Source organism: Oncorhynchus mykiss, chromosome 25 (genome assembly GCF_013265735.2).
Source record: "Oncorhynchus mykiss isolate Arlee chromosome 25, USDA_OmykA_1.1, whole genome shotgun sequence".
NCBI classification, from domain to species: domain Eukaryota; kingdom Metazoa; phylum Chordata; class Actinopteri; order Salmoniformes; family Salmonidae; genus Oncorhynchus; species Oncorhynchus mykiss.
The window spans coordinates 16,006,649-16,067,596 of NC_048589.1; the positions used below are offsets into that span (position 1 = coordinate 16,006,649).

Consider the following 60,948-nt stretch of genomic DNA (forward strand, 5'->3'; position numbering starts at 1 on the left):
GGTAGTAGTAGGTGCCTGGCTCACTGGTTTGAGTGTGTCAAGAACTGCAACGCTGCTGGGTTTTTCCGCACAACAGTTTCCTGTGTGTATCAAGAATGATCCACCACCCAAAGGACATCCAGCCAACTTGATACAGTTGTGGGAAGCATTAGAGTCAACGTGGGCCAACATCCCTGTGGAACGCTTTCAACACCCTGTAGAGTCCATGCCTCGACGAATTGTGGCTGTTCTGTTTAGGTGTTCCTAATGTTTTGTGCACACAGTGTATATGTTCTTGCGGGCGATTGACAAATGATTTGTAATTAGGTTCTGGCCCCCTGACCGTGCGTTTAAGACGAAATCGTCCCGCAGCTGAATCTATTGTGGTGCTTGTCGTTCCATATACTGCTGCAGTGTGTGTGCTTGTCAATACTCCTGCTTTGGCTCATTGCTCTACTAACATGTCATCCATGATGGGCAGCGTGCAGGTGTTGGCCGGGGATGGTTTGGGACGTGGAGTACCCCTGGGCCAAGCTGGATGCCCATTGTCTACCCTCCACCAGCAACATTAACCTGTCCTTCACCTCTGACCCCACAGCTACGCCATCTCAGTGAACCTCAATCACCCCCCCCCCCCATCGTCCTCCTCCTGCATGACCCATCTTATAACACACAGTAGATTGCTGTCATCCTCCGCACTGAGGGTCTGCAATGTCACTCATTAGAGGGTTGTGCTCTGTCTATCTGGATTTGGATTCATGTGGTTTGTTGGCATGTTGGTTTGCCTATGGACTGTACGTTTTCCTATGGAGTTCTACACGGGCTGCAATACATGTGAAGCTGGAGTTACACATGATTATTCAACGGGTTGGATAAATGTGGATTTTTAAAGAGGTAAACAACTTCTCTCATGAGACCCAGCTGCTAATGGATTCAAACTGAAGAGCTCTCAACTCCCCAGAGTCTAGACAGGCCTCCCTCTCTCACCCTTAAACCACTGTCTGTCTGGAGACAACAGCTCTTCACCTGCTTTCCTCGTCTACCTCTGCTTTAACAGCACCGGTTGGCTACTGAAGAGCCTCTAGCTTTCACCATGTGTCAGAGAGGTCAACCTGGTCGGTGGTTTTTGTTTGTTCGCGGGACAGCACGTTGTATGTACTTCAGTGCAGATTAATTGTGTTATCATATGCACATACACAAGCACTGTTTCATTAGTACGTGGTATATTTAAGCACTAAGGCATGAGGGGCTGTGGTATATGGCCAATATACCACGGCTAAGGGCTGTTCTTACAGTGCCTTGCGAAAGTATTCGGCCCCCTTGAACTTTGCGACCTTTTGCCACATTTCAGGCTTCAAACATAAAGATATAAAACTGTATTTTTTTGTGAAGAATCAACAACAAGTGGGACACAATCATGAAGTGGAACGACATTTATTGGATATTTCAAACTTTTTTAACAAATCAAAAACTGAAAAATTGGGCGTGCAAAATTATTCAGCCCCTTTACTTTCAGTGCAGCAAACTCTCTCCAGAAGTTCAGTGAGGATCTCTGAATGATCCAATGTTGACCTAAATGACTAATGATGATAAATACAATCCACCTGTGTGTAATCAAGTCTCCGTATAAATGCACCTGCACTGTGATAGTCTCAGAGGTCCGTTAAAAGCGCAGAGAGCATCATGAAGAACAAGGAACACACCAGGCAGGTCCGAGATACTGTTGTGAAGAAGTTTAAAGCCGGATTTGGATACAAAAATATTTCCCAAGCTTTAAACATCCCAAGGAGCACTGTGCAAGCGATAATATTGAAATGGAAGGAGTATCAGACCACTGCAAATCTACCAAGACCTGGCCGTCCCTCTAAACTTTCAGCTCATACAAGGAGAAGACTGATCAGAGATGTAGCCAAGAGGCCCATGATCACTCTGGATGAACTGCAGAGATCTACAGCTGAGGTGGGAGACTCTGTCCATAGGACAACAATCAGTCGTATATTGCACAAATCTGGCCTTTATGGAAGAGTGGCAAGAAGAAAGCCATTTCTTAAAGATATCCATAAAAAGTGTTGGTTAAAGTTTGCCACAAGCCACCTGGGAGACACACCAAACATGTGGAAGAAGGTGCTCTGGTCAGATGAAACCAAAATTGAACTTTTTGGCAACAATGCAAAACGTTATGTTTGGCGTAAAAGCAACACAGCTCATCACCCTGAACACACCATACCCACTGTCAAACATGGTGGTGGCAGCATCATGGTTTGGGCCTGCTTTTCTTCAGCAGGGACAGGGAAGATGGTTAAAATTGATGGGAAGATGGATGGAGCCAAATACAGGACCATTCTGGAAGAAAACCTGATGGAGTCTGCAAAAGACCTGAGACTGGGACGGAGATTTGTCTTCCAACAAGACAATGATCCAAAACATAAAGCAAAATCTACAATGGAATGGTTCAAAAATAAACATATCCAGGTGTTAATGGCCAAGTCAAAGTCCAGACCTGAATCCAATCGAGAATCTGTGGAAATAACTGAAAACTGCTGTTCACAAATGCTCTCCATCCATCCTCATTGAGCTCGAGCTGTTTTGCAAGGAGGAATGGGAAAAAATTTCAGTCTCTCGATGTGCAAAACTGATAGAGACATACCCCAAGCGACTTACAGCTGTAATCGCAGCAAAAGGTGGCGCTACAAAGTATTAACTTAAGGGGGCTGAATAATTTTGCACGCCCAATTTTTCTGTTTTTGATTTGTTAAAAAAGTTTGAAATATCCAATAAATGTCGTTCCACTTCATGATTGTGTCCCACTTGTTGTTGATTCTTCACAAAAAAATACAGTTTTATATCTTTATGTTTGAAGCCTGAAATGTGGCAAAAGGTCGCAAAGTTCAAGGGGGCCGAATACTTTCGCAAGGCACTGTATGCACGACGCATCGCGGAGTGCCTGGATACAGACCTTAGCCGTGGTACATTGACAATATACCACAAACCCCTGAGGTGCCTTATTGCTATTTATAAACTGATTACCAATGTAATTGAGCAGTAAAAATACATGTTTTGTCATACCCGTGGTATACGGTCTGATATTCCACAGCTCTCAGCCAATCAGCATTCAGGGCTGGAACCACCCGGTTTATAATGAACACAGATATGGTAATATGCCTTTTTTTTCCTCTAACACTGATCTCTATCTCATGGTGTTTAACTTGTTCAGGAGCTTTTCACATAATTCAGCCCAACATATTCTTATTTTATAATATGAGTCATACCAACCTATGCAATGTAAAGTTACAGAAATCATTTACCAATCAAGAGCACCCAAGAGACTCCAACCAACACAAAAGTGGACGTCTCGCTGTCTGATAATGTCTCTTAACATATTAAATGTCTTATTGGATGCGTCCTGTTTCCTTGTTTCTTGTATGACTGTGATCCTCACTGTGACACTAACTAACCACACAGGCTTCCTGAATGTCCCCCTCACCTCCCTCCCTGACTGTCGGTCTACAGCAGGGCTGTGTTGTGGTGACTGTCTGTCGGTCTACAGCAGGGCTGTGTTGTGGTGACTGTCTGTCGGTCTACAGCAGGGCTGTGTTGTGGTGACTGTCTGTCGGTCTACAGCAGGGCTGTGTTGTGGTGACTGTCTGTCGGTCTACAGCAGGGCTGTGTTGTGGTGACTGTCTGTCAGTCTACAGCAGGGCTGTGTTGTGGTGACTGTCTACAGCAGGGCTGTGTTGTGGTGACTGTCGGTCTACAGCAGGGCTGTGTTGTGGTGACTGTCGGTCTACAGCAGGGCTGTGTTGTGGTGACTGTCGGTCCACAGCAGGGCTGTGTTGTGGTGACTGTCGGTCCACAGCAGGGCTGTGTTGTGGTGACTGTCGGTCCACAGCAGGGCTGTGTTGTGGTGACTGTCGGTCCACAGCAGGGCTGTGTTGTGGTGACTGTCTGTCTTAATGTGACGCTCTACTGTCTGTTTTTCTTTTAGATTAAAACATGTTAAAGGTGTCATTACAGTAATTGAACAAGGTAAGCCCCGAGCACCGGCCGGAAGCTTGTGTGTCGCCCTAGAGCCTACCCTCGCTCACCCGTTCACTCATCTCTGGTTTCTCCTTTATTTGGTACTAACACGCTTTATTTACCCAACTACCGCTTTTTAAAGGAACGTTAACATAAAGTTGTATGGGGGGTTGATATGACGTTATATGGGGATTGTGTTCTCTATTTATCCAGGCGGTAATTGCGAGTGACGCTGCACGGTTCGGGACAATTAGCACCTCAGTAGTAGCATGAGCAACACAGCCACTCTTCTCTCTGGCTAAGCTTCTGCATGTCACGCCTTTATATTTATCTCCCCAGCGCTGTTTTTCTCCCCTGTTCGCCTGGGGCAGAATGTGATACTAACACCTGCCCTACTGGAAGAAAACGTCTGTCATTTAAGCTTTTTTGAAATGCTGCAGGGGACCGATGGGGATGAGGCCCATTTATGTCCTTTGTTTGTTTTTTTTTGGGGGGGGGGGGGTTGTCTCTCCTTTTTCTCTCTCCTTTTTCTCTCTCACTTTCTCTCTCTCTTTCTCTCTCTCTTTCTCTCTCTCTTTCTTTTTCTTTCTATGAATGGATCTCTGATTAAAGGCACCCTGTGCAGGTCTCTGCCCCATCATGGCCTCTCTCAGGATAGTTGTTAAAGAGATAATTCAGGATTTTGGCAATAAAGCCCTTTATCTACTTCCCCAGAGTCAGATGAACTCGTGGAGACTAGTTTTATGTCGCAGCAGGCAGTTTAAAGTAAGTTATTAACTAACGGTAGCGCAATTGCTAACTGCCGTTAGCACAAAGACTGGACGTCTATGGAAACTGCTAGCATGCTAGTAGATATTGCAACGACTGGAAGTCGACGGTAACACTAGTTTGCACCGGCTTGCCAAATGACTTCTGACTTCCTTAATGCTGGATGCAGAGACATAAATTGTATCCCTGAGTTCATCTGACTCAGGGGAAGTTGCCAAAATCCCGACGTATCCCTTTAAGGGGGAGCTCAGAGGAATTACCTTGGTTGCTCTGAGTCTGAGTGTAATGATGAACCAGTCAGACACCGGCCAATTGAAGTCTTGGGAGATTTTTGTTTCACCCTGGAGATATATTATGCATGTGTTATTTTAATAATCAACTTAAGTTTGTGTCATTTTTGGGCTGCATATGATATATATGATATATGCAGCCCAAAGTGCTCCAATTTGAAACATGCATGAGTGTGTTGTTATTGGGTATTAAACCGATCACTCAATCTATAGAGGTGTCCATTGCATGGGTGGGTTCTAGGTAGCATGCTGGTGGGCTAGTAAATGTAACGTCTGTGTGGAGGCCTTTACCTGAGAGGGTTATCTTATCTGTGGCCCAGCGGGCTACTTCCCTCCCCATTATCCAACAACTCTACGAGAGGGTGGGGCGTGGCATGGCCAGCGGGGAAGTTCAAGTGGTGGAATGGTCAAAGTGGAAGCTAGTGGAATTCTGGAGTTGGAAGTGGGGCTGCAGGGTTGGACTTGGTTAAGGCCTGCCCCTACATTGACTCACAGCCCTCCTCTGTTCTTTTCACATGCATCATGAAGATCCATTCTGCTAACACACCCACACCCACCCACACACACCCTTAACCCCTCCCCCTCTGACTGAGTGGAAGTCGGGGATGCTTGTGTCCGCTGGGCTGAGTGTCTGTTACTGCAGCCATCTGCTGTCCCTTTTAGCTGCAGGAACTTGAGATGCTTCAGAAAGATGGAGAGAAAAAAGTGGAGGAAAGAAAATAGGCAACCAGATGCCATCTTGGCCAAAGCCGGAAAGTTGTTTCAACTTGAGGCATCGCTAAGATGCGTTGGGGGGTGTACGCAAAATATGTTTGCGCTTACCGGCCTCCCCCTCACTTTTCACAGCTTGCAGCCTGTAATCATTTTAATTTTGTATTTATTTAACCTTTACTTAACTAATCAAGTCAGTTAAGAACAAATTCTTATTTACAGTGGCGGCCTACCCCAGCCAAACCCTAACCCGAACGACGCTGGGCCAATTGTGCACCGCCCTATGGGATTCCCAATCACGGCCGGTTGTGATACAGCCTGGAATTGAACCAGGGTCTGTAGTGACCCCTCTAGCACTGAGATACAGTGCTTTTAGACCGCTGCACCACTCGGGAGCCCCGATCCACAATGTTGAACAAAAGGCGTCTCTCCACATGCTCGCGACATGCCTGTCCTGTTAACATAATGTTCCATTCACTTTTTACAATACACCATTTTAGAACTTGAACAATCTGTCACTGAACAGCGAAGGCAATTTTATTCTTAGGACCACGTGGTTTAAAATAGATTGCGTTTTTTTCCCCTACTCATGCAAGCATCTGCCCTCCCAAACCCAAAGTGTTGGGAGAAATATCCAGCCTCTCTCCCCTAGTAGCCTCTAGTCTAGCCAGTCAAAGCACGTGATGAAAGAATGGTGAACATTGCATCTGATTGTGTATATAGCTTGATCTAGACCACACACGTGCCACTTTGCAAACTGTGAGGAATTAAAGGTTCAAATCAATCTATACACCTGTTTCTGTTTTGTTTTGTTATTATACATTTCACCTTAGAGGGAGTAAGCCGTTTGGGGTGTCTGCTTTGGGGGACGGGGAGCGATGACATGCATGGCAGTCAGAACATGGAGTATGCCAGTCTTATCAGCGCTATGTTAGCCTGCCACGTCTCACCACTTCTCTCCATCTTTCTCCCCAATTCTATCCCTTCTCTCATCCCCTCCCTCTCTCTCTCCAGGCTCTCTCAGTGGCAGCACGAGTGCTGAGCTCAGTGTTTCTTTAGGAACGGACCAGGCGGACCAGGTCTCCCCCACGATTCCCCGTGCCACAAAGAACAGAGTTTCCGGAAAACTCCGCCGATCAGCCAGCGCCATAAGCAAATCTTCCAACTGAGCTCTCTCGCCCGACCCACCTCCCAAACCTTCCCTGCTTCGTCTTTACTACAGGTCCTGCTGTGAAACCTCATACCTTAACCCCTCATGACTGCAGTTTGGGTGTGTGCGTTGTTTGTTTTATATCTCGTTTAAACATATAACTGGAGCCTATTGCAATTTTTTATTTATGTGGCAGTTATTGATACGTTGATACATTTCCAATTGTTTTACTGTTAAACTGCATATTTGACCTGAAGAAAAGATTTAAGCTATTGAAGTTTGTTCCGATGTTGCTGCATTTTCTGAAAGAATCTGATTAATATCTCTTGTCAGTCAGTACAGCGATTAAATATAGACAGGGAATTGACTGAACAATCATGTCTGGTGGCTTAAAGTCCACATATCATCAACATTTCAAAATTCCCTTTCTATGTGACAACAAGGATCTCTATGGTTGTGACATAGAAAATGAATTTGATCACCCATATGCATTTTGGTAAAGGTCTTTCCACAAAATGAGTTCCTTTTGTACCCCTTTGATATTTCTTAGTAGAAATTGTGCACCAATATTGAATTTTAAAAGCCTCTTATATTAAATTAAGTGCTCTTTAAAAGACTCCACATGGAGAATTCAATCAATCTGTTTTTCTTTCATGAATAAAGACTTGCTGAAGTGCCAAAATGCAGCGTTTTGACATTTCCCTCTGACTTTTCGGAAGATGTTAACCCACTTAACCCCCAAATTCCTCCAAGTATTACTTTAACAAAGTCATTCCCTCATTTTAAGGTCAACCCTGCTATGTGAACTTTTACTATAATGTACTAGTAATCATTTTTTCAAAAGAAACGTTGAACATCTCATAGTAAAATCCTAGTGTTTAAACAGGTTCTTGATGAGCTGGTTATCTTTTTGCCTATTTTCTGGTGTTTTGTGGTGGAGAACTGAGCAGGTCGAGCATAACACATTAACCCTGTTACTCATAGATAGACAGGCTAGAAATGTTTTTTATTTTATTTCTAAAGTGGTGAAGCTGCATTCAATTGCCCCTCCCTGTCCCTGAACACAAGCTTCCAATCCCCCTGTCGCAAGGGGAATTATGGCGGATTTAAGAATTTTATTTCATTTTTTTAATTTAACCTTTTATTTAACTAGGCAAGTCAGTTAAGAGCAAATTCTTATTTACATTGACGGCCTAGGAACAGTGGGTTGACTGCCTGTTCAGGGTGAAATCATCAACCCTGTTACTTTTTTTGGCACTTAATAGGCACTTAATCTTTTTATTTAACCTCTTGAGATGGTAAAACCTGTTTTTTATTAAGTTGAACATGTGTTCTTTATGAACACATGTTAAATGTTAAAATTATACGTATTTTTCTTCACCAAGTTACACTACCCAAAAGGGACTCATTTCATGGTTTTCCCATCTCCCATCCCCCCCTGCAATTCTGCTCTGTAAATCACTGATGATACTCTTGCTGCTGACAGGATAGGATCATATTTAAGTGTGTTGTTTTGGCCTTGGCCTTGAGCCATGGAAGCCTGTTTTTCTGTTTGGACCATACTCATCCTCATGTTGTGGAGAGGTGGAAGGGCTGACATAGGAGGTGCTGCTCTAGCATAATGCTGCACCACACCACACACTTCCTGGTTACGGAGGGCTGTGAGCCAATGCAGTAGGAGTCTGTTTTTAATAGTTATGAACCTGGAGTGGACAATCAATGATGTCTTTCCATCCCCGAGGTGAATCGAAACTTGTGTTGGGTTTTTTATCGCTGTAAGGACCTTTTTAAATGGATTCTGATGGGTTTTTGTCTTCCTTTGATTTATGCAACTCTGCTGGAAATGAGAAAAGACTGCATTTCTAATTGTTTAGTGATGTTACCCTGTGTAGGATTGTTTAACCTGGGTTCATAACCTGTAATCCAGTAACTTCCATCTGGCTCTTCCTCTGACATTGTTCTCTCGTGTTGTAAAGTTAAGAATGACATTCCAATGTTCCTGCAGATGAACTTTTGCACTCACTGTCGTTGATAAACTAGCAATGAATGTGTATTTTCTCTTTTATTCTTGGATGTAAATTGCTTTATTTGATGTTTGTGGTGTTGTATAATGTATACATGTGTTGTTTTAAAGGAAAATGCCACCAGAGCCTCAGGTGAATCTTAACTCCATGCACTGGTGTGTGTGTATGCGCATCCGTGTGTGTGTCTGTATGGCTGTGTGTATTTGTGAAGGAGCTTCTCACAGTGCCTGTGTAATGTCTGTCCACCAAGATCCATTCCAAGACCCCCACCACTGTAAACCACTGTTAGACATCATTGGATTTATTTTGTTTCTGTTAATTGCAAGAGCTAAACGGCTAGCCTTGCCTTCCTGTCTCATGTCTTTTGTTCTAGAGGGAGAGACTGTTTTTTCCCCCTGTGTGACTGTAAAGGTCAGTGTCTTGTCCTCCCCGTCCTCACACGTTTTATATGAACAGATTGACTGGGTTTGGCCCACTTTTGTTTCGTCTTTATTTGAGGTGCTCTGTTCTCCTTTCTCTCTGAATTGGAATCAAATGGCACCTACTCCTCCTATTTCCCATGATGCACCCTGAGTAACCTCGTGAGGCCACAGTGGAGGGGTGGGGGGCTGGGGAGTTAGAAGGCATACCAGCGCTGTACTCTGGCGACCCTCTTAGCAACAGGCAGGCTGGCGCTATGCTACTCACGCTGCCTCCTTCGCCACAACCTGCGCCTTTGGGTTGCCATGGAAGCCAGGTGTTACGCACACATTATGCAGGGTTCCATCAGAGCTGCATCACTGTCTGTTGTACTACTTTGCCTTACCTGTACATCCTCTCTTTCTTTCATTTTGTTCTCTCTCTTTTTTTGTGTCCCTTTCTTTCCCAAGCACTGATTAATAACATAGGAGGCATGAACGGAGAGTTCGTTCAGAGATAATGAAGTCCATTTTGTGAATTTGAAGAATGTATGTAAATACTGACCTGAGTCAGATCAATGCTTTCACCTTCCCAGTAGCCACTGTAAAGAACTACCCAGCTCTTTTTACCAGTCTTCTTATGGAGTCTAGATTGTAGATTAGATGTTGTGGATGGGATCCCTGTTATATATGGGAGTAAATGGGCGTAAGGTTTGATTTGACCAGGGCAAGGATTGTGTCTTACTCAAGACTGGTTCAACTCATGTGAAGCAACAGAGTTAGTGTTAATTCTAGGTTTTGGTTTAGGAATCCTGTACATTGTGTCAAATTGAGGGTTTTAGTCCTTTACCATAAATATATTAATGCCTGTAATATAATATTTGTATAAGAGGAAGAGGGGAAAAAGGCTTGAAGATTTCATCATTACTTGTTAACATATCAAACTGTTTTTAATGACTGAAGTCATGCTATCTTTATTAGAAATGTGAAAATCAAAAACATTTCATTAAATCAATTTGAAATCCTATGTGTTCTCTGTGTTATTTGTATGGGTCTATTGATCTGAATGTTTTTTTTTTTCATAGCAGTGGTGCGGAAGTAGAGAAAGTAAATTCAACCTTTTCCTTTAAAACTGTCATTACAGAGATGGTTACTACCTAACCCTGTCACAGTAACGCCTATCCTCCATGAATCATCTCGTGAGAATCTGCTGCTTTGGCTGCAGTGACAGGTTGACTGTAACCTCTGGCTTTGGGGGAAGGGGGGGGGGGGGTCGATGGGGTGTAGGGGTGACTTGATGGTGCTGTTGTCTTGGTTTTTCAACCCTGGCCCAGAAGCAGCAGCCGGGGTAACCTGACCCCCTTCCCATCTGTTCCCCTGCTGCTCCAGGAGAGGAGGCTGGGATAATGGGCCCCCACCGAAGGTACAGGTGCAAAGTCTACAGCACCTAGCCAACACTGGGAGGACTGTTACTTGTTAGACTTAAGAGGATAATTGGTGATGTGTGTCTGTCCGTCTATCTTGCCTGACCATGTCCCTTTGGACCGTCTGAAGCTCTCCTGCGTTTGTCTACATTATGTGATTTGAATATTCACAAGTTAAGAAAGGAGACTAAAAGTGATCTGCAGAAGGTATAGGTTCAAGACTCACTGAGTATACCAAACATTAGGAACACCTTACTAATATTGAGTTTCACCCCCCCCCCCCCCCCCCCCCCCCCTTTGCACTCACAGCAGCTTCAATTCATCGGGGCATGGACTCTACACAGTGATGCTGGCCCATGTTGACGCCAATGCTTCCCACAGTTGTGTCAAGTTGGCTGGATGTCCTTTGGGTGGTGGACCATTCTTGATACACACTGGAAACTGTTGAGCGTGAAAAACCTTGACACAAACCGGTGTGCCTGGCACCTACTACCATACCTCGTTCAAAGGCACTTAAATCTTTTGTCTTGCCCATTCACTCTCTGAATGGCACACACACACACAGTCCCAAGTCTCAAGGTTAAAAAAAATCTTTCTTTAACCTGTCTCTTCTTCATCTACACTGATTTGAAGTGGATATAACAAGTGACATCAATAAGGGATCCCAGCTTTCACCTGGATTCACCTGGTCAGTCGATTTCATGGAAAGAGCAGGTGTTTATAATGTTCTGTACACTCAGTGTATGTGAACAGTCTAATTTTCACATTGTGACATATTAAGAGTTACAAATGTCTACTGATTACTGCCTAGAGGCCTGTCCTCATTAGTGAACTACATGACGGTATCCACAGTCCTGACCTAACAGTGATCATTACCCTCTCATGGGCTGGCTGAAGCCACACACGCACTTCTGGAAGTTGTTACCAATCTTTCTCTCCATGGGGAGTGTATGTGAACCTGGATGTTCAGCCTCGACAGTCAGGCAGCCATTTAAAAAGGGGAAATCAAATTCTGAGTCTCCTCAAGAAAAGAGAAATGTCCTTCTGATCTTGAGGTGAGTTGTGTGGTCATCACCTCTTTGTCCTGAGCCATGTTCTGACCAAGCATTATGGCAATTTATGACTGGAAGCTAAGTGCTCTCTGTCTCTTCTTTATAGAAACCAAAACCAGGCTTGAATCATCATATCAATAATACAGTGACGATCAATTTAGGGTATCTTTTCCGTTGCCTATAAAAAAAATTGCTGGCATCTGATGCAATCCCAGTTAAATGAAACCTGAAAGGGGTCTTCGAGGAATTAGGTTGGTTTGTTTAGAGGAGTACAGTCCTTGAAAAGTAGTCTCTGACATCAGTCACATCATTGTAGAAATGATGCATCCGTAGTGAATATGCCTGCATCATGGCTTGAGTATCCATGGTAATTAGGCTATTATACATCCTTTACTAATTACCCACTTGAGTAGGCTTCATCTATGTTTTGTTTTGAGCTTTCACATAGCCTGAAGATTCACACAAATAGCCAAATGAATGTTGTGAAGCTGAGAGAAATTGCATATGATATTTTGTTGTGTAGGCCAGTGGAGAAAATGAAAGAATAAGAATTATTTTCAAGACAACTTTTTCCCCATATGCACCCCTTTCCCAATAGCCTACCATTTAGAATTATTCGGCTGAAGATTGTGTCTCTTGAGTTTCTACCCAGGTGGATTTCCATAATATATAATTTACACGATACAAATGGTATTGTTTTGTTTTTCTAAAGGACAAATAATTATTTCTGACATCCATTTTAATGAATACTTCCCTATAGGTCCGTTTATTTTCTTGTTGATATGACTTGAAGTCAGGGAGGGCAGGCAGACCTGGGTGATGTAGGAGTAGTATTATTCAAGACAGTTTGTGTCAATGTCAAACTATAGCAAAATAAATGGTTTCATTTTGAAAATATTTTTTTATTTCGATGGACAGATAGATGACAACAGTGTACACATACAATCAAAGCGCTATAAAAGCCAACATTTAAGAAAATAAAAAATGTTCATAGAAAAAGATTGTATCTAAGATAAGAGCTTTACGTTTTACAAGAGCTGTGGAGATTGAAGATTTAGACCGGTCCACGACAATTATCACAACTCCTAATTTTGACAAAACATTTGGCTACCACATGTGAACTGCCAGAATGACACAGAATAATCACACAATACAACAATAAATTACAGAATAGAATTGCAAATAGAATAAATAAATAAATACAAGTATTATGACGAAACAATATTGCAACAATTAATAATAAAATATGTGCCAGCATTCAAAATTAAAACAATCATTATGTTGACTTTTTTAAGGCAGTTGTACAGCAGAGTTTAGATGTGTTTAGGCTATATTCTAAAGGCATTTGTGGTTCTACTAAAAGGGAATGATTCGATATTTGCACGTTTTTGAGACAAAGTTGATAAGTCTGTCCTGTGATTCATAAGTTAGCATAAAGCTTAATGAAACAGAAATTCACAGTCTGTGAATTAAAAGGCTTTTATGAGGGAAAATGAAACAGTTCTTAGGTCTAGAAGCTATTAGGCTACTTGAGCACGTGTGCAGCTGTCCTAGAAAAATACCTTTAACAGTCAAACTAACACTTTGTTTTCTTTCAATAAACTATTTGAGAGAAATCTCAAAATATATGCCTATTTTTTATTTCAAGAAATAGATAAGCATTCAACAACCATCTGATTGGCATGGATAGGACAGCTCTCATCGAACACACAATCTAAACATCAAGTTGCCTGTCTTTCAGTAGTGTATGCAATTAACTTGTTTTCCAACGCTCCCTTTGCTCAGCAAGCAGGGCGCACGGGCATTTGAAGCAGGATCACCTGCCTATTTTCCGACGGATGACATTTGTTGATGTGCCTCGTGAGTCCCGGTGAGCTGTAGAAAGTGGCAGAGCAGTACTTGCAGGAATACACCTGGGAGGAGTGCATGAGACGCAAGTGTCTCTCCTGGCTGGCCCTGTTGGGGAAATTCTCCCCGCAAACGGGGCAGAGAAGGCAGTCCACGGGGCTTAGATTCAGGGGACTTTGGTTTGTATTTTCCTCTGAGATTAAGGACACTGGCACCTGCTCTTCCACTCTGTCGCTGTTTTGAAACGTGTGGTCCTCGAACATTTTATTCTGCAAGGCTTGGTGTCCCAGGATGTGTTTTCTTAGGTATGCTTGGCGCTTAAACCTCTTCCCACAGTGTTGGCAGTTGTATAAACCGTCTTCTGAGCCCGATTCAGACATACCCGGGCTGGGGGAGTCTCTGTCACTCAGAAGCTCGATTCTTGGGTCTTTGGCTTCCTCTGGGGTGGACTTGACACCGGGGGGAATTTTGGCGATTTCAGATTTGATGCTCGGGGTAGATGGTATCCCGGCTGCACTCTGCGCTCTCGGTTTGTGCCAGCGCCGGTGAGAGGCGAGGTTAGCCGGGCAGCTGAACATCTTATCACACTCAGGACACCTGTACTCAACTCTCACTATCCTAGAGCACTTGTGCTGGGCCAAAGAAAATGGATCAGCGTATGCTTCCTTACACAATTGACAGACAAACTCTCCTAACGGCTTCCCACCTGCCGACGTCTGCGTTCTGGGTTTAAAGTCGACAGGAGCCTCTTTGATTTTCAAACCAAGTACCGGAGACGTTGTCATTTCGTCTTCAAAATTCAGTTTTCTGATGGCTTTGGGTTTTTTGGGGGCAGGTTTGCTCTTGCGCTCAGTGTCGGATGCGGGCCTCTTAGTACCGCCCCTGATGGCTGTAGCAGGGATCCTGCTGGTGGTGCCGCTGCGGTTGCTGTTGCTAGTGCCTATTTTCAAATCCACGGGGGCGAACAGGAGATGATCTAAACTGCTGAGGGAGGCAGGTGTCGGGAATGATTCAGCAGAAATTGGCGAACCTAGATTAAAACTTCTTTCGTAATATCTCCTCTCGTGGTCCTTGCTGATGGGCCTGGTGGGGCTGTAGAGGGCTTGGTACACAGCCTCTTGGTTGCCAAACTGAACCCCTTTAGCATCCAGACTGGGGACTGGGGCGTCTGCTGCGATGTCTGGTGATGGAGCTGCGCGGTCCGGACTGGACGCAATAGAGACAGGCGGAGATGAGTCCACCTGACTCTGAAAGGCTGGGATGTGATGCTCCTGCTCATATTCATCTGTACGAGTCCTGTAGGAAACATGTGCTGATTTCTTGTTTCTTTTTACCAGAAATCCTTTAGGCATCTTTGCGAATGACAGAAAGGCACTTTGGAGAGGTGGGCGAAGGCTCGGATGATATCCAGGTTTGTGAAATTACAGTCACGCCAGGAGCCTCGGTTGCTAACTTATATTTTCGCTAAGCTATTGATCTCTGTGGTGCTGAAATGTTTTCGTCTCCAAGGCATAGCTGCACTCTTTTTATGCCAGAATGATGCTATTGTTCTCGCCCCTTGTTGCCGCATCCTCAACCAATCAGACGAAACGAAGATCCCAGTGGATTTGGATGTGGGAGGGTTCAAAGCCCGTGTTTGGTGGATTTCGTTGAAGGATGTGCAGATAGCTTAGCAGATGTACTTGCGGTTTATTACATTAATGTGTGCGCTCGGCCACTCCCCGACAGAGGCACACGCCGGGCCCTCCTCCTTTTACGGTTTGATGGTTCTCTATACAAATACACACGTGCCACGGCTTTGTGCCTCTCCTTTGGGGGCCACGGAGCTGCCAAAAGGAAATGTCCGTCACTGCCACAATCATCAGAATTGTGAATTAAGACGGGGACTGGACTGGAGAGGGGTCCGGTTGAGAAGGCAACAAAGACGTTGCAAGGGGTTATTTGCATTACTAGAATAAAAGACAACAAAATGAAAATCTAAAAACTTGGGCAGAAAGTGATGTCAGTGGCGATAGTAAAGCAATGGCACACACGTGTTGTTGTAGGCTATTGTAGTTTAATGGGACTTTCCCCCCAGTCAAAAGCAAGCTTTACGCACGAACCTCCAACAACATGTGTATGTGTGACATTGGTATAAGGCCCTATCTTCAAAAAGTCGATACGCAGTGTTATTGTTTTACACAAACAAGGCAAGACTTCTTGAAAATAAACATTATTTGGTATGAATGTATTTATTTGGGCACGAGTCTGTCTCGGCAGTTTAACTGGAGTTATACATCAGACATCCCACTATAAGTAATAAGAAGGGTTCTGGTCATGGTACACAATAGCCACGGGAACGTCTGCCCACACTGGATATCCCGTTTTTGTTTGAAAGGCAAATTGACCCCTTCACTGTGAAATAAGACTCACCGCCAATCACTGCCCGAGCGCGCCCAATGTTGCTCTGTCTGGAATGTGATATGGATGTCATGTGCAACGATAAAATATTTTTATGTCTGTAAAAATATCCTTTTACAAACTGTTCTTGTTTGATAAGGTTACGTTCTTGTTGGAAACAAATCCATGCATCTGTATCCTACTATTATTCATTTTGTGAAATATTTGTTGGTTTTCAAAGTTTTACTCTGAAGTTTACATTTGGAATTAATATATCGTCTACCTTCTTCAAATCAAGATTGGTTTGATGTTTTTAATTTAGGCACTTTAAGTTGCATGTAGGCTATTATAAAACACTTTCAGAAAATCAGAAATCTTGCATGGTTCAATTCTTTGAAAATGTATTTCCAAAGGATATGTAAATTGAGCATTTTCATACTGTGTTTTGTAGTCAGGGTTATTTCTGATGATTTATTGTCAGTTTTGTGCATACATTACATTTAAATGTAGGCCTATACAATCTTACAGCCATCAAGTTTAGAGAGTACGCTATATGCTTACAAGGTCGATCATCTACGATTATTTTTGTCTAGTAGGCCTAGAGTTATGGTTGCCTGCGTTTTATAATAATATCTTCAGATGAGCGTGCATGCATCACTTGGCAGAGCGTGCTTTCTTTTTCTCTGCGTGGGGAAGCAAGGCAAGAATAATCGGGGAGGCCTATTGTTCTCCTAATTTGCATAAAGCTGCTGTATGACCAAGTCAAATAATTACACCATCTTTAGTTGAAACATGCGCCTTTTGAATGGGTGGCTCTGTTCTGATGCGCTTTCGCTTGTTTGAGAGCAAACCGTTAGCTTTGTGCAATTCACATTTTGTCTCTCTTAAATTGTACATATATAGCAACGTCTTTCTACGTTTAACGTTTTACATTAACAAGTTTAAAAACTAGTTTTCTCCCCTTATCAGGCCATAGTGTTGTAAAAATGTGAAATAGTCAACAATATTTAGGTCTAGGCTAAAGGCCAGTCACATTATCGGCCCACGTAGGAAGTCGGAAGTTTACATACACCATAGCCAAATACATTTAAACTCAGTTTTTCATAATTGCTGACATTTAAAAAATTCCTGTCTTAGGTCAGTTAGGATCACCACTTTATTTTAAGAATGTGAAATGTCAGAATAATAGTAGAGAGAATTATTTCTTTCAGCTTTTATTTCTTACATCACATTCCCAGTGGGTCAGAAGATTACATACACTCAATTAGTATTTGGTAGCATTGCCTTTAAATTGTTTAAATCGGGTCAAACGTTTTGGTAGCCTTCCACAAGCTTCCCACACTAAGTTGGGTGAATTTTGGCACATTCCTCCTGACAGAGCTGGTGTAACTGAGTCAGGTTTGTAGGCCTCCTTGCTCGCACACGCTTTTTCAGTTCTGCCCATACATTTTCTATGGGATTGAGGTCAGGGCTTTGTGATGGCCACTCCAATACCTTGACTTTGTTGTCCTTAAGCCATTTTTCCACAACTTTGGAAGTATGCGTGGGGTCATTGTCCATTTGGAAGACCCATTTGCGACCAAGCTTTAACTGATGTCTTGAGATGTTGCTTCAATATATCCACGTAATTTTCCTTCCTCATGATGCCATCTATTTTGTGAAGTGCACCAGTCCCTCCTGCAGCAAAGCACACCCACAACAATGATGCTGCCACCCCCGTGCTTCACAGTTGGGATGGTGTTCTTCGGCATGCAAGCCTCCCCCTTTCTCCTCCAAACATAACGATGGTCATTATGGCCAAACAGTTCTATTTTTGTTTAATCAGACCAGAGGACATTAAATTATGGGGACAAAAATTACGATCTTTGTCCCCATGTGCAGTTGCAAACCGTAGTCTGGCTTTTTTATGTTGGTTTTGGAGCAGTGGCTTCTTCCTTGCTGAGCGGCCTTTCAGGTTATGTCAATACAGGACTCGTTTTACTGTGGATATAGATACTTTTGTACCTGTTTCCTCCAGCATCTTCACAAGGTCCATTGCAGTTCTGAGATTGATTTACACTTTTCGCACCAAAGTACGTTCATCTCTAGGAGACAGAACGTGTCTCCTTCCTGAGCGGTATGTTGGCTGCGTGGTCCCATGGTGTTTATACTAGCGTACTATTGTTTGTACAGATGAACATGGGTCCTTCAGGTGTTTGGAAATTGCTCCCAAGGATGAACCAGACTTGTGAAGGTCTACAATTTGTTTTCTGAGGTCTTGGCTGATTTCTTTTGATTTTCCCATGATGTCAAGCAAAGAGTCACCGAGTTTGAAGGTAGGCCTTGAAATACATCCACAGGTACACCTCAAATTGACTTAAATGATGTCAATTACCCTATCAGAAGCTTCTAAAGCCTTGACATAATTTTTGGAAAATTTCCAAGCTGTTTAAAGGCACAGTCAACGTAATGTATGTACACTTCTGACCCACTGGAATTGTGATACAGTGAATTATAAGTGAAATAATCTGTCTGTAAACAATCTTTGGAAAAACTACTTGTGTCCTGCACAAAGTAGATGTCCTGACCAACTTGCCAAAACTATAGTTTGTTAACAAGAAATTTGCTGCGTGGTTGAAAAATGAGTTTGAATGACTATAACCTAAGTGTACGACTTCAACGGAATATATTTTGGCTGTAGTCCGTGTTTGTTCCACAACGTTTTTGCTGGCAGTTCTATTATTCGTGGTTCGTGGAGCTATGTAACGGATGTGAAACGGCTAGCTTAGTTAGCGTGGGCGCTAAATAGCGTTTCAATCAGTGACGTCACTTGCTCTGAGACCTTGAAGTAGGTCCCTTGCTCTGCAAGGGCCGCGGCTTTTGTGGAGCGATGGGTAACGACGCTTCGTAGGCGTCAGTTGTTGATGTGTGCAGAAGGTCCCTGGTTCGCGCCCGGGTATGGGCGAGGGGACGGTTTAAAATTATACTGTTACAGCTACACGCTTTGATGGAATTTTAAGGAGTTCCTCTCCACCCTGTGATCATTTCTAAGAGCGCGTGGGCCGGTATGTTGGGGTTTCAGCGGATGCGTGTGCGTGTTTGCTCAGTGGCGCGTGCTGCCCTGCAAGAGTGGAAGCACTGAAGGATCGGTGCATCATTAGCATACAGCTGCCTTTCCATCCATCCATAAAGTAATCTTAATCCGCCCCTAAATAGACTATAAATTTGGAGCCCTGAGCCCTATGCCACATCATCACTCGGCCTGGTTTAATGTTGGGAAGGGGGTCTTCTCTCTAAATGTCAAATAATGTTTAGTGATGTGGGGAACCATTCATGTCCAGAGTTTCTGCCTGTTAGTGCTGCTCTTTTGATTGACTGATGTAGGCCTATTTAACAAAACACAATTCCCTAATGTGCTGCAAGTGGCAACTTTTAATAAATTACACTAAAGTTAAATATCAAACATTGTATGCCACTTTTGTACAGCATGATGATACAGGCCTACAGCATTTACCCAGAATGAACCTCTTTCTGTGTTCATTCAATTCAGACTCAGCTCACAGTCTGCCTATTTTATAGCACCACCTACAGGTGAAATTAGGATGCAGAAATTGAAGCAAAGGGGATCACCCTGAATAACTGTTGGCTCCCTTTCTGGTCGAATCCTTTTGGGTTGCCAGAAATGAAACATAATTTAAAAAGATCGCAAAAACTATCAAACTATATTTCTCTTTACGATAAATAACACCCTCTTAGGCCTCACTCCCCACTATCTGAGATATCTACTGCAGCCCTCATCCTCCAAATAAAGCACCCGTTCTGCCAGACACATTCTGTTAAAGGTCCCCAAAGCACACACATCCCTGAGTCGCTCCTCTGTTCAGTTCGCTGCAGCTAGCGACTGGAACGAGCTGCAACAAACTCAAACTGGACAGTTTTCAAAGACTCAGTCATGGACACTTTTACTGACAGTTGTGGCTGCTTTGTGTGATGTATTGTTGTCTCTACCTTATTGCCCTTTGTGCTGTTGTCTGTGCCAAATAATGTTTTGTGCTGCTAGCATGTTGTGTTGCTACCATGCAGTGTTGTCATGTGTTGCTGCCTTGCTATGTTGTTGTCTTAGGTCTCTCCTTATGTAGTGTTTTGTTGTCTCTCTTGTTGTGATGTGTGTTTTGTCCAATATTTATATTGTATTTATTTTTTATCCCAGGCTCCCATCCCCACAGGAGACCTATTGCCTTTTGGTAGGCCGTCATTGTAAATAAGAATTTGTGCTTAACTGACTTGCCTAGTTAAATATAAAATAAATAAATGATCCCGAGATATCCATTTCACCTATTCCGTTCGCCCACTGTCTGAATCTCACCCACCCCCATCCTGTTAGAATGCCCAAAGGATGTCACTGTAATTTACACTCATCATGACATGCGCTCCATGAATGGCATTGTCAATCAATGATTGTCATGGATGAGCTGTAGGGCCATTGTGCTTGTGTGTAATCTGCTAGGGAGAATCCATTCAGCATCAAGGACAGGGCCAGTGAGGAATCTAGATTTAATCAGGGACTGGGGGTTTCTAAGAACCAGGGCAGAAAGTCTTACAGACTTTGTCTCCTTGCAGGTGGACAACATGTCTGTCTGACATTTGACCTATTAGATCCTGAAACAATATTTAGGAAATCATTGTTTTTTCTACAATATTTTACGATATACAGTACCAGTCAAAAGTTTGCACACACCAACTCATTCAAGTGTTTATCTTTATTTATTTCACATTGTAGAATAATAGTGAAGACATCAAAACTATGAAATAACACATATGGAATCATGAAGTAACCAATTTTTTTTTTAAACAAATCCAGATGTATTTTATATTCTTCAAAGTAGTCACCCTTTGCCTTGATGACAGCTTTGCACACTCTTAGCATTCTCTCAACTAGCTTCACCTGGAATGCTTTTCCAACAGTCTTGAAGGAGTTCCCACATATGCTGAGCACTTGTTGGCTGTTTTCACTCTGCGGTCCAAACCATTTCAATTGGGTTGAGTCCGGTTGATTGTGAAGGCCAGGTCATCTGATGCAGCATTCCATCACTTTCCTTCTTGGTCAAATAGCCCTTACACAGCCTGGAGGTGTGTTGGGTCATTGTCCTGTTGAAAAACAAATGATAGCCCCACTAAGCTCAATCCAGATGGGATGGCGTATCACTGCAGAGTGCTGTGGTAGCCATGCTGGTTAAGTGTGCCTTGAATTCTAAATAAATCACAGACAGTGTAACCAGCAAAGCACCCCACACCATCACACCTCCTCCTCCATGCTTCACGGTGGGAACCACACATGTGGAGGTCATCCGTTCACCTACTCTGCGTCTCACAAACACATGGTGGTTGTTACCAAAAATCTCCAACTTGGACTCATCAGACCAAAGGACATATTTTCACCGTTCTAATGCCCTTCGCTCGTGTTTCTTGGCCCAAGCAAGTCTCTTCTTATTATTGGTGTCCTTTAGTAGTGGTTTCTTTGCAGCAATTCAACCATGAAGGCCTGATTCACACAGTCTCCTCTGAACAGTTGATGTTGAGATGTGTCTGTTACTTGAACTCTGTGAAGCATTTATTTGGGCTGCAATCTGAGGTGCAGTTAACTCTAATGAACGTTTCCTCTGCAGCAGAGGAAAACTTCCTTTCCTGTGGGGGTCCTCATGAGAGACAGTTTCATCATAGCTCTTTATGGTTTTTACGAATGCACTTGAAGAGACTTTCAAAGTTCTTGACATTTTCCAGATTGACTGACCATCATGTCTTAAAGTAATGATAGACTGTCATTTCTCTTTGCTTATTTGAGATGTTCTTGTCATAAAATGGACTTGGTCTTTTACCAAATAGGACTATCTTCTGTATACCACGCCTACCTTGTCACAACACAACTGATTGGCTCAAACGCATTAAGAAGGAAAGAAATTCCATAAATTAACTTTAACAAGGCACACCTGTTAATTGAAACGGATTCTAGGTGACTACCTCATGAAACTGGTTGAGAGAATGTCAAGAGTGTGCAAAGCTGTCATCAAGGTAAACGGTGGCTATTTGAAGAATATATTTTGATTTGTATAAAACCTTTTTGGTTACTACATGATTCCATATGTTATTTCATAGTTTTGATGTCTTTAATATTATTCTATAATATAATATTCTAAGAAATTATTAAAAATAAATAAAAACCCCTTGAATGAGTAGGTGTGTCCAAACTTTTGACTGGTACTGTACAAATATCTGAATTGTACAATGATTTCCTAAATACACCTTCCAAATACTTCCAAATACTTTGCCTTCAGAACATTCTCAATTCGTTGGGGCATGGACTCTACAAGGTGTTGAACGCGTTCCACAGGGATGCTGGCCCATGTTGACTCCAATCAAGTTGGCTGGATGTCCGTTGAGTGGTGGACCATTCTTGATACACACGGGAAACTGTTGAGCGTGAAAAACCCAGCAGTGTTGCAGTTCTCGACACACTCAAACCAGAGCGCCTGGCACTTACTACTATACCCCGTTCAAAGGCACTTAAATCTTTTGTCTTGCCCATTCACCCCCAGAATGGTACACATACACAATCCATGTCTCAATTGTCAAGGCTTAAAAATCCTTCTGTAACCTCTCCTCCCCTTAGCTAGCATATGGAAATGGTTCCCTGAAACATGATGTCTCCTAGCCCTGGGGCATAAATTCAATCATCTGAAACCTCCGAGAGCTGCTCAGAAATCTCTCCAGTCCGTTGGTTGTGTTCCACCAGAGCCTCCTGTCACCAAGCATGCCCTGGAATGTTAAATTGTTAAACGCTAATTCACCTCAGAGCCATGGAGGTGGATACAGTGATTGTTCTATCTGGGCTGGTTAAAATGTGATGCCCTGTCTCTCTCCTCAGGGTTCACCTCTGTCATTCCACACATTCCTTTTCTCTATTCATGAGCGAACCACAAAGAGCAAGCAGTGCGACTGCTGTGTTACAGTTAATAAGGACAGCAGGCGCCAAGCTCCCCACTGCAGGTTTTCTCTCTGCTACAGCTCATTCAATTATCTGACAAGAGTTCTTTGAGACAGAGCTGCACTATGGGGGTGCAGAGAGGGAAATTGAGGTACATACGGGTGGAGACACACACGCACACACACACACACACACACACACACACACACACACACACACACACACACACACACACACACACACACACACACACACACACACACACACACACACACACACACACACACACACACACAATCCAACCATTCTCCAAATGCATTTTGAAACAACAAACGCTCAGATTTTCTTCCCTGGTGGATTCTATTAACAGATGTTTACTCATGACTGTAGATATTATTGTCGGTAGTGCACAGCAGGGTGACCTTGTCATGTACTGTCATGTTGTGTCTTGTCTCTGTCCTTTCCCTTCACCCTGTCTCCCTCTGCTGGTCGTTGTTAGGTTACCTTTTCTCCCCCTCTTTCCCCCAGCTGTGCCTTGTCTCCTCCTAACCACCTCGTCACCCCTTTTCCCACCTGTTCCCTTTTTCCCTCTGATTAGTCCCCTATATCTCTCTCTGTTTTTGTTCCTGTCCTTGTCGGATTCTTGTTTGTTGTGTTTCATGCCTGAACCAGACTGTCGTCATGTTTGCTGTAACCTTGTCTTGTCCTGTCGGAATCTGCCGGTCCGTCTGAGCCTACCTATGTTTGGTAATTAAAGAAGCTCTGTTTAAGTTAATTCGCTTTTGGGTCCTCATTCACGCACCGTAACAGAAGAATCCGACCAAGAATGGACCCAGCGACTTCGGATCCTCTCCACTCAGCCGTCGGGATCCAGGGAGCGATGCTAGGCAGACACGAGCAGGAAGTGTCTGCTGCTCGACATGCCGTTGAGACCCTGGCCACCCAAGTCTCCAACCTCACAGAACAGGTTCACCATCTCCGCCTCGATCCACCGGCCACTTCCAGGGCTTTCGAATCTCCGGAGCCCAGAATCAATAACCCGCCGTGTTACTCTGGGGAGCCCACTGAATGCCGCTCGTTCCTCACCCAGTGTGATATTGTGTTTTCTCTCCAGCCCAACACTTACTCCAGGAGCACTGCTCGTGTCGCCTACGTCATATCTCTCCTTATTGGACGGGCTCGTGAGTGGGGCACGGCAATCTGGGAGGCAAGGGCTGAGTGTACTAACCAGTATCAGGACTTTAAGGAGGAGATGATACGGGTTTTTGATCGATCTGTTTTTGGGGAGGAGGCTTCCAGGGCCCTGTCTTCCCTATGTCAAGGCAATCGATCCATAACAGACTACTCTATTGAGTTTCGCACTCTTGCTGTCTCCAGTGGCTGGAACGAGCCGGCCTTGCTCGCTCGTCTTCTGGAGGGTCTCCGCGCAGAGGTAAAGGATGAGATTCTCTCCCGGGAGGTTCCTTCCAGCGTGGATTCCTTGATTGAACTCGCTATTCGCATTGAGCGACGGGTTGATCTTCGTCACCGAGCTCGTGGAAAGGAGCTCGCGCTCTCCGTCGCCCCCCTCTCCGCATCACTACCATCTTCCTCTGCCGGCTCGGGTGCTGAGCCCATGCAGCTGGGAGGTATCCGCATCTCGACTAAGGAGAGGGAACGGAGAATCACCAACCGCCTCTGTCTCTATTGCGGTTCCGCTGGTCATTTTGTCACTTCATGTCCAGTAAAAGGCCAGAGCTCGTCAGTAAGCGGAGGGCTACTGGTGAGCGCTACTACTCCTGTCTCTCCTTCAAGATCCTGCACTACCTTGTCGGTCCATCTACGCTGGACCGGTTCGTCAGCTTCCTGCAGTGCCTTAATAGACTCTGGGGCGGAGGGCTGTTTTATGGACGAGACCTGGGCTCGGGAACATGACATTCCTCTCAGACAGTTAAGGGAGCCCACGGCCTTGTTCGCCCTGGATGGTAGTCCTCTCCCCAGGATTCAGCGTGAAACGCTACCTTTAACCCTCACTGTTTCTGGTAATCATAGTGAAACCATTTCTTTTTTAATTTTTCGTTCACCTTTTACACCTGTTGTTTTGGGCCATCCCTGGCTAGTTTGTCATAATCCTTCCATTAATTGGTTTAGTAATTCTATCCTCTCCTGGAACGTCTCTTGTCATGTGAAATGTTTAATGTCTGCTATCCCTCCTGTTTCCTCTGTCTCTTCTTCACAGGAGGAGCCTGGTGATTTGACAGGGGTGCCGGAGGAATATCACGATCTGCGCACGGTGTTCAGTCGGTCCAGGGCCACCTCTCTTCCTCCACACCGGTCGTATGATTGTAGTATTGATCTCCTTCCGGGAACCACCCCCCCCCCCCCCCGGGGTAGACTATACTCTCTGTCGGCTCCCGAACGTAAGGCTCTCGAAGATTATTTGTCTGTAGCTCTTGACGCCGGTACCATAGTCCCCTCCTCCTCTCCCGCCGGAGCGGGGGTTTTTTTTGTCAAGAAGAAGGACGGGTCTCTGCGCCCCTGCATAGATTATCGAGGGCTGAATGACATAACAGTGAAGAATCGTTATCCGCTTCCTCTTATGTCTTCAGCCTTCGAGATCCTGCAGGGAGCCAGGTTTTTCACTAAGTTGGACCTTCGTAACGCTTACCATCTCGTGCGCATCAGGGAGGGGGACGAGTGGAAGACGGCGTTTAACACTCCGTTAGGGCACTTTGAATACCGGGTTCTTCCTTTCGGCCTCGCTAACGCTCCAGCTGTCTTTCAGGCATTAGTCAATGATGTCCTGAGAGACATGCTGAACATCTTTGTTTTCGTTTACCTTGACGATATCCTGATTTTTTCACCGTCACTCCAGATTCATGTTCAGCACGTTCGACGTGTCCTCCAGCGCCTTTTAGAGAATTGTCTTTTTGTGAAGGCTGAGAAGTGCACTTTTCATGCCTCCTCCGTCACATTTCTCGGTTCTGTTATTTCCGCTGAAGGCATTAAGATGGATCCCGCTAAGGTCCAAGCTGTCATTGATTGGCCCGTCCCTAAGTCACGCGTCGAGCTGCAGCGCTTTCTCGGCTTCGCGAACTTCTATCGTCGTTTCATCCGTAATTTCGGTCAGGTGGCAGCTCCTCTCACAGCCCTTACTTCTGTCAAGACGTGCTTTAAGTGGTCCGTTTCCGCCCAGGGAGCTTTTGATCTCCTTAAGAATCGTTTTACATCCGCTCCTATCCTTGTTACACCTGACGTCTCTAGACAGTTCGTTGTCGAGGTTGACGCGTCAGAGGTGGGCGTGGGAGCCATTCTTTCTCAGCGCTCCCTCTCTGACGACAAGGTCCACCCATGCGCGTATTTTTCTCATCGCCTGTCGCCGTCGGAACGTAACTATGATGTGGGTAACCGCGAACTGCTCGCCATCCGGTTAGCCCTAGGCGAATGGCGACAGTGGTTGGAGGGGGCGACCGTTCCTTTTGTCGTTTGGACTGACCATAGGAACCTTGAGTACATCCGTTCTGCCAAACGACTTAATGCGCGTCAGGCGCGTTGGGCGCTGTTTTTCGCTCGTTTCGAGTTCGTGATTTCTTATCGTCCGGGCTCTAAGAACACCAAGCCTGATGCTTTGTCTCGTCTCTTCAGTTCTTCAGTAGCCTCCACTTACCCCGAGGGGATTCTCCCTGAGGGGCGTGTTGTCGGGTTGACTGTCTGGGGAATTGAGAGGCAGGTAAAACAAACGCTCACTCACACTCCGTCGCCGCGCGCTTGTCCTAGGAACCTTCTTTTCGTTCCCGTTCCTACTCGTCTGGCCGTTCTTCAGTGGGCTCACTCTGCCAAGTTAGCCGGCCACCCTGGCGTTCGGGGTACGCTTGCTTCCATTCGCCAGCGTTTTTGGTGGCCCACCCGGGAGCATGACACGCGTCGTTTCGTGGCTGCTTGTTCGGTCTGCGCGCAGACTAAGTCCGGTAACTCTCCTCCTGCCGGCCGTCTCAGGCCGCTTCCTATTCCCTCTCGACCGTGGTCTCACATCGCCTTAGATTTTGTCACCGGACTGCCTTCGTCAGCGGGGAAGACTGTTATTCTTACGGTTGTCGATAGGTTCTCTAAGGCGGCTCATTTCATTCCCCTTGCTAAGCTTCCTTCTGCTAAAGAGACGGCACAAATCATCATCGAGAATGTTTTCAGAATTCATGGCCTTCCGTCAGACGTCGTTTCGGACAGAGGTCCGCAATTCACGTCTCAATTTTGGAGGGAGTTTTGCCGTTTGATTGGGGCTTCCGTCAGTCTCTCTTCCGGCTTTCACCCCCAGTCTAACGGTCAAGCAGAACGGGCCAATCAGACTATTGGTCGCATCTTACGCAGTCTTTCTTTTCGCAACCCTGCGTCTTGGTCAGAACAGCTCCCCTGGGCAGAATACGCCCACAACTCGCTTCCTTCGTCTGCGACCGGGCTATCTCCTTTTCAGAGTAGCCTCGGGTACCAGCCTCCGCTGTTCTCATCTCAGTTCGCCGAGTCCAGCGTCCCCTCCGCTCAGGCTTTTGTCCAACGTTGCGAGCGCACCTGGAAGAGGGTCAGGTCTGCACTTTGCCGTTATAGGACGCAGACTGTGAGGGCTGCTAATAAGCGTAGAACTAAGAGTCCTAGATATTGTCGCGGTCAGAGAGTTTGGCTCTCCACTCAGAACCTTCCCCTTAAGACGGCTTCTCGCAAGTTGACCCCGCGGTTCATTGGTCCGTTCCGTATTTCTCGGGTCATTAATCCTGTCGCAGTTCGACTTCTTCTTCCGCGATACCTTCGTCGCGTCCACCCGGTCTTCCATGTCTCCTGCATCAAGCCCGTCCTTCGCGCCCCCGCTCGTCTTCCCCCCCCCCCCCCCCCCCATCCTTGTCGAGGGCGCACCCATCTACAGGGTCCGTAGAATTTTGGACATGCGTCCTCGGGGCCGTGGTCACCAGTATCTCGTAGATTGGGAGGGGTACGGTCCTGAGGAGAGGAGTTGGGTTCCCTCTCGGGACGTGCTGGACCGTGCGCTGATCGAGGATTTCCTCCGTTGCCACCAGGTTTCCTCCTCGAGTGCGCCAGGAGGCGCTCGGTGAGTGGGGGGGTACTGTCATGTACTGTCATGTTGTGTCTTGTCTCTGTCCTTTCCCTTCACCCTGTCTCCCTCTGCTGGTCGTTGTTAGGTTACCTTTTCTCCCCCTCTTTCCCCCAGCTGTGCCTTGTCTCCTCCTAACCACCTCGTCACCCCTTTTCCCACCTGTTCCCTTTTTCCCTCTGATTAGTCCCCTATATCTCTCTCTGTTTTTGTTCCTGTCCTTGTCGGATTCTTGTTTGTTGTGTTTCATGCCTGAACCAGACTGTCGTCATGTTTGCTGTAACCTTGTCTTGTCCTGTCGGAATCTGCCGGTCCGTCTGAGCCTACCTATGTTTGGTAATTAAAGAAGCTCTGTTTAAGTTAATTCGCTTTTGGGTCCTCATTCACGCACCGTAACAGACCTAGTGTTTTTTTTAAGTTTGTTTTAACAGCTGTGTATTTCTTTTCCTTTAAGATCAGAACCTACGGTGATGTCCATTTACACCCCAGGTCATGAACAACCAACCATAATGACCGTAGTGATTCAATGTACAGAAATGAAACTGGAAACATCGCTCATATGGATTCTTTTTTGAGGTCGCCATTATCTTGATGAAACTGCTGAAGACAGAGGCATCATCAAGAAAACGCAAGAAAGATGGCCGCTCAGAAACCTAATGAGCCACATCCTCCCTCGATTGACAAATGGAGCCCTCAGCACTTCATCTTACATTCTCCATTTTCCTGTGAACCATACATCAACCCCCATCCCCTTTCAGAACCTGCCAGAGAATCAGGTCACAGCTTACCTACCCCACTGAAGTTCAAATTTAAACTAGTTAAGGTAAAGGTTAAGGTTAGGGTTAGAGTTAGGGTAGGGTCAGGGTTAGGGTTAGAGTAGGGGTTCAGGTTAGGGTTAGGGTTTAGGGTATTTTGACCAATCACATCAGAACGCAGCCTTTAAGTATGAATGTAGGCCTATTCAAATCACATACACATATTTCGCAGATGTTATTGCAGGTGTAGCGAAATGCTTGTGTTCCTAGCTCCAACAGTACAGTAGTATCTAACAATACACACAAATCTAAAAGTAAAAGAATGGAATTAAGAAATATATTAATATTATATAGAGAAATGTCAGACTGGCATTGACTAAAATACAGTAGAATAGAATACAGTATATACATATCAAATGAGTAAAACAGAATGTCAACATTATTAAAGTGACTAGTGTTCCATTATTAAAGTGACCAGTGATTCCATATCTATTTAAATGGGGCAGCAGCCTCTAAGGTGCAGGGTTGAGTACCCGGGTTGTAGCTGGCTAGTCTTGGTCCCAGCTTTGATGCACCTGTACTGACCTCGCCTTCTGGAAAATAACGGGGTGAACAAGCCGTGGCTCGGGTGGTTGATGTCCTTGATGGTCTTTTTGTCCTTCCTGTGACATCGGGTGCTGTAGGTATCCTGGAGGGCAGGCAGTGTGCCCCCGGTGATGCGTTGGGCAGACTGCACCACCCTTTGGAGAACCCTGTGGCATATTCACATATGACTTGTTTGCAATGTTTTGATCGATATCAGAAACTGTTAGTATTAGTTTTAGTGCTTTGAGCTGAGACATCCACCAAGCTGTTAAAGGCTAGAGTAAAGGATGTCACTTCAGAACCCTCTGGATGGAGAGCGGCACTGTGGTAGCTGTCCATGGTGCTGTATCTTAACTCATGACTTAGCATGAGGGTAGATGAGATGAAGAAGACATGACTGGGTGTGTGTTGTAGGATAACCTTAGGTCAGTTAGTCAAATCCATTTAATTTATCCTTAGGTGATTATTAGGCTTACCCTTCTTCTACTCAGAATACTTAGCATTCATTTGTCATTATGATTTACAGAGGGGAAAACCCTGATATCAAAGGAGCCTAAATGACTTCAGCGGCTAAGAAACGGATAAATGTTTCATGTTAATTAAAGTTTGTACTAATGTATCAATGAGATGATTTATTCAGCTGCTTTGTCATGAATCATTTGTATATCTGTTGCAAACTTGTCATCCTTTGTTAATTAATATTTTTTTTTTCCAGTAAGATGTTCTTCAATGCATGAGAAATACAACGATTAGATGGAATAATTTGAGACTCAGACAGTCCTCAAGTATACACAACATATACACACACACAAACATGACCATGTGTGATGAGTTTTCAATGTCACATTTCCCAAAGCTTGTCCAAAATGGACACACTCCTGATTTAGATGGAGTAATTAGCATTCTTCTTTGATTATTAAATTATCCCCCTAATTAGTCACTATAATGGGGTTAATCAGACTCTGCTCATCACACTTATTATTTTCTCCCAGAAAAAAAATACTTAATTCATTATATCAATCTTTTCATCAGCAAGGGCACCATACCTCCCTCCGAAATTAATATCATGTTGTAAATGGAAGTAAGGAGCAGGCCGGATCCAGACAGATGAAAGATTCCTCTCATGTTAATTAAGTCCTAATTATGCAGTGGGAGTTGGGAGCCGTTTGCATAATAAAATAGATGAGATCAGTCATGGAGTGGCCTGTGGAGTTGCCACGCAGACGCACCCTCTGGATGCTCCGAGACCCCCTTCACCCCTCTACCCCTACTGCCTCCACCACCTACCCCTAGTGCCTCCACCCCTCTACCCCTACTGCCTCCACCACCTACCCCTACTGCCTCCACCACCTACCCCTACTGCCTCCACCACCTACCCCTACTGCCTCCACCACCTACCCCTACTGCCTCCTCCCCTCTAACCCTACTGCCTCCACCACCTACCTCTACTGCCTCCACCCCTCTACCCCTACTGCCTCCACCACCTACCCCTACTGCCTCCACCCCTCTACCCCTACTGCCTCCACCACCTACCCCTACTGCCTCCACCCCTCTATCCCTACTGCCTCCACCACCTACCCCTACTGCCTCCACCCCTCTACCCCTACTGCCTCCACCACCTACCCCTACTGCCTCCACCACCTACCCCTACTGCCTCCTCCCCTCTAACCCTACTGCCTCCACCACCTACCTCTACTGCCTCCACCCCTCTACCCCTACTGCCTCCACCACCTACCCCTACTGCCTCCACCCCTCTACCCCTACTGCCTCCACCACCTACCCCTACTGCCTCCACCCCTCTACCCCTACTGCCTCCACCACCTACCCCTACTGCCTCCACCCCTCTACCCCTACTGCCTCCACCACCTACCCCTACTGCCTCCACCACCTACCCCTACTGCCTCCACCACCTACCCCTACTGCCTCCACCCCTCTACCCCTACTGCCTCCACCACCTACCCCTACTGCCTCCACCACTTACCCCTATTGCCTCCACCACCTACCCCTACTGCCTCCACCCCTCTACCCCTAGTGCCTCCACCCCTCTTCCCCTACTGCCTCCACCACCTACCCCTATTGCCTCCACCCCTCTACCCCTAGTGCCTCCACCCCTCTATCCCTACTGCCTCCACCACCTACCCCTACTGCCTCCACCACCTACCCCTACTGCCTCCACCACCTACCCCTACTGCCTCCACCCTCTACCCCTACTGCCTCCACCACCTACCCCTACTGCCACCCCCACCTACCCCTACTGCCTCCACCCCTCTACCCCTACTGCCTCCACCACCTACCCCTAGTGCCTCCACCCCTCTACCCCTACTGCCTCCACCACCTACCCCTACTGCCTCCACCACCTACCCCTACTGCCTCCACCACCTAACCCTACTGCCTCCACCACCTACCCCTACTGCCTCCACCCCTCTACCCCTACTGCCTCCACCACCTACCCCTACTGCCTCCACCACCTACCCCTACTGCCTCCACCCCTCTACCCCTACTGCCTCCACCACCTACCCCTACTGCCTCCACCCCTCTACCCCTACTGCCTCCACCACCTACCCCTACTGCCTCCACCCCTCTACCCCTACTGCCTCCACCACCTACCCCTACTGCCTCCACCCCTCTACCCCTACTGCCTCCACCACCTACCCCTACTGCCTCCACCACCTACCCCTACTGCCTCCACCACCTACCCCTACTGCCTCCACCCCTCTACCCCTACTGCCTCCACCACCTACCCCTACTGCCTCCACCACTTACCCCTATTGCCTCCACCACCTACCCCTACTGCCTCCACCCCTCTACCCCTAGTGCCTCCACCCCTCTTCCCCTACTGCCTCCACCACCTACCCCTATTGCCTCCACCCCTCTACCCCTAGTGCCTCCACCCCTCTATCCCTACTGCCTCCACCACCTACCCCTACTGCCTCCACCACCTACCACTACTGCCTCCACCCTCTACCCCTACTGCCTCCACCACCTACCCCTACTGCCACCACCACCTACCCCTACTGCCTCCACCACCTACCCCTATTGCCTCCACCACTTACCCCTACTGCCTCCACCACCTACCCCTACTGCCTCCACCCCTCTACCCCTAGTGCCTCCACCCCTCTACCCTACTGCCTCCACCACCTACCCCTATTGCCTCCACCCCTCTACCCCTAGTGCCTCCACCCCTCTACCCCTACTGCCTCCACCCCTCTACCCCTACTGCCTCCACCACCTACCCCTACTGCCTCCACCACCTACCTCTACTGCCTCCACCCCTCTATCCCTACCGCCTCCACCCCTCTACCCCTACTGCCTCCACCCCTCTACCCCCATGGCGTCCACCACCTACCCTTACTGCCTCCACCACCTACCCCTACTGTCTCCACCCCTCTACCCCTACTGCCTCCACCACCTACCCCTACTGCCTCCACCACCTAACCCTACTGCCTCCACCCCTCTACCCCTACTGCCTCCACCACCTACCCCTAGTGCCTCCACCCCTCTACCCCTACTGCCTCCACCACCTACCCCTACTGCCTCCACCACCTACCCCTACTGCCTCCACCACCTAACCCTACTGCCTCCACCACCTACCCCTACTGCCTCCACCCCTCTACCCCTACTGCCTCCACCACCTACCCCTACTGCCTCCACCACCTACCCCTACTGCCTCCACCCCTCTACCCCTACTGCCTCCACCACCTACCCCTACTGCCTCCACCACCTAACCCTACTGCCTCCACCACCTACCCCTACTGCCTCCACCCCTCTACCCCTACTGCCTCCACCACCTACCCCTACTGCCTCCACCACCTACCCCTACTGCCTCCACCCCTCTACCCCTACTGCCTCCACCACCTACCCCTACTGCCTCCACCACTTACCCCTACTGCCTCCACCACCTACCCCTACTGCCTCCACCCCTCTACCCCTACCGCCTCCACCCCTCTACCCCTACCGCCTCCACCCCTCTACCCCTACTGCCTCCACCACCTACCCCTACTGCCTCCACCCCTCTACCCCTACTGCCTCCACCCCTCTACCCCTACTGCCTCCACCACCTACCCCTACTGCCTCCACCACCTACCCCTACTGCCTCCACCACCTACCCCTACTGCCTCCACCACCTACCCCTACTGCCTCCACCCCTCTACCCCTACTGCCTCCACCACCTACCCCTACTGCCTCCACCACCTACCCCTACTGCCTCCACCCCTCTACCCCTACTGCCTCCACCACCTACCCCTACTGCCTCCACCACCCACCCTACTGCCTCCACCACCTACCCCTACTGCCTCCACCCCTCTACCCCTACTGCCTCCACCCCTCTACCCCTACCGCCTCCACCCCTCTACCCCTACTGCCTCCTCCCCTCTACCCCTACTGCCTCCACCACCTACCCCTACTGCCTCCTCCCCTCTACCCCTACTGCCTCCACCACCTAACCTTACTGCCTCCACCACCTATCCCTACTGCCTCCACCCCTCTACCCCTACTGCCTCCACCACCTACCCCTACTGCCTCCACCCCTCTACCACTATTGCCTCCACTACCTACCCCTACTGCCTCCACCACCTACCCCTACTGCTTCCACCCCTCTACCCCTACTGCCTCCACCACTTACCCCTACTGCCTCCACCACCTACCCCTATTGCCTCCACCCCTCTACCCCTAGTGCCTCCACCACCTACCCCTATTGCCTCCACCACCTACCCCTACTGCACCACCTACCCCTACTGCCTCCACCTCTCTACCCCTAGTGCCTCCACCACCTACCCCTACTGCCTCCACCACCTACCCCTACTGCCTCCACCTCTCTACCCCTACTGCCTCCACCTCTCTACCCCTAGTGCCTCCACCACCTACCCCTACTGCCTCCACCACCTACCCCTACTGCCTCCACCCCTACCCCTAGTGCCTCCACCACCTACCCCTACTGCCTCCACCCCTCTACCCCTACTGCCTCCACCCCTTTACCCCTACTGCCTCCACCCCTCTACCCCTAGTGCCTCCACCACCTACCCCTACTGCCTCCACCCCTACCCCTAGTGCCTCCACCACCTACCCCTACTGCCTCCACCCCTCTACCCCTAGTGCCTCCACCCCTTTACCCCTACTGCCTCCACCCCTCTACCCCTAGTGCCTCCACCCCTTTACCCCTACTGCCTCCACCCCTCTACCCCTACTGCCTCCACTCCTCTACCCCTACTGCCTCCACCACCTACCCCTACTGCCTCCACCACCTACCCCTACTGCCTCCACCACCTACCCCTACTGCCTCCACCCCTCTACCCCTACTGCCTCCACCACCTACCCATGTACTCTGTGACCCTGTAGAGAGGCCTGTCAGCCAGCTGGGAGTGATGAAAATGTTAACATAGAGCTTAGCAGTTCAGCTAGTTGGGCTTCTGCTAGTATTAGGTAGGGTCAAAGAACCTGGAGGATATTAATAATGTGCATACAGTATATATGTGCTTCAATGTATCTTGAGTGGCTTGAGGTCCTCCTTTAAAACAATGCTCCATTCTGGGTACAGGGTAGTGAACCTTATTGTCCCACCTAATCACAAACAACCTGCATGCATTTGCCAGAGGATTAAAATACCCCAATACTGCCTGCACTGGAGGCCGGCTGTGACTGAAATAAACGCTGTACCTCGTAATTGTGTGGTTAATCACTGCCATTCTGTAGTGTATGGACTTAGGTTCCTTGAGCTGATTTGCTCCATACCCTTAACAATCAAGTGTTGTGTGATTGGAGTCCACAGTCATGCGTTGCCCTCCACGGCCGAGTGGGATTACAAAGAGTATGATTAGTTAATCAAATCAAGATCCCCATTCTCTAGATTTCTGTCCTTTCTATGTTTGTGTGTACACCTTATCTAAATGGAAATTATACTGTGTTGCACTTCAGGGAGGATGAATCTGCATGTGAATGGTGATAGTAGGCAACAGACAGTGGTGAATATATGATAGGATCTTTCACTCTCAATCACAGTGTTATGGCATCATAATCCTATAGTTTAACTGCGCAATTATCCGTGTTATTCACAACTGAGGACTCAATCAATGGTCAAGAAAATCATAATTTACGAGAAAAACTGCACTTCAAATGTATGTAAGGATACACGAGACAGAAAAGTGCAATACGTCAAAAGATAGGGCCATTTCTCATTTTAAGAACATCAAATAGCATGTGAAAGACACAATAGGCTGGCACAGTACTCAGCTCAGGGAAATCATGTTCATTCTATTGTATTGGTGTGTACCCCTGGGGTTCAGGACAGACTGTGGCGTCCAGGAGAACAGGCAGCTATGTCAACAGATAAATGGGGTTCTGTCCGGGGCCTTCTGATATTTCCTTCCAGGGGCAGCTAACTTGACCTGAGCACCATGCCTGGGACCAGCTCAATTATCTACCAATGACAGAAGCCCATTGTGAGAGCGTCTTTACCAAGAAGATACAGGGCCGTGGATGCCCCCATCCATCTCTGTCCCGGGGGCGATTGATTGTGACGTGGGGTAGGGGGGATTCCATTCTGATGACTGATGGGAGGACCCCTTTGACTCTCAGCACATGGTGAGCAGAGGCAGGGGTATGATGAGGGGTCAGGGCAGCTGGTGGGGGTAACAGGGGTTGGATAGGGGGTGGGGGTTGCCGGTATCACAAGATCGAGGGGTGCCTGGACAAAGCACCCCAGCCAACCCCCTGAGTCTATCAGCCACCCCATCCATCACCCGCTCGCTTTGTGATTAGCCTAGTGTCTGCTAATCGTTTCATCATCAGAGGGATATAATGGTGATGACAACAGACGCAGGCTGACAGTGAGGCCCTGCTAGGAGTGTCAGTCCACAGGGACCTAAGTGCCCGCAAGGTGCCGTATGCCAGCAGGCCAGCTGTATTAAACATGTGTCCCTGTATGCTTTCTTCCTGGGGTTTCTAGCAACTGAGAGTCAACACTGCAGCCACCACAGAAGGTGTATTCATGACCAGATAGGTCATACTGTATTGTGTTTGAAGAGTGGTTAATGGTTACACAAGGAAGAGACCGACATAGGTATCTATTGAGTTTGGGTATTCTGAAATGAACACCTGCCTTGTTCAGTAATAACTGCTGAACCATTGCCATGGTGTTTTTGAGTTTCTCGAGAATATAACATTTCTTTGAAAATCAATTTCCATACCCAACATTAGGAAATTGAAATAAAGATGATCTCTAAATCTCATTACACCTGAGCAATGTTCCAGCTTGTCTCCTCTTCGTCCTCCAGCGCTCCCAGAAATCTGCCAGTGAGAGTATGATATAAGAGTTAACCAGCGGAGAGAGGATGCCTTTGGAAGGTTGTTAAACACAGCCTCGCTCCACTGGCCTGCTCCAGCAGCTTAGCACCCTAATGAGCCTGAGAGGCCCTTATGACAAGCTCTGGAGCTCCACTCGGAATACGGTGTTGCTGTAGGGATGTGGGGATACATATGAGATAACCTTGGGCGAGGCTAGGCGTTTTCCCCCGACTTCGTGACCAGAAAAAACACTGGGCTCTGGTTCCAAATCAAGTGTCATTCGTCTATCTCTAATAGTTGTCTATAGTTGTGATCAATGTTCCCTCTAAGCTGCGCACATAAGAAATATCAACGCACCGCAGAGAAGCACGAGATTGAACTTCACTCACTTTTCCCCATTAGTTAACACTATCAACATTTCCCTTTACTATGGGATTTGTGATTGAATCAACACAATATTAGTCACTTTCAATGCAGCATACCGAAACAAAAGAAACTATGCAAGACATAGTATTCAAAACAAATTATGCAAGAGATGTGCAGTAGGCCTACAGGCAATAGACCATTTATATTTGGATCTGCCATTCACTTTGAACTGGACTGTTTTTATAGCATGAGCGGTCGTCAGTTGATGCACTTGTTTTGTTGTTGATCAAAGTGAGCGCTACATGTAGCAACATGTGCATATTTGTACATTTGTTAATATCCTTTGCTAGTTAGTGAATTATTAGCCCAGTTATAGATCATTTGTAGTCAGCAATGGGGGAGGGATTGCTTCCTACAGGAGCACAAAACATGTGCATTTCTAGACACCTTTTGAAATGCAAGTCAGGAAAATAGATATTTTGTGTGTTAAAGGGGCAGTGTTGTATTTTGAGACAGACTTGAATAAGCTAAGTAGCCAATAGGCAGAGGGTAGCATAATTTGTCTGATTCTCTGTAATGGAATGGGAATAATAATGCATTTTATTTTGTGAAGTGGTTTCTTGCGTCAAATAAAACAACAAAATTTTCAGTCACAGTGGATAAGCATGTTTTTTTCAAAAGTCTCATTGAATGTAGGCCTACATTGAACACCACACATTGGCTGCTGCTGTTGGCTGAACGATAGAACAGCTATTTCCATCTTTTAATGTTATGGGAAGACTTTTCTCCATTGTTTTTGATGGTAAGCTACTCTGGTAGGCACTGAGATGCAGTGCCTTCGACCGCTGCGCCACTCAGGAGCCCAGTGGGAGCCCATTCACGGAGTCAGTGAATGCAATATTTGTGTGAAGGCACTGCCAAACATGGTCAGTCTATTTCTAATAACAGGAAGTTGTGCAACCTATTGAGAAGCCACCCAGCCAGGTGAGAGCAGGGTGAGGTGAGGCGCTCCAGGATGCCACAGGTAACCTGATCTGATGTTGACAGAATGGGACAGGTGCTCTAAGTCTGACTGGATCCAATTCACATATGCTGCAAGCAGGGCCAACCTTAGCCTTTTGGGGGCCCTATGCAAGATTTGGTTTGGGGGACCCCCCACTTCGTGTGCAAGACATTTTAGTGGCCCCCCTCTTGATGGCGGAGAGAAACATTTTTAGTTTTAAAGTACATTTCCTGCAATTCTACACATTTTGCCATGACATGCCATGTTAATGTGATGTCTGAGTGAGAGTGACTAACAAAATCAGTGAGGGCCCCCTGGCAGTCAGGGCCCTTGGGCACGTTTTACCCGGTTGGTAATTCTGCCATGATTTCTGCAAGTTTCGATAGCTGGGTAGACTAACTTACCAATACAAAAAAAATGTTTTTGCTGACAGTGCTAATTGAGTGACTGTCATTGACTGACATAAGGAGAGGAAAACTGCTTATGCACAACCACATTTCCAAATCCACCTTGTTTATTCTTCTATTCTAACGCTCAACGGTAAGTTGAGACCCCGACTGAACCCCCCCCCCAATATATTTTAGATTCTTCAAAGTAGCCACCCTTTGCCTTGATGACAGATTTGCACACTCTTGGCTTTCTCTCAACCAGTTTCATGAGGTAGTCACCTGGAATGCATTTCAATTAACAGGTGTTAAAAGTTCATTTGTGGAATTTCTTTCCTTCTTAATACGTTTGAGCCAATCAGTTGTGTTGTGACAAGGTAGAGGTGGTATACAGAAGATAGCCCTATTTGGTAAAAGACCAAGTCCATATTATGGCAAGAACATCTCAAAAAAGCAAAGAGAAATGACAGTCCATCATTACTTTAAGACATGAAGGTCAGTCAACGCGGAAAATGTCAAGAACTGACATTTTCTTCAAGTGCAGTCGCAAAAACCATCAAGCTCTATGATGAAACTGGCTCGCATGAGGACCGCCACAGGAAAGGAAGACCCAGAGTTACCTCTACCACAGAGGATAAGTTCATTAGAGTTAACTGCACCTCCGATTGCAGCCCAAATCAATGCTTCACAGAGTTCAAGTAACAGATACATCTGTCTCCTGTTCAGAGGAATCAGGCATTCATGGTCAAATTGCTGCAAAGAAACCACTACTAAAGGACACCAAGAAACACGAGCAATGGACATTTGACCGGTGGGAATCTGTCCTTTGGTCTGATGAGTCAAAATGTGAGATATTTGGTTCCAACCGTTGTGTCTTTGTGAGATACAGAGAAGGTGAACGTGTGATCTCTGCATGTGTGGTTCCACCGTGAAGCATAGAGGAGGAGGTGTAATGGTGTGGGGGTGCTTTTCTGGTGACACTGTCAGTGATTTATTTAGAATTCAAGTCACACTTAACCATCATGGCTACCACAGCATTCTGCAGTGATACGCCATCCCATCTGGTTTGCGCTTAGTGGGACTATCATTGGTTTTTCAATAGCACAATGACCAAAAACACACCTCCAGGCTGTGTAAGGGCTATTTGACCAAGTAGAGTGATGGAGTGTTGCATCAGATGACCTGGCCTCCACAATCACCCGACCTCAACCCAGTTGAGATGGTTTGGGATGAGTTGGACCGCATAGTGAAGGAAAAGCAGCCAACAAGTACTCAGCATATGTGAGAACTCCTTCAAGACTGTTGGAAAGCATTCCTCGTGAAGCTGGTTGAGATAATGCGAAGCGTGTGTAAAGCTGTCATCAAGGCAAAGGGTGGCTACTTTGAAGAATCTCAAATATTAAATATATTTATATTTGTTTAACACTTTTTTGGTTACTAAATGATTCCATATGTGTTATTTCATAGTTTTGATGTCTTCAATATTATTCTACATTGTAGAAAATAGTAAAAATAAAGATAAACCCTTGAATGAGTATGTGTGTCCAAACTTTTGACTGGTAATATCTATATATATGTGTGTATATTTTGGGGGGTTGGGGCCCCCCTTGCGGCCGAGGGCCCTAGGCAACCACCTATGTCGCTTATGCCCAGGTCTGGCCCTGGCTGCAAGCTGTAGGTGATCTATTAGACAACTACAGTAATTCAGAGCTCTGAGACTCCCTTCTGTTATCTCTTACCTGGTTGCCATGCTACCACATTGCAATAAAGTTTATTTACCTTCTGTTCACAGTGGATGGTTGTTTGAAACATGAATGCGGAGAATGACTGGACTCGACTGGACTGGAGGGGTATAACATAGGTTGAAACTATGGAAATAACTTGTTAGTCACCCATTTCTATTAACTATTGTATTTACTTGATTCACATAAGAGAATTTGTTATAGTTAAAGGGACAACATCCCAGCATGTTAAAAAAAATGTGTTTGTTCAATAGACCTACAAATCAGTTTTTAACATCCAATCATATTCAGATCCATCAAAAAAGATGATGGCTTAAATAGTCGATTGGATAAACCTTGACAAATGTCATGATCAAACTCTCTTCCCTCTCCTTCCATTATCCCCTAAACAGCACCATATGCCAAATACAGGTTAACAGTGTGACATCTGCTATGTCCTGATTGGCTAATGGGGATATGATATTCTGCTCACCTGTTATCCACACACCAGTGCATGGTAAACACTCCCAGTCCGACCTGTAAGAGAGACCATCTGGCCCAGCGCATTAATACCACCTCTTTAACAATGGCTTCTGGGAAGGGAAAAGGGCAGATTGCACCACAACGCTGAATAAAAAAAAGGCTATGCATGACATTTAGCTCCTAATACAGGGCTTTAGCTCCACACAGGTTGCACTGTACTCTGTGCTCTTCCAATAAAAGACAGGGCATTTCAGAGAGTGCAGGTTACTTTGTGTAAAAGTCTGTTTTAGTCAAGGATGCCATATTTTTCTTTGCGGGGATGGCGGAAGATTGTACAATTAAAGGCAGTGCTGATTCTCATGTTGCTTTCAACATCAGGTGATCGAACATCAGGTGATCTAATAGCCCATAGGTTTTGTTACAAAGGGTGAATATCATTATAGTCTTAAATTGGGGTTGACGCATTCTGAAAAGAATTCGGTACAATAAAGTTTCAAAAAAGTACTTTTTGGGTGAAATGTCATGCATTTACCTAGGTGGACAGTGTGTGGTTTGTTGATAACTGAACAGTGAATATTGTGGTCCTATAGGTGGATTGGATGTCAAATAAATGCAATTTTACCATGAAGACTTGTCAAGATGTTGCTTTTTGCAGAACAGTGCCCTCTTGTGTTAGATTTGTCTTCCGAAGAAGAAAATGTTCAATGTGTGTCGACGTTGGACAAAAGAACGATCACTGTTTGGTCAGTGTACGTCGTACAATCAAATTCTAAATAAAAGCTGAAATTGTGACACAATTCAGCCACGTCTCATGGTCAATCTAATCCTAACCCTTTGCACGTAAGCCACCTATGTCCCCTTAGTTATACCCCCCCCCCCCCCCCTGACTGATATGACAGCTTCCTGTCTTTAGATGGGTTAAAACTCTCACACACAGAGCAGTACATTTCTGTGTAGAGAAACACACTGTAACACATACACACGAACCAAGATAACAGAGATGCCAGTGTCTGTCAGTGCAGGGGATTCTGAAATCGTTGAGTTTGAAACAAACCTTTCTGAGGATTCGGCAAAGTATGTCAATATGAAGACCAACACAGCAAAAAAAACTGTCTGTCCAAAAATCAGGTAAGAGAGCAAATTGCATTATAGCCTTGACATTTGTATTTGTGAGCTGCTAAGGTGGGAAGGAGAAATGTTTGAACTAACATCCTTGTGGGTTGCAATACTCTCCAATAAATTAATGTTCTCTGTTATTTTCTTGTATTTGTGATGTCAGTAGTTGTCATTGTCATAAAATAGATTAGGACCTAAAGCCATGGGCTGGTTGCCCAGACACAGATGAAAAGTTCTGGACTAAAAAACAGAAGATCCAGTGTTTTTTAGGCCCTATGGGCCCTGTGGGCCCTGGTAAAAAGTAGTGCAATACATTGAAAATAGTGTACCATTTGAAGAGCAGCCAGGTTAAATGTGTGTTAGTCCTCAGGTCCTGCAAAGAGAAGACTCTACAGACTGGTTGCTGTCAGCTTTGGGCTGCAGTGTGTTCTACACGTCACTCTGAACATCTCCTTGCCTCTGGCCCACTGTGAGTCCAATATCTTCTATGTAGGGTGTGATTTTTAATTATACGCTTTATCGCTAGATTGCAAAATGAAGACAAATATCTGGCACAATGAAGAAAAAATAATGTACATTTTAAAAATGAAGATGAGCAGGGCTGTAGCGTGGAAATGTCACCTTTCTTTCAGATGTTCTCAAATGATAAGCACGTTTCTGTGTACTGATGAAATAACTGATAGACTCACAGCTTCTTTCAGGAAACTCAACCACAGCTTCCTGTCTTATTCAACCACAGCTTCCTGTCTTATTCAACCACAGCTTCCTGTCTTATTCAACCACAGCTTCCTGTCTTATTCCAGCTAACTTATGGCAGGAACTAATAAAATGGTTAGAGGCCAATTATATCAACCTGACTAAAGAGAGAGATCAGCTACAGATCAGTTACAAGAACCTGACTAAAGAGAGAGATCAGCTACAGATCAGTTACAAGAACCTGACTAGAGAGAGAGATCAGCTACAGATCAGTCACAAGAACCTGACTAAAGAGAGAGATCAGTTACAAGAACATGACTAAAGAGAGAGATCAGCTACAGATCAGTTACAAGAACCTGACTAAAGAGAGAGATCAGCTACAGATCAGTTACAAGAACATGACTAAAGAGAGAGATCAGCTACAGATCAGTTACAAGAACCTGACTAAAGAGAGAGATCAGCTACAGATCAGTCACAAGAACCTGACTAAAGAGAGAGATCAGCTACAGATCAGTTACAAGAACCTGACTAAAGAGAGAGATCAGCTACAGATCAGTTACAAGAACCTGACTAAAGAGAGAGAGGATTCAGTTTGAGCTGGGTGAGTAATAAAATGTGTGTGTATGTTTGTGTGTTTGAGTGTGTGTGTTGGATCAACTAATAGTGCATACAAACGCCAATGAATAGAAAGCAATTCACATTGTGTATTCATATTGCTGTCTGAAAGAATGGAGGAAGTTTAACTCCAGCTGGTATTACATCTCCAACCAGTATAAACCCTAAAGAGAGGAGCAGACAGGACTATCTGAAGAGAGGAGCAGACAGGACTGTCTGAAGAGAGGAGCAGACAGGACTGTCTGAAGAGAGGAGCAGACAGGACTGTGAAGAGAGGAGCAGACAGGACTGTCTGAAGAGAGGAGCAGACAGGACTGTCTGAAGAGAGGAGCAGACAGGACTGTCTGAAGAGAGGAGCAGACAGGACTGTCTGAAGAGAGGAGCAGACAGGACTGTCTGAAGAGAGGAACAGACAGGACTGTGAAGAGAGGAGCAGACAGGACTGTCTGAAGAGAGGAGCAGGCCTGGCGGTCATAAACAGCAAAGAGGAACAGATGAGAGAGAGCGGGAGAGAGAGAGAGAGAGAGAAAGAGAGAAATTACCCTTTGAAGTTTTAAGATTTTTCAAATCTTTCAAGATTCAAACCAATAATCCTCAGGCTACAGGTCTCATCGCGAATGCATTGCATTCAGTGCAGTTGTATTATGACGTAACTGTTGCTCTCTTTCTTCCAAGGTGTTTATCAGTGGACTGAACAGCAAGCCCTGGCTTGGTCTGACTGATAGAGTTTCTGAGGGGACCTGGAAATGGGTGGACGGAACCCCACTGACCAGAGCGTAAGAGATGGTGACCTGTTTTCGTCACCTCAACAAGTCTTAATACACTTGATTTGGAATATGTAGGTTCTGGAATTCTGGAGAGCCTGATAATAGAGGTGTGAATGGAAACTGTGTCAGCCTTGGAAACTGTGTCTGCCTTTACTACCGTACCAAATCTGTGCTGAATAACTGGAATGACCTGGCATGCTACGCTTTGATGAAATGGACCAATGAGATTGTAGTTGACTGTTCTACAGACAAACAAACACACAGACACACACAAACAAGCACAGACACACACATGCGCGCACGCACACGCCCATGCGCAAGCTAGCAAGCTGGTATGTAGACACACACACACACTGTAAATACAAACATATTGGCGGGCAGATATACAAAAACACATGCAGGTAAACACACACACACACCTTTAGAGAGCTTTTAATTGCTTTTAGAACACCAAAATGTTTTTTCTTATTTATTGTTTTTAATGAACTCATTTCAGGTGTTAGATTCTACTGTAGCTATTACTACATTTACAAGAAAGTGTCTGTTGCATTTCAGCATGCAATCTCACTGTAAAATCTAACAAGTCATATTTTTTATGTCCAAATACATGTTTGTAAATGTAGTCCCTCTCTGGTAATACGTTACATTATAGTGCCCTTATTACTGTGCAACTACTGATGATGTAATTACAGTGTAACAAGTAATGTAATAACTCATTATTACACTGTACTTACAGCAGTAACCCTAACCCTAAACCTAACCCTTACCGCGTATCGCTGACTCAATTTAAGCGCTGTGTGTACTCCACAACATCCTCTTCAGCTAATCCTGCTCCCTCTCAGACCACTCCTGTTCCACACCAATCCTCATTAAATAGATGGGCATTCGGGCAGATGGAAGAGACTTGGCAAAGGCATCCAAATATTAGAATTATAGGGCGTAGATGTGTCAATTCAATTCAAAGAGCAATATCCCTCAACGGACAGTAATGCTGGGCAAGCATATCTGTTTTTTGTTTTAAAAAAAATATTATTTGTGTACATGTCAAATCAAATCAAATCCAATGTATTTATATAGACCTTCTGATATCTCAAAGTGCTGTACAGAAACCCAGCCTAAAACCCCAAACTGCAAGCAATGCAGGTGTAGAAGCACGGTGGCTAGGAAACACTCCCTAGAAAAGCCAAAACCTAGGAAGAGACCTAGAGAGGAACCAGGCTATGTGTGTGTTACTATAAGTTAAATAGAATGTTGGGTTATACCCGTTGAGATCTGCTCCTCAGATGAGCATTGGTGCACAGTGAAGAGAGAGATGGTTGGGGTGGGGTCTGAAAGGCTAGCCACACTGAGCTCTCTACAGCTGTTGTCACTAATGAGGATAATTACCACAGTAATGACATTACCGTATCTGAGGGAATGGATGGGAAAACAAGTGGTAGTGTGTGTGTGTGTGTGTGTGTGTGGGTGTGTCACTCGTTCTTTCCTGCTTTGAATTACAGTAAATTGACATAACTCTCTCTCTCTCTCTCTCTCGCTCCGTTTGTATATATCAATCATTCTCTCTCTCTCTTTCGCTCTCTCCCTCTTTTGCTCTCTCTCTCTTTTTCTTTCTTGCTCTCATTCTGTCACTCGCTCCCTTAATCTCAATCTGTCTTTATTGGACTGCAATAATTGTATTTGTGCCTCATATCCGCTATATCAGATTCTAGTTTGTACAAGGTAATTAGCAGAGGAAGGGGAGCCTCCACACCATGAGGAGATGTCTCATTATGACATCATCTCTTTGCACGCAATAGGAAAGATTTTTTTCTATCTGTCTGGTCCCTTCAGAGATGAGTGTCAATGAAAGGTGGGAGAATGGAATTAATGAGAAGAGAATGGGAGAGAGGTAATACATGTGTGAGAAAAAGAGGGGACGAGAGAGAAAGGAGAGGTGGCGGGAAAGAGAGAAGGTTGGATGGACTGTGTCTGCCCCCAAGTTTCTAATCTCTTATCAGCGTTGACTAACATAGAACCTTTCACAGCAGTCTAAGTGCTAATGCAGGCTGCTATTCAGATGAAGCCTCTGTATCCAGCAGGGACCAGTGGATGAACTGAAGAGAGGAGAGGATTAACAAGCCAGGCAGGGAGTGGCACACACACACATCCCCTCTGGTGGGTCACATATTCCAGTCCTTCAGTCAGTCTCTCTCTCTCTCTCTCTCTCTCTCTCTCTCTCTCTCTCTCTCTCTCTCTCTCTCTCTCTCTCTCCTTCTCCATGTATTCCTGCCTCTTCCTGTCTCTCTGGTTATATTTCTCCCAACTTTATGTCAGCTTGATCTTATTTACAGCAGCTAACAACTGCTTGCCATATTTCTCGAGTGTGTGGAGAGAAAGAGAAGGATGGCCAGCCTGTCGGCTGGAGAATATAGACTGCGTCCTTGTTTCAACAGAACCACTATGTCAATAGTATCTCAATGTAAACATATACAAGACCTAAACAAATATCAGATCTGCAAACACTAAGGACTTGGAACTATAGGAAGGGACCAGTGATTTACAAACTCCCAGTAAGTATTTACAGTTTTTCTCAATTGCTAAAACACTAAAACCCATTGGCTGAACAAAGTTCTCAGTTGCCTGGACTCATTTAGCCAATTATGCAGTCTGTTGTCAATACCTTAAACCATTTCACATGGTAAAACACAATTTGCAGATCTCACTTAGACTTTTCAGCAAAACTCTAAACACATTCTCATTCTCAAAACACATTCGGCACTCTAATGCACATGTCATCCATACTGGTAAACACAAGAGGCAACAATCAAATACAAATAGAGAACATATGTCATTGCTTGAACACAACCACTCAAAATGGATTTAACCTGTTTCAAATGATGCGACACAACCAATATAAGCCAGTTCAGAGAGCAAACAGGTTGTTGAAGGTGGGAAGGAGAAAGTCTTAGAATGGATAGAAGAAACAATGTGAGAGGACGAGGACAAGTGTGTATGCGAGGTGGACGACGAGGAGGAAGAGGAGGAGGAGGGCAAGAAAGAGGAAGAGGAAGACAAAGAGTGGAAATATCTGATGAAATTCGAGCAACAGTTATAGACCATGTTCTTGTCCATGGACTGACAATGAGAGAAGCAGGACTTAGAGTGCAACCCAATTTGAGCCGATAGGACATTCAGAGAAGAGAACAGGTACAGTATACTACTGTATTTTTGTAATTGCAAATTTACTGTACTACACTATATGCAGCTGTTTCAATAGACATTTGTAAAGTTAATCACTGTATGTATTGTACTGCATGAATATGTTTTGTAACTGCACAACTACTTTTTGTAGAATTGCAAGGCTGCCACATGCAGGTGGAAGGACAGCTATATTCACTCGGGAGCAAGAGGACGTTATAGTTGGCATGGTCCTTCAAGATAATGCAATACGACTCAGAGAAATCCAGGAACGAGTGAATCAAGACAACACACACTTCCAGGGAATCGACAGTGTGAGCATTTCCACGATTGACCGTGTCCTCCATCGTAACAGGATGCGAATGAAACAAGTATACAGAGTACCTTTTGAGCGCAACTCACCAAGGGTGAAAGAACTGCGAGCTCAGTATGTGCAAGTAAGTGTACATTCAGAAACATTTACTGTAATCCAGATTGTCTACAGTACTAACACATACTATGTGAATGACATTACTCTTCAGTACATACAATGTATGTGAATCAGAAGCCTAATTGTACTCTACAGTATAGCACTGTCTCTGTACGACTTACAAAATCCTACATACAGTATATTGTATTTCTACACAGACAATATTTGACTTGGAATCCTTGGACAGACCACATGAGTTCATCTTTGTCGATGAAGCAGGCTTCAATCTAACAAAGAGGAGAAGGAGAGGCCGAAACATGATTGGACAGCGGGCCATTGTTGAAGTCCCTGGTCAACGAGGTGGCAATGTCACAATCTGTGCTGCTATCAGCAACCATGGTGTTCTACATCACCATGTTACACTCGGGCCATATAACACCCAGCACCTTCTAAGATTTATTGTCAATCTAAGATATATTTTATTTGAGCAGCAGGTTCAAGAGCAGCAGGGTCAAGAGCTAAATGAGAATCCCATTCCCACCTATGTGATAGTGTGGGACAATGTCAGTTTCCACCGAGCTGCTCAGGTAAGGGAATGGTTTAACATCAATGGGCAGTTTATGAACTTGTACCTCCCTCCATACTCGCCTTTCCTGAATCCGATTGAGGAGTTTTTCTCCTCTTGGAGATGGAAAGTGTATGATAGACAACCCTACACCAGAATAAGTCTGCTGCAAGCCATGGATTTAGCCTGTGGTGATATAGGTGAGGAATCATGTCAGGGCTGGATACGGCACACAAGAGGCTTCTTCCCCCGTTGCCTCAGGAGGGACAATATTGCTTGTGATGTCGACGAAGTGCTCTGGCCTGACCCAGCCCAAAGACAAGAAGAAGCACATTGATCACATGTTTACTCCTTTGATTTTTGTCCCTTTTAGTATTGTATACTGTAGTACAGTGCATTGTAGGCTTTAAACTGTACAGTACTGACTGTATTACAGTTTTTCTCAATTGCTAAAACACTAAAACCCATTGACTGAACAAATTTCTCAGTTGCCTCGACTCATTTAGCTAATTATGCAGTCTGTTGTCAATACCTTAAACCATTTCACATGGTAAAACACAATTTGTAGATCTCACTTAGACTTTTCAGCAAAACTCTAAACACATTCTCATTCTCAAAACACATTCGGCACTCTAATGCACATGTCATCCATACTGGTAAACATAAGAGGCAACAATCAAATACAAATAGAGAACATATGTCACTGATTGAACACAACCACTCAAAATTGATTTAACCTGTTTCAAATGATGCGACACAACCAATATAAGCAGTTCAGAGAGCAAACAGGTTGTTGAAGGTGGGAAGGAGAAAGTCTGAGAATGGATACTGTAGTACAGTGCATTGTAGGCTGTATACTGTACAATGGACAAATTGTATGGCCCTGAACATTGTGCTTTCCATTTATTAACAGTACTGACTGCTCAATAGATTTTGCCTGGTTGCAGGTTCATATCAACAAAGAACAAGAATTACAGTATCACAGAGACAAAGGACAAGTTTGTGAGATGCAGGGTAGAGTACTGTAAAAATAGGGGTACAAGGAGGAGGAAGAACAAAAATCTAAATTGCAAAGAGCAAAGCAGAGTAGTAATTTCTGATCAATTTTGAGCTACTATGATAGAACATGTTTTCGTTCATCAAAAGACAATGACGGAAAAATATGAATATTTTTTTAGATAAAAAAAATGTACTTCTCCCTGAGAATTTTATGTTTTGAACAATGTGTTTTCTATTTTTCGGTGTATTGTTTACTGACTGCTTGAGAGTGTATATCATTTTGATCACTTTGTTTATGATTTGAGAGCAGTGTTTGATTTTGAACACATGTCAAATTGTTTTGAGGCGAATGTTTCATTTTGCGAGAGGAGTCAGAGGTTATGTAAATAGTGCTTGAAGATGAGGTTTTGTGTTTAATGTTTTCAGGAGATGGAGCAAGGTTTCAGAAATTGTGTTTTAGCAATTGAGAAAAAGTGTCATGCATGGGCATAGCACCCTCTGCTGCTGTGATTCAGAACAACATGCAGAATGCAAATGGTAAACAAGTTGCAAATAATGACATACAAACATACAAAAAGTTAACAACAGTGTTTTATTGTCTTCGTGCTATGATAATGCGTGCCATAGTATGATACACTAATAGAAAAACTAGTCTATTGATATGTGGCATTCTACGTATGAGGATATTTTGTTAACAAACGTCATGCTCAGACTACATGCTCTTGCTCCTCCTCTCCTTTGGTCAGTTGGTTCATTTTCTGTAAGTTAAACACTTGTTGTTATATAGACCCACAGTTCATCCCAGGTAGTCTCCAGATTCTGTCTGCCCATCATCGCTGCCTTCCTCAGTGTCGTCATAGTAATACTCCTCTTCATCCTCCTCTTCATTCAGACGGCCTTTCAGAACCCTCAGCTCTAATGTAGAGACAGATCGGGGGGGGGGGGGGGGGGGGGGGGGGGGAATGAAGAAGCCAATGGTGAAAACACCCATTACAAATCATATGCAGTGTTGGACTGGGATCTTACAGATGGAATGCTTTATGGATAGTATTTGCTGCCCTGTCTCACCCTGTCTGAGCACCGTGAGACGGGCGGACGCAGACGTCTCCCCCAGTGCATTGTGGGAGATGCAGGAGTAGATCCCTGCGTCTGAGAGGTGAAGATTCTGTATCTGCAGCCAGGTAGAGACTGTGTACCTCTGGGGGCCACCTCGAGCCTGGGAGGAGGAGAGGGAGGGCGGAGTCTGGGTATACAGGACCAGACACAGGCCACATAAATACACCAGGTGTACACCACGTGCAAGTCCAACTTCAACAACGGAATGTAAACTTTGACATAAATAAATAGTAAAGTGGTACACTGGTGACATCATTAGACCTGGACAGAGATGTGTGGATCGTCCCCTGGCAGGAAGTTGTCACTGCCCTTCTTCCTCCAGCTGAGGTTGGGCAGAGGGAAGGCAGAGACCTCACAGCCAAACACAATATCGTTTCCAGTGTAGTTGGACAGGTCTCTGGGGGCTCTGGAGATACGAGGAGCTGAGCCAGAGAGGAACGCCATATAGAGACCAGGGTTTACATTGTGGCTCTTTTCACAGAACATATCCACATTACTTTTTTAAAATATAAATAATGTAGTGAATCTTTAAAGCTGTAGCTCTTTTAAGACCTTAAAACCATGTCACAACAGCAGTCTCTCTACTCTATTATTAGACCAATAGCTTTAACCTGACTGATGCTATAATAAGAATTGACTATAGTCACCAGAGTAGCATGGTCCCTGTCCAGTGAGCCTCAGTGTGGTTCCTTTCCGGCTGGCTGCCTCTCTCAGCTGACACAGGTTGGGATAGGTGCGTCCATCAGAGCCACACACAGAGCCCTGTGCCTCACACACACACTTAGGTTCTGGTTCACCCCTCCTGCGGCCCCTCCGTCCTCTCCTGGTTCTCCTCTGGCAAACCAACCCCTCTCCACAGCGCCCATAGAACAACTGCGCCCCATCCGGGTCACATTGCTGCCCCTCCACGTTGCCACACTGCTCACAGCAGCCGCAGCTGTCCTGCACTTGCCCTGCTGGACAGTTAGAGGGCGCCAGAGGGCAGCGCTCCCTCTCACACTCCCCACAGCCCTCGCCCTCCTCCCATAGACGCAGCCAGCCGCGGTGCTGGGGGGGCACCCCAAGAATCAGATGGACAGATACACTCACACCGACACACATGCACAACCACACCCCAGCCCAGGCCATGGTATGTGCTTCCCACAACAAACACACAAGCGCAAATGCTCTCTAAGTCAGTCACTGTCAGAGCAATTTCTCCTTGGAAACTTACAGAAAGACGAATGGCTGCAAATGGCTCGTTTCTGTAGAACCCAAACCCCTGGCTCTGTCCAAAGCTGGAGAATGTTGATCTGGTTGTTATTGTGTAAAAGCCTGTGGCTGTGTTGTTCTTCTCTGAGCTGAAGTAATATAATAAATGTTCCCTTCTGTCTTCAGTGCCACGTTGGGTTGGTCCTCCTCTGGATTGTTGGATTTCTGTGTTTGTTCCAAATGCCTTCTTCTTTTGTTCACCTTTCTCAAATAGTGTCTCCCGTTTGTGTTTCTCCAGTTTTAGAGAAAGCGATTCAATTCTGCACGTAAAGGAATACTTCTCTCTTCTCTTCTCCCGTCTTCTCTCCTCCGTCACAATGACTGCCTTTCTTCATGTGCCAGTGTTCCTCGGCAGGCCTGGAATGGTGCAAGAGTTTCAAAAATGCCACACCATATAAAAGAATGCCCCTCAATGTCTATTTCACATAGGCCTCCTCTCCTACAAATCTGTCATCCGCACAGACCATAAGTAATCTCCCATACACACTGAAACATGTATCTACGTTAAGATGGCACGTAAATGTCAATTTATGATGACATCCTTTCGATTTTATCATCCCTCTCTCTCTCACTTTCTATCAGAGCCACTCTGGCTAGTGGAGCCATGTGACATTCCTGGGTCTGGCAATGCTTTGTGTCTGCCAGTGAATCTGTCTGCATTTTGGGAATACACATGCAAGAATGTTATTTAATATCTCTCAGTTGTTTTGTGCATTTTTGAAACACATGTTTTTTGTTATTATTTGGTAAACAAATTGTTTAAAGCTGAGATACAAAGAAACATATTGTTCTGCCTTGAGAGTTTGGGGGTATCATTTGCAACGATATAACATCATCTTGGATAAGAGGATGGCTTGAATCATGTCCAAATTAGAATGGAAGTTTTCATTTTTTATGTTTTTAAATATCTGTTCATAATGATGATTCATTACTTCCTCCTGCCAAAAGAATATGTTAACGATGCTTGTACATTTTTTGTGTCAGGGTAATATTTTTTTTCTAACTCTGTAGTTTCTGTTCCTCCAATGTGGCCATAGCTGGCCAATCCAATGCACAAGCTCATTGCCACCACAATTACGGTACTGTCTCTAAATAGTCAAAGGCATGGTTTCATCCGGTGAATTCTGACGTCAGAGCATGTGAGGCTTCGTTGTTTGACGCCGTCCACGTATCAGCGTCAAGAAGTGCGCATGTGGTCCGTAAATGTTCCAACTGAACTGGGTGACGCTACAAAAATAAAAGTCCTCTCTTATAAATAGAAATAGAAAGTCAAATATGATCATTTCTGATAATACAATTATAACATATTTAAGTCTCTAAGAAAATCGAGCTCTTCCTGCATTAATTATATCTGCTTAAAAAGTCAGGAAAAGGGCTTTAAATGGGCTTTTAATTTGAAAGAAACGCGCATACGCTACCGGATGTAGTATTTGATTGCTCTGACTTACGCATGGTCCACGTATCTGAACAGGAAACAAGAAATATGTCCAAACAACTGCACTGGACAAGGGAGACTTATTTCAGGTGATATCTTTATTTTTTATTGCCAGTCGTTGACACACACTCTATCTGTACTATATTCATCGGACGTCATCTTTCCCGCGAAGACAATTCCTGGAGAAGAGGTTCAAGTAAGTATTTTAATTCATGTATGATCTCCTGGGTGAATGACAGTGGTAACTTTCATCCAGTGGTGACAGTTTAGCTGCAATAACTCAGAAGAGTTTCATGTGAATGTCTTGCTAACTTTACCACATCAATAATGTTCTTGTTAACTGCCGATTTTTTAGTTGGATAATAGACTTCAGACTCTAGTGGCTGATGATTTACAGGCAGGATTGTCACGCATAATATAGCAGTTCAGTTGCTTTTTAGAATTGAATATGTTGCTGATGTGTCTTGAAAAAAAGGTTCTGCCAGGGCTCAGTCATATTCCGGTTATGTCTTGGAGTTAATTGCAACTGCAGTATAATGTGATCTGGCAGAGACACTTTCTTCAGAAAGTATTCAAATATATTGAAAATGAAATTATAGAACTAATTTACATAAGTATTCAAACCCCTGAGTCAATACTTTGTAGAAGCACCTTTTCTGTGAGTCTTTTGGGGTACGTTTCTAAGAGCTTTGCAGACCTGGATTGTACAATATTTGCGAATTATTCTTTTAAAAAATTATTCAAGCCGATTTAAGTCAAAACTGTAACTAGGCCACTCAGGAACATTCAATGTCATCTTGGTAAGCAACTCCAGGGTAGATTTAGCCTTGTGTTTTAGGTTATTTTTCTGCTGAAACGTGACTTTGTCTCCCAGTGTCTGTTGGAAAGCAGACTGAACCATGAAAAGTATACCCATAACATGATGCAGCCACCACCATGCTTGTAATTATGAAGAGTGGTACTCAATGATGTAGCTTTGCCCCAAACATAACGCTCAGTATTCATGACAAAAAGTGTATTTCTTTACCACATTTTTTTTGCAGTATTACTTAAGTGCCTTGTTGCAAACAGGATGCATGTTTTGGAATATTTTTATTCTGTGCAGGCTTGCTTCTTTTCACTCTGTAATTTACGTTAGTATTGTGGATTAACTATAATGGTGTTGATCCATCCTCAGTTTTCTCCTATCCCAACCATTCATCTCTGTAACTGTTTTTTAAAATCAACATTGGCCTCATGGTGAAATCCCTGAGCAGTTTCCTTCCTCTCCTGCAATTTAGTTAGGAAAGACGCATGTATCTTTGTATTGACTGGGTATATTGACCCACCATCCAAAGCATAATTAATATCTTCACCATGCTCAAAGAGATATTCAAAGTCTGCTTTATTTTAAAAAATTACACATTACCAATAGGTGCCTTTTCTTTGCGAGACATTGAAAAACCTCCCTGGCTTTTTGGTTGAATCCGTGCTTGAAATTCACTACTCGATTGAGGGACCTTACTGTATGTGTGGGGTACAGATATGGGGTAGTTATTCAAAAATCATGTTAACCACTATTATTGAACATGGAATGAGTCCATACAACTTATTATGCGATTCCTTACATTTTTACTCCTGAACTTATTTAGGCTTGCCATAACAAAGGGGTTAAATACTTATTGACTTGACCGTTCAGCTTTTAATATTTTATTAATTTAGAAAATGTTCTACCAACAAAATTCCAATTTGACATTATGGGGTATTATGTGTAGATCAGTGACACAAAATCTAAATGTAATCCATTTTAAATTCAGGCTGTAACACATCAAAATGTGGAAAAAGTCAAGGGGTTTGAATATTTTCCGAAGGCACTGTATGTTACCTATTCATCATCTGTTTCCTGGTTGTACAGGTGCACTAAGTGGTGACGTGGGTGGGGTGGGGCACTGAAATTGAATAGTTGAACTACATACCTCTTGCCATTTATTTTCTAGCTTTACAAGCACTCCAGGTTTTATGGGTTGTTATCTCTAAGACAAAAGGTAACCTGGGCTGTCCTGAAATATTGTGACAGTCTCATTAAAGCCAGGCATTGATCTAAGGTAGATCTGAGACCGAGCACATCTCTAGAATGTTGCTATGTGCACTAATGATTGTGTGTCGTGTGTTGCTGGTGTGTGATGTGTTTTGTCTTTGTAAGGCAGGGGGTCACAATGGCACAGAAGGTCCTGGTGACTGGGGGAGGAGGCTATATCGGCAGCCACTGTGTGGTGGAACTGATTGAGGCAGGATTCTGCCCTGTGGTCATAGATAACTTCAGCAATGCCGTCCAAGGTAAATGTCCTTAGTTTGCCTAGTGCGGCTTTGCGAGTAGGCTAATACGGCCTATGACACTCTATCTGTTTGTTTTGTGTGTGATGCTGACACTTACAGTATAGGTGTGTTTGTGTATGTGTGTTGATCATTGTTCCATATCCTTTTGTTTTTTGGAGGAGAAAGGGATGTCCCTGAGAGCCTGCAGAGGATAGAGAAAATCCTGGACACCAGCATTGAGTTCTATGAGCTGGACCTGCTGGACCGCCCAGGCCTGGAGAAGCTCTTCAAACAGGTTTAAAACTACACATGTATCCCTGCTGAACAGTGTTCACAGGCTTCAACTAGGCCCCAGAGGATTTCCTCTTCAGGTCATGGAGTCAGGGACAACTCCTGGCCCTATTAGCATTTTTGCTCAAGACCTTTTGTCTTTGTTTTGGTTTCTACCTGTTTGTCTCTGTCTTCATGTCCTAACAGCATTCATTTAGTGCTGTAATGCACTTTGCTGGTCTAAAAGCGGTGGGTGAGTCAGTTGAGCAGCCATTGAGGTACTATCAGGTCAACCTCACTGCAACCATGAACTTGCTTGAGGTAAGCGAGAACGCCTCAATCTTAACTTGCCTTGCATTTTTTTGAAGCGACCTAATATGTCATGGCATTCACTGCTGCTTGCCTAGAACTGCTACCAACGGGCACGAGTGCTTGTGGGTTGATTTTATAACTTTGTAGCACTGTACTTGTCTTTTACTTTTGACCCACTACTAGTGTTTGTGTCGCTTGCAATAATCTCAACCCGCTTCCTGATGTTAGTCTGCATGCTTAAGCGTGTGTGTGCCTTAGATTGCTGTCTCAAGGGCTGCTGTCTATCCGTGTGTGTGTGTGTGTATGTGTGTGCATCTGCATGCCTCCCAGGTGATGCAGACTCATGGCGTGCGCAATCTGGTCTTCAGCAGCTCAGCCACGGTGTATGGAGACCCCCAGCGGCTTCCCATAGACGAACAGCACCCTGTTGGGGGGTGCACCAACCCCTACGGCAAGACCAAGTTCTTCATAGAGGAGATGATTATTGACCAGTGTAAGGCAGAGAAGGTACTGTACCTACCCCAGGTTCTCTATTCAACATCACACACACCCTGGCCATCTGTCACATACGTCCCATGCATGATAGATGTCCTGAATAACAGTGTGTACCAATGTGTACAACAATACTACTGTATGTATTCACAGGACTGGAACGCGGTGCTGCTGCGCTATTTTAACCCGATCGGGGCTCACTCCTCTGGGCTCATCGGAGAAGACCCTCAGGGCATCCCCAACAACCTGCTGCCCTATGTCGCCCAGGTAACCACAAGCAATGTTTATCCACCTTGAATGACGCGATATATACCACTGAGTTATTCCTTTTCTAATCTCTGTTCTTGTCACTGGGATGTAGTATTGTAATTGACTTCACTTTATGTGCTGTGGTTCTCTCGTCGCTAACCCAGGTGGCCATTGGGAGAAGAAAACACCTCAATGTGTTTGGGAATGACTACGATACTATCGATGGAACAGGTAACGATGACTGACTTTATGCTTAAACAAAAGTGGGTTGATTGACATTGATTGAAAACAACATTGAATAGAATGAAATCAAAATCATAACCGTCTGATGGTAAATGTCAAGTCATATTTTTTGTGTGAAATGCATCCAATTCGGAAAATAATCCTTCTCCTCTTTCTCTCTTTAGGAGTGCGAGATTACATCCATGTTGTGGATTTGGCCAAAGGACACATAGCTGCCCTCAAGAAACTGAAGGACAATTGTGGATGCAAGGTACAGTATACCGACTGCCTGAATTACCTGAACACACTATTACCTGAGTGATTTTTCCTGTCTTTCCTCATTCAGTCACAATTTCTCAGGTCTTGGCCATGTTCATATAGAAATGTGACATTTCCCCCCTCTCTCTCCCTCCCTGTATCTCACTCTCTAGGTGTATAATTTAGGAACGGGAACCGGTTACTCTGTGCTCCAGATGGTGAAGGCTATGGAGAAGGCCTCAGGGAAGGAAGTGAGTGACTTGAGACTCTTTTAAAAACTTCAGAGCCTTCATCCATCAGTATTCCTAGATTTATTTCCTCTTGATTGTAGGGAATGGTATCATTTTTAGAACTACATGTGTAGAAAGCGGCTACTTCAAGCAATGCCTGTCTGGCGGCTAATTTCAGATCAAACCATTTCACGTGGGGGTGGTTGTACTGTAATGATTGTCTTTGCCACAGATCATGTACCTGATCGCCCCTCGGCGAGGAGGAGATGTAGCATCCTGCTATGCTGACCCCCTTCTGGCTGAGAAAGAGCTGGGCTGGAAAGCTGACTTCGACCTGGAGAGAATGTGTAAGTACACCTTTATTGAACCACTACTACCCTTTTACTTTCATTGTTACTCTGAGTCTGTACATCATTTGTCAACACAACACGACAGCTCCAGGCCTCAGTTCAATGCACAATCTTGATTACAAAGAGCGAATGTTTATTCTCATAATGTCATACCTCTGGTTGTCTCCGAAGGTGAGGACCTGTGGCGCTGGCAGTCCAAAAACCCAACCGGATTCACTAATAACAGCCCGTCTTCAATATGATGTCACTCAATGCTCATCTTCTTCACGTACTCCTATGTTACTGGGCCAAAGCAAATCATAAAGTTCTTAATTTTTCTTTCGCGTTCACACATGAAGAGACCTCAAGACAAAATGAATGATTTATATTTCATAATGACTTAATATTATGTTGTTGATTCCATACAGGTACTTCTCTAATGCTTAGGTGAAAAATACCATGTCTTGTCTCTCTTGTCATTTGTATGTATTGTCATAGACATTTTCTCTAATGATATAATAGCTGAGTCAATAGCCATAAAAATGGGGAAATAAATACATTTTCTGTGTCATTGTGAAATCATTTTGATTTCATTGGTCACATCAATCATTTTTCATTGACCCTGGTAAGAGATGCTGTAGTGTATATGGTTCTTGATTGAGTGGATTGTTTGAGTTAACCATATAACTGAGTGGTAGCTATAGTGCTACAATATACATGTGGGAGGGCTATGTTTTTGGAACAATTAGTTCAAATTGTTTTTTTTACAAAAATTAGGAGGATCTGGTTGGACTAATCTTAGGAATGTTATTATTTCAATACTACCAAATGTCAAGCCCTAAAAAAGGTGAGTAGAGTCTCTAAAAGGGGGCACTTGTACTGTAAGTGGCTCCTTGGTCTTCGGGCGCTCAGCACTGCCTGCACTGTCTTTTTTTTAAATCGTCTAACAAACGGGTTTCGGTCTTTAGGGCTGAGCAGGAAGTGAATGTGTAAAAGAAAAGAAAATTGCCCAATACTTTTTTTAAAAAAGTGGCAATGATGACAGAGATGGGGGAGATGGGGGGAATAGAGCATATCGGGCACCAGGCGAACCAGGTCACCGTAGAATATCGATACCTTTGAAGTGGTAGAGCATTGGCAGAGACCGGGCACGTGTAAGCAGGATATTGGGTATGGGGAATGATTCAGGCCAAAATTAAGCCTAGGCAACAGTACCACCATGTGGCTGTCGTCTGCTATTGAATGTCCGGCTGAAATGAGGTGATACCAATGCCTTACTAACGTCTGCGTGACGCCTGCGAATGAATAAAAATCCTAAAGTGCATAGTTTTATATTCGTACCGTTTTCCCCATGCAAGCTGATGTAGCTAGCCACATTGGCCTATAGTGTTGCCTACAGCTTGTGTGTTTCTGGCTATTATGGGCTAGAAAAGATTACGTTTAATATATAAGTAATTTGGCTTTTCCTCAACAACTCATGGGATAGTACGTTATCTTATCTCGCTGTATACAGATCTAAACATTGTTAGCCAATCACAGACTGTGTTGTTACCAGTTCCCACTACATCAGACAACCAATAGGGTTTATATTTTATTTTTATAAAGGGTGGATCGTCTTAATATTGCGAAAAGATTGTTGCTTCCATCAATGTAATTGGCTGCATCATTTCCAATACCCCATTTTTGTAAATGTATATTTCCATATACATACACATGTATACATATACACATGTATACATACACATACCTACAGTGGGGCAAAAAAGTATTTAGTCAGCCACCAATTGTGCAAGTTCTCCCACTTAAAAAGATGAGAGAGGCCTGTAATTTTCACCATAGGTACACTTCAACTATGACAGACAAAATGGAGAAAATAAATCCAGAAAATCACATTGTAGGATTTTTAATGAATTTATTTGCAAATGATGGTGGAAAATAAGTATTTGGTCAGTAACAAAAGTTTAACCACAATATGTAGATTAAACTGAAATTGCAGCCCACTTTCTTAGGCGTGTTTAAAAATAACTATATTTTGGAGATTATTTCCTTTTCAAACAACCGAAAGTGAGCAGGTGTAATCTGAATAAAGGGGAAAAGGCCATTCTTGAACATAGGATGAGACATTCCTAATCTGGCTTTTCCTCAACAACTCATGGGATAGTATGTTATTTTATCTCGCTGTATACAGATCTAAACATTGTTAGCCAATCACAGACTGTGTTGTTACCAGTTCCCACTACGTCAGACAACCAATAGGGTTTGTGTCCATGACTTTCAGTCGAATAGACCAGTTCATAGGATTTCCCAGAGGGTCCGTGCTATCCAGGATCCTTATATGTCCCTATCCCAATCAAGTAAAAATGCAAAGTGGTTAAGTTTAGTGTCACTGGGGATGGGAGGACATGGCACCCACACACTCTGGAATTGCATTTTTGTCCCCCCCAGTTTTATCATTGCACTGTGATACAAAAAGCGGTGTTGGTGTGGTTTAGGACCATGCGGACCCCTCAGAGTGGTCGGGTGGGCTGTTTGGTAGTTTGAGACGGCTGGATTTAGTACCACGTGGACACCACAGAGCGTGTGAACAGAGGCAGCTGTTGTCTGTGTGTGTTGTGCTTTTTCTCCGAGTTGTAACAGCAAGCAGAGAAGAAACTGGCTATTCCTTATTTGACTGATGTAGCTGGCAAGATAACTGCTGTTTGACTTAATTGAAAAAAAAAGCATTTATTCCCAGTGCTGAGCTAGTAGTGTAAGTGACGTGTAACGTAAGCTAATGTTTCATCCCTTCTCAACTGAAGTTTTGTCTTAATTTAGTAGCTAGTAGCTACCACAACCAGTTCAGCTCTAGCCTCTAGCTATCTGTCAGGTAGCAATATATAACAGCTGTTGTATGTATGGAAATGTTTTGTAGCCTTTGTTTTGTCCCGTCTCAATAGAAGTAAACGTTTTCGCCAGTTAATGTACCATTAGAGCTAGCCAAAAGTTGTCTAACATTAGCTATTACTTTTGCCTCAATCACACTAGACCTGAATCAAATAATGAAACCAGCGACCAAATGATTGAAGACGGATATTCTGACGTTTTTTGAGAGCGCAATGTGAGTTTTTATTTGAGTCAGTATATGTAACGTTATTGATCTGTCAGTTTCCCTAGGTAATTCCTTACTTTTCACACTGACATGGTATGAACAGCTCCACAGGCTTCACTGTCATGGTGCACAGTCAGTACACAACACTATGCTCATCATGTCTTAGCAGGATCAAATGGTGAAAAGTCTCCCAGCAGGGTCAGACAGTCAGAGAAGACCAGTCTATGGAGCTCAAGGGAATTTTGCAGTTTATTATAACAGTCAGTGAATGGATACAATGGTCCATCTTGAGTTGATGGTCAGGCTACAGTCTGAGATCTGGGAATGATGGGCATTTCAGTAAATTAACCATTGATTCTATTCTTGCATAATAAAATGTATAAATGTACGCCAAGGTAATTA

General features: G+C 44.8%; 4 protein-coding genes across 12 annotated transcripts in view; 2 read left to right on the forward strand and 2 right to left on the reverse strand.

Annotated features, from left to right (window-relative positions):
- Positions 1-10,364, forward strand: part of ralgapa2 (Ral GTPase activating protein catalytic subunit alpha 2) — a 163,140-nt gene extending 152,776 nt beyond the window's left edge. For 2 of the 6 annotated variants that reach the window (XM_036962848.1, XM_036962845.1), the window contains one exon: positions 1-138. This exon is cut by the window's left edge and continues 1,383 nt beyond it. Coding sequence is in view for 2 of the 6 variants with exons in the window: in XM_036962846.1 (XP_036818741.1) it covers positions 6,780-6,934 (155 nt within the window). In the remaining 4 variants the exon portion in view is untranslated. Of the gene's footprint in view, positions 1,291-3,964; positions 4,006-6,779 lie in introns of those variants that run through there. The other 4 variants (XM_036962850.1, XM_036962847.1, XM_036962846.1 and 1 more) reach the window with 4 other exon arrangements.
- A 2,330-nt stretch (positions 10,365-12,694) lies between these two features.
- insm1b (insulinoma-associated 1b) lies at positions 12,695-15,305 on the reverse strand. The gene has a single exon (XM_021584624.2). It carries the CDS (start codon positions 15,011-15,013, stop codon positions 13,595-13,597), a length of 1,419 nt encoding a protein of 472 aa, XP_021440299.1. The 5' UTR covers positions 15,014-15,305; the 3' UTR covers positions 12,695-13,594.
- A 34,267-nt stretch (positions 15,306-49,572) lies between these two features.
- Positions 49,573-51,974, reverse strand: LOC110505423 (kazal-type serine protease inhibitor domain-containing protein 1). 2 transcript variants are annotated; one of them, XM_036963011.1, is made up of 4 exons: positions 50,763-51,974; positions 50,377-50,537; positions 50,068-50,215; positions 49,573-49,914 (listed from the first exon to the last, which is right to left on the reverse strand). In XM_036963011.1, exons 1-4 carry the CDS (start codon positions 51,241-51,243, stop codon positions 49,796-49,798), a joined length of 909 nt encoding a protein of 302 aa, XP_036818906.1. In that variant the 5' UTR covers positions 51,244-51,974; the 3' UTR covers positions 49,573-49,795. The 2 variants fall into 2 exon arrangements, with proteins under 2 accessions (XP_036818906.1, XP_036818905.1); XM_036963010.1 differs by having other exon boundaries at positions 50,068-50,242.
- An 814-nt stretch (positions 51,975-52,788) lies between these two features.
- Positions 52,789-58,037, forward strand: LOC110505424 (UDP-glucose 4-epimerase). 3 transcript variants are annotated; one of them, XM_021584627.2, is made up of 11 exons: positions 52,789-52,997; positions 54,984-55,117; positions 55,273-55,391; positions 55,574-55,687; positions 56,009-56,185; positions 56,324-56,437; positions 56,584-56,650; positions 56,827-56,912; positions 57,073-57,150; positions 57,362-57,476; positions 57,651-58,037. In XM_021584627.2, the coding sequence occupies exons 2-11, from the start codon at positions 54,997-54,999 to the stop codon at positions 57,719-57,721; spliced, it is 1,062 nt and encodes a 353-aa protein (XP_021440302.1). In that variant the 5' UTR covers positions 52,789-52,997; positions 54,984-54,996; the 3' UTR covers positions 57,722-58,037. The 3 variants fall into 3 exon arrangements, with proteins under 3 accessions (XP_021440302.1, XP_021440303.1, XP_021440304.1); XM_021584628.2 differs by having other exon boundaries at positions 55,276-55,391; XM_021584629.2 differs by having other exon boundaries at positions 55,279-55,391.
- The last annotated feature ends 2,911 nt before the right edge of the window (positions 58,038-60,948 follow it).

Coding starts and splice junctions, on each gene's coding strand:
- LOC110505423 (XM_036963010.1), bottom strand. CDS start 51,243: ATGGCCTGGGCTGGGGTGTGGTTGTGCATGTGTGTCGGTGTGAGTGTA. Junction 50,538..50,762: donor ACAGGGACCATGCTACTCTG/GTGACTATAGTC, acceptor TCTCTGGCTCAG/CTCCTCGTATCTCCAGAGCC. Junction 49,915..50,067: donor TCTCACGGTGCTCAGACAGG/GTGAGACAGGGC, acceptor TCTCTACATTAG/AGCTGAGGGTTCTGAAAGGC.
- LOC110505424 (XM_021584627.2), top strand. CDS start 54,997: ATGGCACAGAAGGTCCTGGTGACTGGGGGAGGAGGCTATATCGGCAGC. Junction 56,186..56,323: donor ACCAGTGTAAGGCAGAGAAG/GTACTGTACCTA, acceptor ATGTATTCACAG/GACTGGAACGCGGTGCTGCT. Junction 57,151..57,361: donor AGAAGGCCTCAGGGAAGGAA/GTGAGTGACTTG, acceptor TCTTTGCCACAG/ATCATGTACCTGATCGCCCC.
- insm1b (XM_021584624.2), bottom strand. CDS start 15,013: ATGCCTAAAGGATTTCTGGTAAAAAGAAACAAGAAATCAGCACATGTT.